This window comes from Aphelocoma coerulescens, unplaced genomic scaffold (genome assembly GCF_041296385.1).
Source record: "Aphelocoma coerulescens isolate FSJ_1873_10779 unplaced genomic scaffold, UR_Acoe_1.0 HiC_scaffold_65, whole genome shotgun sequence".
In the NCBI taxonomy this organism is placed as follows: Eukaryota; Metazoa; Chordata; class Aves; order Passeriformes; family Corvidae; genus Aphelocoma; species Aphelocoma coerulescens.
This window is the reverse complement of record NW_027184003.1, coordinates 1,518,713-1,589,882: the sequence shown is the minus strand read 5'-3', so window position 1 is coordinate 1,589,882 and position 71,170 is coordinate 1,518,713. Positions and strand designations below refer to the sequence as shown.

Here is a 71,170-nt window from a genome sequence, read left to right as displayed (position 1 = left end):
TAAGATACGATAAGATACTACAGTTAAAAAGGTGCCAAAAGAAATTTGCCTAAAAGCTACAAAGGAAGTGACAAGGAAATAGAGGGCAAGACCGGGTCGGCCACTGTACTCGCCACCGAGAAGATCCAATACACCTGCTATGGGTTGCAACCTCATAAGCCATGCTGGACCTCTGTTATTCCTTCTTTTGTCACTTCTCCTGGTCCCTTTTGGGACACCGGCAAGACCATGTTACAAATGCTATCGAAAGCTCTACATGGAAAGACACCGGGGCTTCTTTCTTATTACTCATACCCATATCAACAGTCACTGTTATGACTCATCCAAATTGGGTATTTGCATGCATAAGGGAGAAAAATATTGGATTACAGAAAATTAAGGAACAAGTGGAAACAGACTAAGAAGCAATTGTCCAAAAGGAGAAAAATAGATTTGCTCCACAGCTGCCACCAGGGGAACAGTCCAAGATTTGGTAAAAGAGCAAGTGGTAAGTAAAGATACAAAGCCAGCACAGCAACCTCGCCCTATATTCACCTCACCATGCCAGGACCTGTATGCAAAGCTCAAACAACAAAGAGGAAAAAAACCCAAGGTTAGGAAAAAACCTGTTTGTGGAATTGGGGGAGAGGATAGGTAAAGAACTTAACATAACCAACTGTTGGGTCTGTGGAGGAGCTTTAATGACAGAAGAATGGCCACGGAAAGGTAGCAGCGTAGGCCCGGTAGAACTCCTTAAATGGAACCGGACAAATATAAGAGGGGGGAACCGACCTGAGGGGTGGATTTTAAGTTCAACAGTGATAGGGGAAGAATGCCTCTGGCGAACTGGGATAAACTTTCTTAATGAAGTAGGAAACACTCCCTGTAAAAGCTATAAAGTGAGTAACAAAACTTCAAGGTGGTGGGTCCCAGAAAAACCAACTTGGTATTGAGCCCAGAAAAAAGGAAAAGACTGTGTATATGATCATGAAGTTGGACTCTTTCAGTGTAATGACACGAGGAAAAATCCTTATTTTGGAATCCCAGAAATAGCCAAATTTGGGGAGAATATAAATCAACAAGAAGGTGATTATTGGAAAGCACCAGATGGCTTCTTTTGGATATGTGGGAAAAGGGCATCCCCAAGACTCCCTTCACATTGGAAAGGGAGTTGTACACTAAGAATCATTCAACCAGGGTTTTTCCTTTTCCCAGAACCAGTGGGAGATCAATTAGGTATACCTCTCTATGAAGACTTCAAAAGAAAGAAAAGAGATTTAATTGGAGGATTCCAAAAATGGAAAGATGAGGAATGGCCCCCTGAACGAATATTAGAAACAGATGGGCCAGCTACCTAAGCACAAGATGGAAGTTGGGGATATCAGACCCCAATTTACATGCTGAATCGTATCATCAGACTCCAAGCTCTTGTAGAAATCATAACCAATGAAACAGCTGGGGCTATGGAATTAATAGTCAGCCAGCAACGCCAAACCAGAGCTGCAATACATCAAAATAGGCTGGCTTTAGACTATTTACTGGCCGAAGAAGGCGGTGTGTGCAGGAAGTTCAATACATCGGACTGTTGTTTAAAAATTGATGACAATGGGGATGCCGTTCTAGATATGGCCAACCAAATCAGAAAAATAGCCCATGTACCAGTCCAAAAATGGGAATCAATGATGTCTGCTAACTGGTGGGATGGCATATTGGGGAAAGAATGGTGGAAGAAGCTAGGTTTCTTCCTCTTATGTGCTACAGCTAGTCTAATATTTCTCCCTTGCTTGATCCCCTGCTTTATTCGGCTAATCACCAGCATAGTTCAAGGCATGCAAGTTGTGGCAATGCCTACTGACCCAAAGTTGGCTATGTCTGGAACAGCACAAAAAATTATGGTATTAAAAAGACAAAGTGATACAAAAGACCCTCTTGAAGAAGCCAAATTGATCTGTGAAAAGAACGAACAGACATTAGAAGCCAAGAAAAAAGAATTATTGCTCAAGCCAAATGATTTATAAAATAGAAAAGGGGGGATTGTTATAAACATATATTATATTAGCTTCTCGCAAAGTATAAAGTAGATATTATATAACGTTAGAAATGCTTTCTGCTGTGTGGATGTAGTTTTCTCTCTTTTTAGCAAGAATGTTAGCAAGTGTGAGCACGTAAGATAACCTCCAAACGAACAGAGGATGAGGCCCGAAAAGCTGCTAATCAACACTTTGTCTAGGGAGCAAAAGGGCCCAAAGGCTACTCCGCCCGGAGAACGGGCGGCCAGGAGAGTCCGGGAGATTTTATCACCACTCTGCCCGGAGAGACGAAGAGGCCCAAAGCTGCAATCAGCCCTGACTGTCTGGAGAATTAAGAAATCCACCCTACCATCGACTCTTGCCTAGCGGGCCCAACCCCAAGAATCAAGAGAAATAAAACCACAAGGCAGAAGACTAGGCACGCTCTAAAAAGGCGGAACCAAGGAGTGGCCATGCAGAACAGCTCCAGGAAAAGTTTTAATATGAATAAAGAACAGACAGTAAAAATGGTATAAAAAAGGACTGACCTCTGGCATCAGGTGTGCTCTTGGCAGAGCGCCAAGGCAACTGGCTGTTACCCCGTTGCTTTATTTGATGTGTCTCTTATTGTCTTTATATTAAACCCCTTTAAATTCTCACAGGAGAGTGAACTTCGTTTTTCACAGAGAGAAGTTGTTCCCCCTGACAGCTAAGCTCCAACTACGGTGTCGCTTATGTCCTTCCCAGGACGGGCGGGAAAACGCCTCGGCGCAGCGCAGCGCTGGCCGGGAGCGGCCGGCACGGCACCGAGCGCGCTCCCCACTCCCTCCCGCCCGCGCCGCTGCGGAGACCCCGGGTTCGCCGGAATCGGCCACATGCTGCACGGAGGGCAGCGCGGCAAAGGCGGCCTCCCCTCGTCGCCCGGGGAAGGCCGGCCTCGGATCCCCGCTCTCTCCACCGGCACGGGCAGTGCCAGCAGCCTCTCGCTGTGGCCGCCGCTGGCCGAAAGCCTCGCCGCGCACCGCCCGGCCGGCCCCGCCGCTCCGCGGGGTCACACGGCACCTGCCGTGGGCGGCCGCCGAGCGACAGGAAGCAGAAGCGCTCACCGCCGCGCCGCTCGCCGCCCCGCCCGGGCGCTCCTCTCCTCGCGCTACCACGATGGCGCCGGCCCGCCCCGCCTTCCCCGTCGCCTGCGGCGCAACGCGGCTGCTCCGAGCCACGCAGCACGCGTGCGGCCGGGCCCTGCCGAGCTGCCGGCGGAGCCGGGGCACAGCCCGGGCGGGAGAGCTTCCGGCGAGGCTGGGCGGGCGGCGAGCGCGGCCGAGCGTGAGCGCGCCAGGCGGGCGGCGGGCGGCGGCGCGATGGAGAGCTAGATGGAGGCGGCAGCACCGCGCGGCATAAAATAGCTGATCGTCCGGCAGCCGCCCGCTCCGCAGCCCCTCGGCTGCTGTCGAGAAGGGCCCCGGCCCTGGCCGCGCCGGTGGCGAGGCGGCTCCGCAGCCCGCGGGCAGCCCTGGCGGGGCAGGGGAGCACTGCGGGCAGCCCCGGGGCCGCGCAGCCGTCTGCAACGCGCGGTGGGAGCCGCTGGGAACTATTTTACACGTTCCGGGGGGCTGGAGAGGAGCACGGAGACCACGCGGCAGGTCGCTGCCGTTAGGGAAAATTAATCCACGATGCCTGAGGTTTATATCCGAAAAGGAGACAGAGGAGTCCTGCAACATTCTTCGACTACAGGGAGAGTCCATGGGGCTTTTCCCATGGCGTCTGTCAAACGGTTGCGGGATGCAGCCCCCTTTTGATGCCAAGTTCCCGGCCACAGCACCCTCTTCCTTTTCCCCACTGGCTGAGGTATTCGGGAGATACAGACTTCCGGAACTGCCTACTCTATGCGCCCCCCTCTAATATGCACCCCCCTCTTGGCATCGAGAAGAAAGATAAGAACCCCATTCCTAATGCTCTTAAGTCTTTGTTGCCTTGCTCTAGGTTCAGGAATTTAACACGGCCTTGATTAATCAACAGTCTCTGATGCTTAGTAACAGTTCTAGAGAACTCCTAGTTTCTTCTGTTACTTCACTAGCCATAACTTCCTAGCCTTGTCTACAGGCCGATTCACACGGTCTCTTTGTAAATACTCATCCATCTCATTCCTTTTAATCCCTCCTCTTTTTATTTGCTCTGTATTTGTCTTTACAAACCTTAATTACCATGGATTTAATTTTTTCTTCTGGAGTCTTCTTGGGTTTTGCTATTATTTGCAGTGACATTCTTTTCTGTCCTTTTGTAGTCATTTCTGGATCAGGTAGGCATGGCTGCTAGCGGTATCCCCTTGAGCACCTGCTGAAAGAGCTGCAGCCAGCATGGTGTCACACATGGTAAAAAGATGAGAATTGCGATAGCATATAAGAGGAGAAATCGTATTCATTTAGCCCATAGCTGGCCAGTTAACTATGAAAATATGTCCCATTCCCATCCTTTCAACATTTGGACAGGTCCACGAGCTGACGTTATTTCCTTTGTTATTTGTTTGACCACTTTTCCGCTGTCATCTGCTTGCAAACAGCAGCTCGAGTCATTTAATTTCCCACAAACTCCTCCTTCTTCTGCCAACAGATAATCTAATACCATCCAATGTTGAAATACCGCTTTCCTCATTTAAGTGGGTTGCTCAGCAAAAAGGTCAAGAGCTGTGGCTGGCTGGTTGGTAATTATTTCCGAGACAGCTTGTAACCTAATTATCTCCTTCAAATGATAAGTGGGTTCCCAGGCATCTGGGATTAATTCCTTAGGTTTCCAAGGGGCTGGTCCATCGTGTTGGGTAACTTGTTCTGTTGGCCGTTCATCATTTCCCCGTTTTGGGGTGCTCCCTCCAGCCAGGGCTGCATCAGCTGACTGCTTTTCTCTAATTAAATCATCACAGATTTTGATTCCTAAGCGATTTCCCAGAACTTGTAGTAGCAAAAAGAACAACAGTCTACTAAATATACCATATCCCTGACCAGTTTGGAGGTAACCTGAGCTAAGCATGGCCACAAATCCAATACTGTCCTTTCAAAGCCCGTGTTCCATTAGCAAAGGAACCTACCCATGGTCATCAATTGGTGGCTCAAAATACAGTAGGATTCCCGGGCCTAACGGTCCCCCAACAAGAGTTGCCCCACCATAAGGGTCCCAGCATTTGCATTTCCAAGCTCCCGCACAGGGTTCCCACCTACATTTACATCTGCAAGCTGCTTGGTTGGATTTGGAGCAGAACTCACTAAAAGGCTTTGAGTTCCAATCCGGTGTGGCCATTCCCACTGATAATCACAAACAACATGTCTTCTACTTGTGGAATTTTTGTGGGGACTGCTCAAAAACAGGTGGTCAAAAAAACCCCTTGTCCCTCCCCATTGCTTTACAGGCTTCCAAATATTTTTGGCAAGTGTGATAAGAACGCCTTACGCAGCTACTGTTAGTGAGCCGAACAGGTATTTGATTGCATTTGCCTTGATATTTGGAACAATTGGAAGGAGGGCAATTGGGGGTCCAAACCCAGTTGTTCAAACCCAGAGGGAAAGTCAATTGACAATTGCCTTTTCCTACATAGACATGCCCTATCCTATTTAGGCAATAAGTGCCTGTTGGAGAAGAATGAAGTGGCCATGAACTTCCTTCTTTGGCCCCAAATCCCATCCCACTGTGGCCCTCACATTGACCCACCATTTAGGTTCAGCTGGGCTAGCCAACTATGGCCACTCTTCAGATCCTCCTGGCCCTCCACAGAGCCAGCAATTGCTAAGGTTAAAAACTTTTGCTACTTCTTCTCCTAAGGCTGCAAATTGATTCTCCCACTCCTGGCCTAAACTCAGCTGACCATATCAAAGTAGAATTAGTAAGGAAAATGTTTTAATAGTGTCATCTAATTAGCTAGTCTAATTTTCCCGTTGTCTTCTGCAGCACCTGTGGCAATTGAAGACACAGAAACCACTTAACGTAACAAAATGGCCACAAGTATTAGCCCCCAAGTGAGTGGAGATTCTAGAGGAGGGATGCCTATACAGTCTATTTCAGCAGACGGTCTGAAGGTAGGACTGCGGGGCTTCTTCCGATGTCGAAGCACTGCCTACTGCTCCGGCCCACTCCTGCAGAGTGTCAGTCACGGCCTCCCGGCCTTCTCCTCCAACTGAGATGTGCAAATCTCCGAGGCTTCAGAGACCTTGACCCGAGAGGGACGGGTTCACCTGTGTTCAGCTTACTTGACGGCTGTTTTCTGTCGTCAGTGACACTTGGAATGGGCCACGCCATTTCACCAGCACTGGCGCTTCTTTCTACTCCTTAATTAGGACTCAATCTCCTGGTTGGATGTTAAAAGCAGCAAAGTCCAAAGGCCGGACTTGTGCCGGCTGAGCTTCCTGTTGAAGGGGTTTCACAAGAAGCAGGATCCTGGCCACAGATGGTTTTAAATATACATCACTTGCCTCTACCCCCCCCCCCCCCCACTAGGTGGAGACTTACCAGGGTAATTGCAAACAACGATTGAAAGGGAGATAACTGAATCTCTCTTCTGGGTTGGGCGCTCATTCTCACCAAAGCCAATGTCCAGAGCCCTACCCATGGCATCTTGGTTTCTATTACCAGCTTCAAAAGGTGTTTATTTCTCTCTTCATTGTTTTCTACCCGAGCCGAGCTCTGGGGGTGCCAGGGCCTATGGAGGTTCCATTGTGTTCCTAAAGAAGCCAAAACCCCTTGAAGGACCTTTCCTGCAAAATGAGTTCCCCTATCTGAGTCTATTGCTTCTACAATGCTGTATCTTGGAATGATTTGTTCCAAAAATGCCTTAAGAACTGATCCTGTCATTACTGAAGTAGTTGGAAATACTTCTGGCCACCTTGCTAGCTGACATACGATTACCAGAAGATATTAAGCCTTGCCACTTGGGGCATCTCCGGAAAATCCACCTGGCATCTTTGGAAGGGCCATGCAGCCCAAGGCCTCCCTCCCCTAGCAAGTTACTTTGTAACTTGGCTGTTGGCTTTAGCACAGATCAAGCAACCTTCAACAGCTCCTTTTGCCAGTCTAAAAAGACCCCCAGCAACATACGTCATAAGATAGGCTTCTGCCAATCCTCAGGAAGTGCAAGGACTCTCTTAATGGAGTTGCTTTAATATTGGTAGGGCCAAAGGTTCTGGTATCTCTTGTTTGCCATCCCTTGGAAACCAATTCTTGCCTTTTTTCTCTGCCACACGACTTTTAACTGTATGTCAAACTGCTGTGGTAGAAAAGACAGCTTCCTGGGCAGTGATGGAGTCACGGGGAGCAAAGGGGGCATCTTGGAGAGTTCTGGCAGAAGTGTGGCTTTCTGAGTTTCTTCATCCACCAAAAAGGAGACAGAGGAGTCCTGTAACATTCTTCAACTCCAGGGAGAGGCCATGGGGCTTTTGCCATGGAGTCTCTCAAATGATTGCGGGATGCAGCCCCCTTCTGATGCTAAGTTCCTGGCAACAGCACCCTCTGAGGTACTCGGGAATTACAGACTTCCGGAACTGCCTACTCTATGCCCCCCTCTAATATGCACTCCCCTTTTGGAATGGAAAAGGAAGAAAACCAAACTATTCCTAATGCTGGGAAGTCTTTGCTGCCTTGCTCTAGGTTCAGGAATTTAGCAGGGCCTTGGCTGAGCAACAGTCTCTGTTGATTAGTAACAGTTTCTAGAACGAATACTTTCTTCTGTTACTTCCCTCCCTGTAAATTCCTAGCCTCGTCTAAGGAGAGATTCACACGGTCTCTTTGTAAAGACACATCTATCTTACTCCTTTCACTCCCACACCTTCCTTGCGGTGGAATGGCTCTCCCCGGCACAGCACCTGGCACAAAACCCCCGTATACGCACCCACACACCTGCACTTACCCTGCACTCCACTGCACACACACACACACACACACCTCCCGCACACTAACACCCCCTCCACATCCCCACCATGCTACTTGCAGTGGCCCCACCCCTGCCATCCCCGCCGGCTGGCAGCACCCACTCCTCGCATGCTTCCCCATGCCTTGCATTTCCTTGCTGCCCCCTCTGTAGCCTTCCCTCAACCTGCCTTTTCTCCCCTGCCTTGCACTGACTTGCTCACCCATCCCCCACCTGACTTCCTTTCACATTCGTCTAGGTCTGGCCTCATCTTTCCTTTTCCTTCTAGGACCCTCATTGCCTTGCCTCGCCTCGCAAAGCCACCACTTGCCTTGCCTTGCTCTTGAACCCCTCCCTTGCCTTGCATGACCTTGCTCACCCCTCCCCCACCTGGAATTCAACACCCCTTTTCAATGACATTTCTGGGCCTTGCCCTGCCCTTTCTGCTCCTCCGAGGAATCTCAAAGCTCTCAAGCATCTCCGGTGTTTCAGGATCCCATGAGAGGAAGACCAGGGGAGGACGCATGTTGCCACACTCATCTCTGTGGGCAGCCTTTGTCTGGGAGCAATCCTTGCATGTCTTGAACCTTGGAGGGGCAATTCACATTTTGCCCTTGAGCTCGGGGACCAGAAAGAGAGTTCTTTTGCATACAAGGGAAAGCAGGTAGCTCAAGTCTTTTAGGTACAGAGGAGAGATGACCCACGCGGGATCAAGGCCACACAGAGCACTTGGTCCTGGCCACTTTTGTGTACCAGCAGTCCTTGAATGTACTTCTCACCTGCCTTGCCTGGCCTTGCCTTGGCAACACAACACTTGCCTTGCCTTGCCCTGTTAGCCCTCTCTAGCCTTGCATTCCTTTGCAGGGCCCTGCCCCGCACATGACCTGCCTACTGTTTTCCTCCAGGGCCTTGGCTTGCTGAGCCCTTCCTGTTTCTGCCTGGCCTTCCCATCAGTGGCCCTTCCTTCCTACAGCCAGCCTTGCCTCTAACTTCTGGGCCTTCTCTTGCCTACCACTCCATTTGCTTTCCCCTCACTGCTCTGGCCTTGCCTACCTCTCCCTTGACTTGCCCACAATTGCCTGCACTCGGTTTGCAGCGCCTTGCCTGCATGGAAGGCAAGGGAAAGAGTGGAAGGCCGGGCAAAGCAAAGCCAGCAAGTTGTAGGCAGTGCGAGGCAAGGCAGACGCAGGCAAAGGAAGCAGAGCAAGGGTACCTTAAGAAGAACTAGACAAGGCAAGGCCAAGAGACTCGGAGAGCCTTTCCTTGGGAAGGCAAGGACATAGTGCCAGTGTTGCTAGGGCAGATGTTAAGGTACTGTGGGGAGGAATAGTCCAGCAAGACATTTCTCTTCTGGCCCCTGTGCGTGTGGGGGCAATTGTTGGACATATTCAATACTGGAGGTGGATCAGTCGCTGGATGTGTTGTATTTTGGAGGAGGGGATGCCGTTTCTTTGGAGATGGGCTTGTAGTTGCTCTCTTTGGCAAGGAAGGCGGGTTTGGATGTGCACATCAGGTACTCCTAGGGATTTTAAAGGCTTTTCCCAACAGGCAGAGCTCTCTCTGGGTTCGAGCTGTTGAGCTGTCAGCGGGAATGCAAAGGCCAAGCTCTTAAGCTATTTGTCCTGGTGCCTTCAGTGTGTGAGCAGTCCCTGGTGCCGTTGCCTTTGGATCCTGACTCTGGGAGAGGGAAGGCTTAGGATGGTACCTAGAGCTGAGAAGGAGAGTGCTGAGAACAGCGTGTGTGCTGCTAGTTTGAGGGGTGCAGGTGAAGTTGTAGGCAGCAAGATCTTCCTCAGCTGGCACTGTTTTGAGCCCTGTTTTTGCCAGATGGTTTCAAGCTGGTGGGCGGAATCTGCGAGAGGGAAAAGATTTGTTTGGGCCAAAGAGGTGTGGTGTAAAGAAGAGTGTGCTCTTGGAAGGGGAAGATGAGGGCAACCTTTTTGTCCTGACACCGTTGATTTGAGTGCAGGGCCGTTTGCAAGTTGCCTCTGTCTGCCCTTGGGGTGGTTTCGAGCTGGGCCAGGTGCTTGGCCTTCTTTTGCAAGTCTGCAGCGCCATCGTGTGGTTGTTTCCATGAGCGCTGACAGTGCCCGGCAAAAAGCGCTTGGCTGGCGCGGCCCCAGTCGTGTGGAAGCAGTTGGTGGAAGAGCTCCGCTGTGCATCCTGCCTCTTGGAGACATAAAAGGATGTAACCCTGCGCGTAGCGGGGAAGCAAGACGAATCTTTTCATTGTTGGCTGAGCAGTTTCTACGCGGCAAAAGTAAAGGCAGTTTCAGCACGGCCTCTTTCTTTCAGAACCTTTTCTGTGCCATCATGAACATGCTCAACATGCCACTCGCACCCGCTGAACTGCATCAAAGGCTCTGGAGATAGGCACTTTCCTTCAAGCTCTCTGTAGCATCGTACCCTCCACCTCTGGCGGATCCCAAAGCCCTTCCAAACATCCAGCAGCTGCACGCAGAGAACAAGTGCTAGAACAAGGCGTTGGCCTTCCTAGTCCTTTTAAAGTCTGTGAACTAGGCGAAACATTCCAGTGAGCAGCACTTTCCTTCGCAACTATATCTAGAGCATCATCACATTCTCTCCAAGTGGGTAAGTCCACCCTTGCAGCGCAGCGTTTGCAGCCACAGTTCGGACTGAGAGATAGGCCAGGTGAGAAAGCATTTCTTGACTATCCCTCTTCTCTGGAAGACTTGATACTCGCAGCGCGACCACGTCCACACACCTTCAGTGTGGCCAGGTTCAAGCAGCTAGAGCTCCCAGAGATGGGAGAGTCAGGAGAGAAGACGTTCCAAAAGTACCGTGTACTTACAGCAGCATTAAAACTGTGCACAGCAGTCTGCAGCACTGTAGACTGCGGCTTCTCCGACAGACGAGCCATCCCATTGTTGCCTCTCGCAGCCTGCTTGCTAGCTGCTCTCCTGAAGAAAAGAACTAGAAGAAAAAGCCAATGCTGGGCTGCACCTTCCCCTTGCCTTACGTAAAGCCACCTAAACTCCCCGCTGCACTCTCTATTTCCCCTCTCCTTGGAGGCGACCACTGTGTTTGCTGCATCTCGAAGCCTAAAGTTAAGCGCCAGTGGTTTTGGGGATGGTTGGAAGAGGGATAAGTAGTAGCACAAGGAAGTAGTTGTCGTTGAACTTCCTCCTTCTCAGTGCTAACGTGAATTGGGCAGGCAGGCGAGTGCCAGCAACGCTCCTTTCTCAGTTTGTACGCTGCGGACACCAGCCCGGTGCTCTGCGCCTTCGTTCGGCCTCTTTAGTACCCATGTCGCTCTTTCATTCAGCCGGAGTCGAAGCGTGGTCTGCTTCTCGCCCAGAGAGCACGGTGCCGGCAGCGAAATGCCCCAGCCGACTGCTTCTGCCGACACACGCCTGGTCTATGCACTTTCCCTCGCAGCGACATACAGCAACACTTTCGGTCTTTTCTTGTCGTCCAAATGCAAAGGGAAAGAGTCTCAGCTCCGTCTGGCACAGTTTTAGGTCAACAAGCTTACCCGGAGCTTACCCGCGACGCGTGGAAACTTGTGTTTGCAACACATTCAAGTGGTTGCCGTCTTTCCTTTACAGCCTGCAGAGCACCGTCAGACCGCGGTGCTCTCTGCACCTGCCTTCTCAGTTCTAAGTACCACCGCGCCCCTTAAAGCCTTGCAGGAAGCAAAGACACGGATAGTCATCTCGCAGAGAAGAACGTGGAAGGACGAAAGGATGATCTTCCTTTCTCCTGCTTCTTGCCTGAATTGTGGTGCTGTATTGAAAGTCTTGGCTAGCGAAAAGCTCATCCAGCAAGTGCCTCATTCCTGCCGCATCTCGCTGACGAGAGTTTCACGAAGAGTTTAGACTCTGGAAACAGCAAGAAAATGATTGTACGTCGAGCTGAGGAAAATCCGTGCACAGCACACTGTGGATGTGTGCAGTGTTCGCGCTGAAGAGCGCCAAAACTCAAAGCCATCGCTGGGCTCCAGTTTCGTCCAGACGGCAGAAGGCAAAGAACGAAGCAACTGGGCACCGCGTTAACGTACTCAGTGGACCGAATTTCAAATGTCCAGCCAAAAGCTGCTTCATAAGCAGATTCAGCTGAGAATGCTCTGGCTGCTTCACAAAGTAAGGCGCAGCCGTTTCCATTCATCACACTACCTGGCCAGAAGCAGTATCCTACACCTTCAATGCTGCAGCGTCCATGCAGCTGGAGCACACGCAGTAGGACGCGTCGAGATAGAAGGCGGTCTTCAAGTACCCCCTTCTCCAAGCAGCCTTGAAACTGAGCACAACACACTGCGGCTCGGGAGCTTCCTTCTCAGATAGACGTGCCGTCACGTTATTCCCTCTCGCAGCTCCGTTGCCCACTTGCAGCAGCTGCTACCAAAGCAAAATGCTCCAGAAGTAAAAAGCACTGCCGGGCTGTACTTTCGCCTTGCCGCACGTGAAGCACCATAAACTGTCCGCTGTACTCTTTATTTCCCTTCTCCGCCGCATCTACCACTGTCATCTCTGCATCTCGAAGCATAAAAGCTCGGCACAATTCCTCCCAGGGAAAGCTGGAAGAGAAATAGGTAGCAGCACAAGTAGCTGCAAGTGGAACTTTCTGTTTTAAAACGCTAACGTGAATCCGGAAACAAGCGAGTAACAGCCGGGCTTCCTCTTGCAGCCTGTGCGATGCGCACACCAGCTCTGTGCTCTGCCCTCATTCTTTAATGCTCTTCGTACCATGTCGCGCTTTCATTCTGCCGGAGTCGAAGCGTCGTCTACTTCTCGCCCAGAGAGCACGGTGCCAGCGGAGAAAGGCTCCAGAAAAACGCTCCAGGCTGCTGATTCTTCCCAAACACACCAGGGCTATGCACTTTCCTTCGCAGCGCTAAGTAGCATCGCATTCTGTTTGCATTGGAGCCGGAATGTAAAGGGAAAGATTCTCGGCTACGTCTCACTCAGCGCCCAGTTTTAGGTCACCAAGCTTACCCGGAGCTTACCCGCGACGCGTGGAAATTGGTATTTGAACCACATTCAAGTGGTAGCTTTCTTTTCTTTAAGCCTGCAGAGCGCCGTCAGATCGCGGTGCTCTCTGCACCTGCCTTCTCCCTTCCAAGTACCACCGCGCACCTTACAGCCTTGCAGGGAGCAAAGACGTGGAGAGATGTCTCGCAGAGAAGATCGTGCAAAGACGAAAAGATGTTCTTCTTTGCTCTTCCTCGTCGCCCAGATTGTGGTGCTCTACTGAAAGCGTGGGCTAACGAATGGCTAATCTAGCATGTGCTTCCCTTCTAATGCATTTCGTTGAGCGAGAGCTGAGGAAAATCCTTGCACTGTACACTATGGATGCGTGCAGTAGACACGCAGAAGAGCGGCAGAGCTCATAACCATCGCACACTCCAGCCCAGAGCTCTGGGGCTGCGTTCTTCTCAATTTCCGGCGCTGGACAGAACTGAGACATTGAGCTTTGGCTCTCTTTAGTGTGTGTACTGCACGCATCCAGAGCGCGCTGTGCACAGATTCTCCTCAGCGCTACGTGCAAGCACAGACTTTCTGCTTCGCAGAGCCCAACTGTCCGCCGAAGCTCTCGCTCAGAGAAATGTGTCAGGAGAGAAGCACTTGCTGGATTAGCCTTACACTGGCCAACAGTTCCAAAGAAGCACCATAGTCTTCTTGCGAGAAAGGATAATAAAACACATGTATTGTCCCAGCAAAGTTCTCTGTGCTAGCCGAAGCCGAGAATCATTCCCTTAAGATTAAGACCATAACGCAGACAGCATTTTGTGCTACTTAACGCTGAGAGGGATAGCCCAGGTGTGTTTCGGCAGAGGCAGAAGCCCGGAGCGTTTCTCTGCCGGCACCGTGCTCTCAGGCGAGAAGTAGACGACGCTTCGACTCCGGCAGAATGAAAAGCGCGACATGGTACGAAGAGCATACGAATGAGGGCGCAGAGCACCGAGCTGGTGTGCGCATCGCACAGGCTGCAAGAAGAAGCGTGGCTGCCGCTCGCTTCTTTGCGGATTCACGTTAGCAGTTGAAAACAAAAGTTCCACTTGCAGCTACTTGTGCTGCTACCTATTTCTCTTCCAGCTTTCCCTGGGAGGAATTGTGCCGAGCTTTATGCTTCGAGATGCAGAGATGACAGTGGTAGATGCGGCGGAGAAGGGAAATAAAGAGTACAGCGGACAGTTTATGGTGCTTCACGTGCGGCAAGGCGAAAGTACAGCCCGGCAGTGCTTTTTACTTCTGGAGCATTTTGCTTTGGTAGCAGCTGCTGCAAGTGGGCAACGGAGCTGCGAGAGTGAATAACGTGACGGCACGTCTATCTGAGAAGGAAGCTCCCGAGCCGCAGTGTGTTGTGCTCAGTTTCAAGGCTGCTTGGAGAAGGGGGTACTTGAAGACCGCCTTCTATCTCGACGCGTCCTACTGCGTGTGCTCCAGCTGCATGGACGCTGCAGCATTGAAGGTGTAGGATACTGCTTCTGGCCAGGTAGTGTGATGAATGGAAACGGCTGCGCCTTACTTTGTGAAGCAGCCAGAGCATTCTCAGCTGAATCTGCTTATGAAGCAGCTTTTGGCTGGACATTTGAAATTCGGTCCACTGAGTACGTTAACGCGGTGCCCAGCTGCTTCGTTCTTCGCCTTCTGCGGTCTGGACAGAACTGAAGCCCAGCGATGGCTTTGAGTTTTGCCGCTCTTCAGCATGTGTACTGCACGCATCCGCAGTGTGCTGTACAAGGATTTTCCTCAGCTCTCCCTCAGCGAAATGCATCAGGTGAGAAACACTTGCTGGATTAGCCTTTCACTGGCCATGGCTTTCAGTACAGCCCCACAATCTGGGCGACAAGGAGGAGAAAGGAAGAACATCTTTTCGTCTTTGCACGTTCTTCTCTGCGAGACGACTATCCGCGCCTTTGCTTCCTGCAAGGCTATATTGTGCGCAGTGGTACCTGGAAGGGAGAAGGCAGGTGCAGAGAGCACCGCGATCTGACGGCGCTCTGCAGGCTGTAAAGGAAAGAGGGCTGCCACTGGAATGTGTGCAAACACAAGTTTCCACGAGTCGCGGGCAAGCTCTGGGCGTGCTTGTTGACCTAAAACTGTTCTCTGTGCCCGACATTGCTGAGAATCTTTCCCCTTACATTTGGACGACAAGAAAAGACCGAAAGTGCTGCTGTATGTCGCTGCGAGAAAAGTGCATAGCCCTGGTGTGTTTCGGAAGGGCGGTCGGCTGGGGCATTTCTCTTCCGGCACCGTGCTCTCCGGGCGAGAAGTAGACGACGCTTCGACTCCGGCAGAATGAAAAGCGCGACATGGTACGAAGAGCATACGAATGAGGGCGCAGAGCACCGAGCTGGTGTGCGCATCGCACAGGCTGCAAGAAGAAGCGTGGCTGCCGCTCGCTTCTTTGCGGATTCACGTTAGCAGTTGAAAACAAAAGTTCCACTTGCAGCTACTTGTGCTGCTACCTATTTCTCTTCCAGCTTTCCCTGGGAGGAATTGTGCCGAGCTTTATGCTTCGAGATGCAGAGATGACAGTGGTAGATGCGGCGGAGAAGGGAAATAAAGAGTACAGCGGACAATTTATGGTGCTTCACGTGCGGCAAGGCGAAAGTACAGCCCGGCAGTGCTTTTTACTTCTGGAGCATTTTGCTTTGGTAGCAGCTGCTGCAAGTGGGCAACGGAGCTGCGAGAGTGAATAACGTGACGGCACGTCTATCTGAGAAGGAAGCTCCCGAGCCGCAGTGTGTTGTGCCCAGTTTCAAGGCTGCTTGGAGGAGGGGGGTACTTGAAGAACGCCTTCTATCTCGACGCGTCCTACTGCGTGTGCTCCAGCTGCATGGACGCTGCAGCATTGAAGGTGTAGGATACTGCTTCTGGCCAGGTAGTGTGATGAATGGAAACGGCTGCGCCTTACTTTGTGAAGCAGCCAGAGCATTCTCAGCTGAATCTGCCTATGAAGCAGCTTTTGGCTGGACATTTGAAATTCGGTCCACTGAGTACGTTAACGCGGTGCCCAGCTGCTTCGTTCTTCGCCTTCTGCGGTCTGGACAGAACTGAAGCCCAGCGATGGCTTTGAGTTTTGCCGCTCTTCAGCATGTGTACTGCACGCATCCACAGTGTGTTGTGCAAGGATTTTCCTCAGCTCTCCCTCAGCGAAATGCATCAGGTGAGAAACACTTGCTGGATTAGCCTTTCGCTGGCCATGGCTTTCAGTACAGCACCACAATCTGGGCGACAAGGAGGAGAAAGGAAGAACATCTTTTCGTCTTTGCACGTTCTTCTCTGCGAGACGACTATCTGCGCCTTTGCTTCCTGCAAGGCTATATTGTGCGCAGTGGTACTTGGAAGGGAGAAGGCAGGTGCAGAGAGCACCGCGATCTGACGGCGCTCTGCAGGCTGTAAAGGAAAGAGGGCTGCCACTGGAATGTGTGCAAACACAAGTTTCCACGAGTCGCGGGCAAGCTCTGGGCGTGCTTGTTGACCTAAAACTGTTCTCTGTGCCCGACATTGCTGAGAATCTTTCCCCTTACATTTGGACGACAAGAAAAGACCGAAAGTGCTGCTGTATGTCGCTGCGAGAAAAGTGCATAGCCCTGGTGTGTTTCGGAAGGGCGGTCGGCTGGGGCATTTCTCTTCCGGCACCGTGCTCTCCGGGCGAGAAGTAGACGACGCTTCGACTCCGGCAGAATGAAAAGCGCGACATGGTACGAAGAGCATACGAATGAGGGCGCAGAGCACCGAGCTGGTGTGCGCATCGCACAGGCTGCAAGAAGAAGCGTGGCTGCCGCTCGCTTCTTTGCGGATTCACGTTAGCAGTTGAAAACAAAAGTTCCACTTGCAGCTACTTGTGCTGCTACCTATTTCTCTTCCAGCTTTCCCTGGGAAGAATTGTGCCGAGCTTTATGCTTCGAGATGCAGAGATGACAGTGGTAGATGCGGCGGAGAAGGGAAATAAAGAGTACAGCGGACAATTTATGGTGCTTCACGTGCGGCAAGGCGAAAGTACAGCCCGGCAGTGCTTTTTACTTCTGGAGCATTTTGCTTTGGTAGCAGCTGCTGCAAGTGGGCAACGGAGCTGCGAGAGTGAATAACGTGACGGCACGTCTATCTGAGAAGGAAGCTCCCGAGCCGCAGTGTGTTGTGCCCAGTTTCAAGGCTGCTTGGAGGAGGGGGGTACTTGAAGAACGCCTTCTATCTCGACGCGTCCTACTGCGTGTGCTCCAGCTGCATGGACGCTGCAGCATTGAAGGTGTAGGATACTGCTTCTGGCCAGGTAGTGTGATGAATGGAAACGGCTGCGCCTTACTTTGTGAAGCAGCCAGAGCATTCTCAGCTGAATCTGCTTATGAAGCAGCTTTTGGCTGGACATTTGAAATTCGGTCCACTGAGTACGTTAACGCGGTGCCCAGCTGCTTCGTTCTTCGCCTTCTGCGGTCTGGACAGAACTGAAGCCCAGCGATGGCTTTGAGTTTTGCCGCTCTTCAGCATGTGTACTGCACGCATCCACAGTGTGTTGTGCAAGGATTTTCCTCAGCTCTCCCTCAGCGAAATGCATCAGGTGAGAAACACTTGCTGGATTAGCCTTTCGCTGGCCATGGCTTTCAGTACAGCCCCACAATCTGGGCGACGAGGAGAAAGGAAGAACATCTTTTCGTCTTTGCACGTTCTTCTCTGCGAGACGACTATCTGCGCCTTTGCTTCCTGCAAGGCTATATTGTGCGCAGTGGTACTTGGAAGGGAGAAGGCAGGTGCAGAGAGCACCGCGATCTGACGGCGCTCTGCAGGCTGTAAAGGAAAGAGGGCTGCCACTGGAATGTGTGCAAACACAAGTTTCCACGAGTCGCGGGCAAGCTCTGGGCGTGCTTGTTGACCTAAAACTGTTCTCTGTGCCCGACATTGCTGAGAATCTTTCCCCTTACATTTGGACGACAAGAAAAGACCGAAAGTGCTGCTGTATGTCGCTGCGAGAAAAGTGCATAGCCCTGGTGTGTTTCGGAAGGGCGGTCGGCTGGGGCATTTCTCTTCCGGCACCGTGCTCTCCGGGCGAGAAGTAGACGACGCTTCGACTCCGGCAGAATGAAAAGCGCGACATGGTACGAAGAGCATACGAATGAGGGCGCAGAGCACCGAGCTGGTGTGCGCATCGCACAGGCTGCAAGAAGAAGCGTGGCTGCCGCTCGCTTCTTTGCGGATTCACGTTAGCAGTTGAAAACAAAAGTTCCACTTGCAGCTACTTGTGCTGCTACCTATTTCGCTTCCAGCTTTCCCTGGGAAGAATTGTGCCGAGCTTTATGCTTCGAGATGCAGAGATGACAGTGGTAGATGCGGCGGAGAAGGGAAATAAAGAGTACAGCGGACAGTTTATGGTGCTTCACGTGCGGCAAGGCGAAAGTACAGCCCGGCAGTGCTTTTTACTTCTGGAGCATTTTGCTTTGGTAGCAGCTGCTGCAAGTGGGCAACGGAGCTGCGAGAGTGAATAACGTGACGGCACGTCTATCTGAGAAGGAAGCTCCCGAGCCGCAGTGTGTTGTGCCCAGTTTCAAGGCTGCTTGGAGGAGGGGGGTACTTGAAGAACGCCTTCTATCTCGACGCGTCCTACTGCGTGTGCTCCAGCTGCATGGACGCTGCAGCATTGAAGGTGTAGGATACTGCTTCTGGCCAGGTAGTGTGATGAATGGAAACGGCTGCGCCTTACTTTGTGAAGCAGCCAGAGCATTCTCAGCTGAATCTGCTTATGAAGCAGCTTTTGGCTGGACATTTGAAATTCGGTCCACTGAGTACGTTAACGCGGTGCCCAGCTGCTTCGTTCTTCGCCTTCTGCGGTCTGGACAGAACTGACGCCCAGCGATGACTTTTAGCTGTGGCTCTCTTCAGCATGTGTACTGCACGCATCCGCAGTGTGCTGTGCAAGGATTTTCCTCAGCTCTCCCTCAGCGAAATGCATCAGGTGAGAAACACTTGCTGGATTAGCCTTTCGCTGGCCAAGGCTTTTAATACAGTACCACAATATGGGCGACGAGGAGAAAGGAAGAACATCTTTTCGTCCTGGCACGTTCTTCTGAGCGACATGACTATCCGCATGTTTGCTTCCTGCAAGGCTGTATTGTGCGCGGCGGTATTGGAACTGAGAAGGCAGGTGCAGAGAGCACCGGGATCTGACGGCGTTCTGCAGCCTGTCAAGGAAAGACGGCTACCACTTGAATGTGGTGCAAACACAAGTTTCCACGCGTCGAGGGCAAGCTCTGGGCGTGCTGGTTGACCTAAAACTGTTCTCTGGGCGGGACATAGCAGAGAATCTTTCCCTTTCCATTTGGACGACAAGAAAGACCGAAAGTGCTGCTGTATGTCGCAGCGAGGGAAAGTGCATAGACCAGGCGTGTGTCGGCAGAAGCAGTCGGCTGGGGCATTTCTCTTCCGGCACCGTGCTCTCTGGGCGAGAAGTAGACGACGCTTCGACTCCGGCTGAATGAAAGAGCGACATGGGTACTAAAGAGGCCGAACGAAGGCGCAGAGCACCGGACTCGTGTCCGCAGCGTACAAACTGAGAAAGGAGCGTGGCTAGCACTCGCCTGCCTGCCCAATTCACGTTAGCACTGAGAAGGAGGAAGTTCAACGACAACTACTTCCTTGTGCTACTACTTATCCCTCTTCCAACCATCCCCAAAACCACTGGCGCTTAACTTTAGGCTTCGAGATGCAGCAAACACAGTGGTCGCTTCCAAGGAGAGGGGAAGTAGAGAGTGCAGCGGGGAGTTTAGGTGGCTTTACGTAAGGCAAGGGGAAGGTGCAGCCCAGCATTGGCTTTTTCTTCTAGTTCTTTTCTTCAGGAGAGCAGCTAGCAAGCAGGCTGCGAGAGGCAACAATGGGATGGCTCGTCTGTCGGAGAAGCCGCAGTCTACAGTGCTGCAGACTGCTGTGCAGTTTTAATGCTGCTGTAAGTACACGGTACTTTTGGAACGTCTTCTCTCCTGACTCTCCCATCTCTGGGAGCTCTAGCTGCTTGAACCTGGCCACACTGAAGGTGTGTGGACGTGGTCGCGCTGCGAGTATCAAGTCTTCCAGAGAAGAGGGATAGTCAAGAAATGCTTTCTCACCTGGCCTATCTCTCAGTCCGAACTGTGGCTGCAAACGCTGCGCTGCAAGGGTGGACTTACCCACTTGGAGAGAATGTGATGATGCTCTAGATATAGTTGCGAAGGAAAGTGCTGCTCACTGGAATGTTTCGCCTAGTTCACAGACTTTAAAAGGACTAGGAAGGCCAACGCCTTGTTCTAGCACTTGTTCTCTGCGTGCAGCTGCTGGATGTTTGGAAGGGCTTTGGGATCCGCCAGAGGTGGAGGGTACGATGCTACAGAGAGCTTGAAGGAAAGTGCCTATCTCCAGAGCCTTTGATGCAGTTCAGCGGGTGCGAGTGGCATGTTGAGCATGTTCATGATGGCACAGAAAAGGTTCTGAAAGAAAGAGGCCGTGCTGAAAGTGCCTTTACTTTTGCCGCTTGGAAACTGCTCAGCCAACAATGAAAAGATTCGTCTTGCTTCCCCGCTACGCGCAGGGTTACATCCTTTTATGTCTCCAAGAGGCAGGATGCACAGCAGAGCTCTTCCACCAACTGCTTCCACACGACTGGGGCCGCGCCAGCCAAGAGCTTTTTGCCGGGCACTGTCAGCGCTCATGGAAACAACCACACGATGGCGCTGCAGACTTGCAAAAGAAGGCCAAGCACCTGGCCCAGCTCGAAACCACCCCAAGGGCAGACAGAGGCAACTTGCAAACGGCCCTGCACTCAAATCAACGGTGTCAGGACAAAAAGATTGCCCTCATCTTCCCCTTCCAAGAGCACACTCTTCTTTACACCACACCTCTTTGGCCCAAACAAATCTTTTCCCTCTCGCAGATTCCGCCCACCAACTTGAAACCATCTGGCAAAAACAGGGCTCAAAACAGTGCCAGCTGAGGAAGATCTTGCTGCCTACAACTTCACCTGCACCCCTCAAACTAGCAGCACACACGCTGTTCTCAGCACTCTCCTTCTCAGCTCTAGGTACCATCCTAAGCCTTCCCTCTCCCAGAGTCAGGATCCAAAGGCAACGGCACCAGGGACTGCTCACACACTGAAGGCACCAGGACAAATAGCTTAAGAGCTTGGCCTTTGCATTCCCACTGACAGCTCAACAGCTCGAACCCAGAGAGAGCTCTGCCTGTTGGGAAAAGCCTTTAAAATCCCTAGGAGTACCTGATGTGCACATCCAAACCTGCCTTCCTTGCCAAAGAGAGCAACTACAAGCCCATCTCCAAAGAAACGGCATCCCCTCCTCCAAAATACAACACATCCAGCGACTGATCCACCTCCAGTATTGAATATGTCCAACAATTGCCCCTACACGCACAGGGGCCAGAAGAGAAATGTCTTGCTGGACTATTCCCCCCCACGGTACCTTAACATCTGCTCCAGCAACACTGGCACTATGTCCTTGCCTTCCCAAGGAAAGGCACTCCGAGTCTCTTGGCCTTGCCTTGTCTAGTTCTTCTTAAGGTACCCTTGCTCTGCTTCCTTTGCCTGCGTCTGCCTTGCCTCGCACTGCCTCCAACTTGCTGGCTTTGCTTTGCCCGGCCTACCACTCTTTCCCTTGCCTTCCATGCAGGCAAGGCGCTGCAAACCGAGTGCAGGCAATTGTGGGCAAGTCAAGGGAGAGGTAGGCAAGGCCAGAGCAGTGAGGGGAAAGCAAATGGACTGGTAGGCAAGAGAAGGCCCAGAAGTTAGAGGCAAGGCTGGCTGTAGGAAGGAAGGGCCACTGATGGGAAGGCCAGGCAGAAACAGGAAGGGCTCAGCAAGCCAAGGCCCTGGAGGAAAACAGTAGGCAGGTCATGTGCGGGGCAGGGCCCTGCAAAGGAATGCAAGGCTACAGAGGGCTAGCAGGGCAAGGCAAGGCAAGTGTTGTGTTGCCAAGGCAAGGCCAGGCAAGGCAGGTGAGAAGTACATTCAAGGACTGCTGGTGCACGAAAGTGGCCAGGACCAAGTGCTCTGTGTGGCCTTGATCCTGCGTGGGTCATCTCTCCTCTGTACCTAAAAGACTTGAGCTACCTGCTTTCCCTTGTATGCAAAAGAACTCTCTTTCTGGTCCCCGAGCTCAAGGGCAAAATGTGAATTGCCCCTCCAAGGTTCAAGACATGCAAGGATTGCTCCCAGACAAAGGCTGCCCACAGAGATGAGTGTGGCAACATGCGTCCTCCCCTGGTCTTCCTCTCATGGGATCCTGAAACACCGGAGATGCTTGAGAGCTTTGAGATTCCTCGGAGGAGCAGAAAGGGCAGGGCAAGGCCCAGAAATGTCATTGAAAAGGGGTGTTGAATTCCAGGTGGGGGAGGGGTGAGCAAGGTCATGCAAGGCAAGGGAGGGGTTCAAGGGCAAGGCAAGGCAAGTGGTGGCTTTGCGAGGCGAGGCAAGGCAATGAGGGTCCTAGAAGGAAAAGGAAAGATGAGGCCAGACCTAGACGAATGTGAAAGGAAGTCAGGTGGGGGATGGGTGAGCAAGTCAGTGCAAGGCAGGGGAGAAAAGGCAGGTTGAGGGAAGGCTACAGAGGGGGCAGCAAGGAAATGCAAGGCATGGGGAAGCATGCGAGGAGTGGGTGCTGCCAGCCGGTGGGGATGGCAGGGGCGGGGCCACTGCAAGTAGCATGGTGGGGATGTGGAGGGGGTGTTAGTGTGCGGGAGGGGCGTGTGTGTGTGTGTGTGCAGTGGAGTGCAGGGTAAGTGCAGGTGTGTGGGTGCGTATACGGGGGTTTTGTGCCAGGTGCTGTGCCGGGGAGAGCCGTTCCACCGCAAGGAAGGTGTGGGAGTGAAAGGAGTAAGATAGATGTGTCTTTACAAAGAGACCGTGTGAATCTCTCCTTAGACAAGGCTAGGAATTTACAGGGGGGGAAGTAACAGAAGAAAGTATTCGTTCTAGAAACTGTTACTAATCAACAGAGACTGTTGCTCAGCCAAGGCCCTGCTAAATTCCTGAACCTAGAGCAAGGCAGCAAAGACTTCCTAGCATTAGGAATAGTTTGGTTTTCTTCCTTTTCCATTCCAAAAGGGGAGTGCATATTAGAGGGGGGCATAGAGTAGGCAGTTCCGGAAGTCTGTAATTCCCGAGTACCTCAGAGGGTGCTGTTGCCAGGAACTTAGCATCAGAAGGGGGCTGCATCCCGCAATCATTTGAGAGACTCCATGGCAAAAGCCCCATGGCCTCTCCCTGGAGTTGAAGAATGTTACAGGACTCCTCTGTCTCCTTTTTGGTGGATGAAGAAACTCAGAAAGCCACACTTCTGCCAGAACTCTCCAAGATGCCCCCTTTGCTCCCCGTGACTCCATCACTGCCCAGGAAGCTGTCTTTTCTACCACAGCAGTTTGACATACAGTTAAAAGTCGTGTGGCAGAGAAAAAAGGCAAGAATTGGTTTCCAAGGGATGGCAAACAAGAGATACCAGAACCTTTGGCCCTACCAATATTAAAGCAACTCCATTAAGAGAGTCCTTGCACTTCCTGAGGATTGGCAGAAGCCTATCTCATGATGTATGTTGCTGGGGGTCTTTTTAGACTGGCAAAAGGAGCTGTTGAAGGTTGCTTGATCTGTGCTAAAGCCAACAGCCAAGTTACAAAGTAACTTGCTAGAGGAGGGAGGCCTTGGGCTGCATGGCCCTTCCAAAGATGCCAGGTGGATTTTCCGGAGATGCCCCAAGTGGCAAGGCTTAATATCTTCTGGTAATCGTATGTCAGCTAGCAAGGTGGCCAGAAGTATTTCCAACTACTTCAGTAATGACAGGATCAGTTCTTAAGGCATTTTTGGAACAAATCATTCCAAGATACAGCATTGTAGAAGCAATAGACTCAGATAGGGGAACTCATTTTGCAGGAAAGATCCTTCAAGGGGTTTTGGCTTCTTTAGGAACACAATGGAACCTCCATAGGCCCTGGCACCCCCAGAGCTCGGCTCGGGTAGAAAACAATGAAGAGAGAAATAAACACCTTTTGAAGCTGGTAATAGAAACCAAGATGCCATGGGTAGGGCTTTGGACATTGGCTTTGGTGAGAATGAGGGCCCAAGCCAGAAGAGAGATTCAGTTATCTCCCTTTCAATCGTTGTTTGCAATTGCCCTGGTAAGTCTCCACCTAGTGGGGGGGTAGAGGCAAGTGATGCATTTTTAAAACCATCTGTGGCCAGGATCCTGCTTCTTGTGAAACCCCTTCAACAGGAAGCTCAGCTGGCGCAAGCCCGGCCTTTGGACTTTGTTGCTTGTAACATCCAACCAGGAGATTGAGTCCTAGTTAAGGAGTAGAAAGAAGCGCCAGTGCTGGTGAAATGGCGTGGCCCATTCCAAGTGTCACTGACGACAGAAACAGCCGTCAAGTAAGCTGAACACAGGTGAACCCATCACTCTCGGGTCAAGGTCTCTGAAGCCTCAGAGATTTGCACATCTCAGCTGGAGGAGAAGGCCGGGAGGCCGTGACTGACACTCTGCAGGAGTGGGCCGGAGCAGTAGGCAGTGCTTCGACATCGGAAGAAGCCCCGCAGTCCTACCTTCAGACCGTCTGCTGAAATAGACTGTATAGGCATCCCTCCTCTAGAATCTCCACTCACTTGGGGGCTAATACTTGTGGCCATTTTGTTACGTTAAGTGGTTTCTGTGTCTTCAATTGGCATAGGTGCTGCAGAAGACAAGGGGAAAATTAGACTAGCTAATTAGATGACACTATTAAAACATTTTCCTTACTAATTCTACTTTGATATGGTCAGCTGAGTTTAGGCCAGGAGTGGGAGAATCAATTTGCAGCCTTAGGAGAAGAAGTAGCAAAAGTTTTTAACCTTAGCAATTGCTGGCTCTGTGGAGGGCCAGGAGGATCTGAAGAGTGGCCATAGTTGGCTAGCCCAGCTGAACCTAAATGGTGGGTCAATGTGAGGGCCACAGTGGGATGGGATTTGGGGCCAAAGAAGGAAGTTCATGGCCACTTCATTCTTCTCCAACAGGCACTTATTGCCTAAATAGGATAGGGCGTGTCTATGTAGGAAAAGGCAATTGTCAATTGACTTTCCCTCTGGGCTTGAACAACTGGGTTTGGACCCCCAATTGCCCTCCTTCCAATTGTTCCAAATATCAAGGCAAATGCAATCAAATACCTGTTCGGCTCACTAACAGTAGCTGCGTAAGGCGTTCTTATCACACTTGCCAAAAATATTTGGAAGCCTGTAAAGCAATGGGGAGGGACAAGGGGTTTTTTTGACCACCTGTTTTTGAGCAGTCCCCACAAAAATTCCACAAGTAGAAGACATGTTGTTTGTGATTATCAGTGGGAATGGCCACACCGGATTGGAACTCAAAGCCTTTTAGTGAGTTCTGCTCCAAATCCAACCAAGCAGCTTGCAGATGTAAATGTAGGTGGGAACCCTGTGCGGGAGCTTGGAAATGCAAATGCTGTGACCCTTATGGTGGGGCAACTCTTGTTGGAGGACCGTTAGGCCCGGGAATCCTGCTGTATTTTGAGCCACCAATTGATGACCATGGGTAGGTTCCTTTGCTAATGGAACACGGGCTTTGAAAGGACAGTATTGGATTTGTGGCCAACATGCTTAGCTCAGGTTACCTCCAAACTGGTCAGGGATATGGTATATTTAGTAGACTGTTGTTCTTTTTGCTACTACAAGTTCTGGGAAATCGCTTAGGAATCAAAATCTGTGATGATTTAATTAGAGAAAAGCAGTCAGCTGATGCAGCCCTGGCTGGAGGGAGCACCCCAAAACGGGGAAATGATGAACGGCCAACAGAACAAGTTACCCAACACGATGGACCAGCCCCTTGGAAACCTAAGGAATTAATCCCAGATGCCTGGGAACCCATTTATCATTTGAAGGAGATAATTAGGTTACAAGCTGTCTCGGAAATAATTACCAACCAGCCAGCCACAGCGCTTGACCTTTTTGCTGAGCAACCCACTTAAATGAGGAAAGCGGTATTTCAACATTGGATGGTATTAGATTATCTGTTGGCAGAAGAAGGAGGAGTTTGTGGGAAATTAAATGACTCGAGCTGCTGTTTGCAAGCAGATGACAGCGGAAAAGTGGTCAAACAAATAACAAAGGAAATAACGTCAGCTTGTGGACCTGTCCAAATGTTGAAAGGATGGGGATGGGACATGTTTTCATGGTTAACTGGCCAGCTCTGGGCTAAATGAATACGATTCCTCCTCTTATATGCTATAGCAACTCTCATCTTTTTACCATGTGTGACACCATGCTGGCTGCAGCTCTTTCAGCAGGTGCTCAAGGGGATGCCGCTAGCAGCCATGCCTACCTGATCCAGAAATGACTACAAAAGGACAGAAAAGAATGTCACTGCAAATAATAGCAAAACCCAAGAAGACTCCAGAAGAAAAAATTAAATCCATGGTAATTAAGGTTTGTAAAGACAAATACAGAGCAAATAAAAAGAGGAGGGATTAAAAGGAATGAGATGGATGAGTCTTTACAAAGAGACCGTGTGAATCGGCCTGTAGACAAGGCTAGGAAGTTATGGCTAGTGAAGTAACAGAAGAAACTAGGAGTTCTCTAGAACTGTTACTAATCATCAGAGACTGTTGATTAATCAAGGCCGTGTTAAATTCCTGAACCTAGAGCAAGGCAACAAAGACTTAAGAGCATTAGGAATGGGGTTCTTTTCTTTCTTCTCGATGCCAAGAGGGGGGTGCATATTAGAGGGGGGCGCATAGAGTAGGCAGTTCCGGAAGTCTGTATCTCCCGAATACCTCAGCCAGTGGGGAAAAGGAAGAGGGTGCTGTGGCCGGGAACTTGGCATCAAAAGGGGGCTGCATCCCGCAACCGTTTGACAGACGCCATGGGAAAAGCCCCATGGACTCTCCCTGTAGTCGAAGAATGTTGCAGGACTCCTCTGTCTCCTTTTCGGATATAAACCTCAGGCATCGTGGATTAATTTTCCCTAACGGCAGCGACCTGCCGCGTGGTCTCCGTGCTCCTCTCCAGCCCCCCGGAACGTGTAAAATAGTTCCCAGCGGCTCCCACCGCGCGTTGCAGACGGCTGCGCGGCCCCGGGGCTGCCCGCAGTGCTCCCCTGCCCCGCCAGGGCTGCCCGCGGGCTGCGGAGCCGCCTCGCCACCGGCGCGGCCAGGGCCGGGGCCCTTCTCGACAGCAGCCGAGGGGCTGCGGAGCGGGCGGCTGCCGGACGATCAGCTATTTTATGCCGCGCGGTGCTGCCGCCTCCATCTAGCTCTCCATCGCGCCGCCGCCCGCCGCCCGCCTGGCGCGCTCACGCTCGGCCGCGCTCGCCGCCCGCCCAGCCTCGCCGGAAGCTCTCCCGCCCGGGCTGTGCCCCGGCTCCGCCGGCAGCTCGGCAGGGCCCGGCCGCACGCGTGCTGCGTGGCTCGGAGCAGCCGCGTTGCGCCGCAGGCGACGGGGAAGGCGGGGCGGGCCGGCGCCATCGTGGTAGCGCGAGGAGAGGAGCGCCCGGGCGGGGCGGCGAGCGGCGCGGCGGTGAGCGCTTCTGCTTCCTGTCGCTCGGCGGCCGCCCACGGCAGGTGCCGTGTGACCCCGCGGAGCGGCGGGGCCGGCCGGGCGGTGCGCGGCGAGGCTTTCGGCCAGCGGCGACCACAGCGAGAGGCTGCTGGCACTGCCCGTGCCGGTGGAGAGAGCGGGGATCCGAGGCCGGCCTTCCCCGGGCGACGAGGGGAGGCCGCCTTTGCCGCGCTGCCCTCCGTGCAGCATGTGGCCGATTCCGGCGAACCCGGGGTCTCCGCAGCGGCGCGGGCGGGAGGGAGTGGGGAGCGCGCTCGGTGCCGTGCCGGCCGCTCCCGGCCAGCGCTGCGCTGCGCCGAGGCGTTTTCCCGCCCGTCCTGGGAAGGACATAAGCGACACCGTAGTTGGAGCTTAGCTGTCAGGGGGAACAACTTCTCTCTGTGAAAAACGAAGTTCACTCTCCTGTGAGAATTTAAAGGGGTTTAATATAAAGACAATAAGAGACACATCAAATAAAGCAACGGGGTAACAGCCAGTTGCCTTGGCGCTCTGCCAAGAGCACACCTGATGCCAGAGGTCAGTCCTTTTTATACCGTTTTTACTGAATCAGGGGGATGGGGAGCAAAAGAATTCGTTTGTTAGGAACAATGCATCTAGCTTGGTCAGCATACCAGAGCAGGAAGAAGAAGATAAGAGACTGCTGATAAAACCAGGGGGAGTCTCAGACAGGCATCCTGCTTCATCCCAAAACTAGCTCAAACCAGTCCCAAAGCTTAAACCCAGGCCAAAGGTATAAAAGAGCATGCGCAGGAGAGAAAGGTGAAAAGTTCAGACGAGGAAGACTCTCCCTGACTTCGTCACAAGACCCCCGAGAGACCCCTACCACAACCACCAGACAACACTGCGCAAGCGCAATGCGGATGTAAATGACTTTTGAGTTCATTATAATACGAAGCGAGGCTGGGCGGGGCTAGGTGATGAATATGTATGAGTTTGTTAGGAAACTTAATGAATATGGAACTTGTAACCCGATAAATACCGAGCTGAAAACAGCTGTAGGCACGCATGATTTTGGAGGAGCTATCCCCCATGCGTCCCAGCGCTGGAATAAAACATACCTACTTTACTACTTTTCTAGTAGTGGAGTCCTTTCCTGCCTTTCATTTGGCGAGCCAGCCAGGAGAGACTCTGCCCGGCTGCAGGATCGGCTGAGGAGCGGACATCCTAGGCGCGCCCCAGGGCTTTCCTGGCGGATCTCCTCCCCTCAGCTCGCTCACTGCAGCGGACAGACAACGACCTGCTAAAGCTGCGGACAAACGATATGTTTTGCATTTAAGGTGCCTGTAAGTCGTACGCGTGGCCAGGGCTGCTGGTAAGCCGTGAGGAGACGTCCCACGCGCAGCGTAGTCCCTGTGAGGGAAAAGGTGGGGCCGGCAAGGGGGAATCGCCGACCGATAGAGCGGCCGCTAGCAATCCTGGGGGCGGATTGGGTGATTCCAAGGGGGGGTCCCGGTGGAACTTGTTACTGTGTTGGAAAAATACAAACGGGACCCTGAAACTATTACAAGCGAGTGTTACGAACATTTTGCTACTAGTAGCTGGTTTGAATGTTGTTTATATGTTTGTGCAGACATTGGTTGTTGTCGGATTGCTTTTATGGGTGTGGATGTATATTCGGTCGTGCAGATGTATATTCGGTCGTGCAGATGTGTATCAGGTCGCTTATTCGTTTGTAAAACAGGAAGCTTGCGTGTTGCCGTGTGATATTTGAGAGTGTGATATTGAGACATTTGTTTGGAAGAGTGCTTGTTCGTTGAATTTGGAATCTTGACTGGAAGAACCTCTGCAGGAATATTAGTGGCCTTTGATTGAGAACAACCAGCAGCAGAGAATTTAAAGTTTGAAAGAGTACAAGAAATAGCTTGCTCTTGTGGATGTATCAGAACCTTTTTCAACGGGAGGACAGCAAGTTGCATGGATAGTAATGCAGTGTAAAGTTTGTATTTTGAGCCTGAGATTTTAAAGATTGTGTGTGGGAAGTCGCATTTGGTGCCTGAGGTTTGGGAGGTTCGGGAAGAAAATTGGGAAAGAATTGTGAGAAAGTGTGAAGAAAGATTTGGGTGGAAACGAGATAACGCTAGGGGACAAAACTCTCTCCATTCATGTGTCCTATCTGCTCGAGTGATAGAGAGGACTCCCTGCTTGGTGTGTGGGTGTAAGTTCAGTGTAGATCTTGTGGAAGTCGGAGAAAGGAAAAAAAAAAAAACAAAAAAAAAAAAAACAAAAAAACAAAAAAAAAAAAAAAAAAAAAAGGGAGATTTCAAGCAGCCTTGGCAAAAGGCATAGGATACAGGTGACCCGAAGGGGGTGGCACAGTATTTGAGTAAGCTCAAATAGGATGGGAACCAGACAAAGTAAGGAAATCCCCAGAGCAAGCCCGCTCGGCTGTATTCTAGCCCATTGGAAGGAGATAGTAGGAGCTGGAGGCACAGAAAATAAAAAAAACCCTTATAAAATATTGTACCCAGTGGTGGCCACTGTATAAATTAGAAAATAAAGCTAAATGGCCATCTAACGGAACTTTAGATTATAATACTTTGCTTCAGCTAATGCTGTTTCTGAGGCGGGAAGGTAAATGGGAAGAAGTTTCCTACGCTGATGCATTTTTCTCTCTCCGAAAACACCCTGAATGGCAGAGAGACTGTGGAATCAAACCCCCCAGTGATCCTATGGTGTTAGCTCTGGAAAAAGAAAATAAAAAGGGCCAAAGAAGAATTAAGCGCTGCTGCTCGTCGTGCAGCATAGGTCAGAGATGCATAAGGTCAGACAAAGTCTATCAAACAGCAGCTCAGGGACAAGATGATGATGAATTAACCGATTTGCTTAAGCCTCCCCTTAGGAGACAGGAAGAGGATGCGGACTCGGAAGGAACACCAGCGCCAACCCCCTCTCCCCCGGGCAGTCCTGTCTCGTCCCGAACCAGGAAACAGGTACTGATGGCACCCCTGAGAGAGGCGGTGGCACCTGATGGGGATACAATGTTGATTAGAGTACCTTTCTCTACTGCTGACCTAGATGCATGGTATAATATTGCCAAAAATTACCGAAATGATCCAGCAAGTACTGCTGAGCGCTTGCGACTTATAATTAAACAGCATAATCCAGATTGGGCTGATATACAATTGTTATTAGGTGGACTAACAGAGACAGAAAGACAGTTAGTTTTGAAAACAGCTCGAGACTTGGCAGAGGACTATTACAAAACGCAACAATTAGATGTAAAAGATTACTTCCCACTCCAGGAACCACACTGGAATCCGAATAGAACAGCTGAATTAAAGAAATTAAAAGGTTATCAAGAATGGATAGCAAAAGGGGTGGAAAGGGCTATTCCCAAGACCCTAAACTGGTCAGCTTTGTACGCAATAAGACAGGGTCCTTCCGAGTCACCATCCGAATTCCTGGATCGTCTGAGGGATGCAATGCGCCGTAACACATCGCTGGATCCTGGGACCGAGGTAGGGGTACAACAGCTAGTATCTTTGTTTATAGGGCAATCCACAGGAGATATCAGACGTAAATTACAGAAACTTCAGGGGCCAGAAGGGAGGAATTTAGAAACTCTCTTAGATGCAGCTTGGAGGGTATTCAGTAATCGAGAAGAAAGCTACAAGCAAGGGATGAGGAGATTAGTAGCAGTGGTAGAAGAAGGGAATAGAGGAAAACTTAGACAAGGACCCCCCAGACGAGGACCTCCCAGACAGGGCCCACCCCGGCTAGGTAGAGACCAATGCGCGATTTGTGGAAGGTCTGGCCATTGGAAAAATGAGTGCCCAGAAAGAAGACAAGAAGACCGCCAGAACAGAGGAAACCGAGGAAGGGGGAGGGTGGTTGCACATGTGAAAGAAGACTGAAGAGGACCGGGGGATTCCACCCTAGCAGATCCACTGGTTATAATGAAGCTAGGGGACAAGGAAAAAGAAATAGAATTTTTAGTGGATACGGGGGCAGCATATTCAGTTTTAAATAAAGCTTTGATGCCTGTGGAGAATGACTATATTGTGGTACACGGAGCAACTGGCCAATCTGAAAAAGCTTATTTTTGTAAGCCATTGAAATATAAAATTGGGAAACAATGGGGTATTCACAAGTTTCTATATTTACCCAATTCTCCAAAAGCACTCTTGGGAAGAGACTTATTAGAACAATTACAAGCAACCATTATTTTTAGGAATGGGGAAGTTATTCTGGAGGTAAATGACCAACAGTACATAGAGATACTGAGCCTAATATTAACAACCAAAGGCCCTGTGGAGGAAATCAGGGAAGAGATAATAAGCCAGGTGTTCCCAGGAGTCTGGGCCACAGATGTACCTGGGAGAGCCAAAAATGCAACCCCAATACAGATCAAACTCAAAGAAGGGAAACAACCAGTTAGAATTAAACAGTATCCCCTTAAAAGGGAAGACAGGGAAGGAATTGGCCCAATAATTGAAAAATTCTTACAGTTGGGATTGTTAAAAGAGTGCCAATCTGATTTTAATACTCCTATCCTGCCTGTCCGTAAACCCGATGGATCTTACCGGGTGGTCCAGGATTTACGGGCTGTTAATAAGATAACTGAGGATCTCTATCCTGTGGTGGCAAACCCTTACACTCTGTTAACATGCTTAACACCAGAACTAACCTGGTTTACTGCTTTAGATCTAAAGGATGCCTTCTTTTGCCTCCCTCTCCATGAAGCCAGCCAGAAAATTTTTGCATTCGAATGGGAAAGCCCTAAGAGTGGGCGCAAAACCCAGCTCACATGGACGGTGTTGCCTCAGGGATTTAAGAACAGTCCCACCTTGTTTGGAGAACAGCTCGCAAAAGACATAGAGTCCTGGGAAGCCCCACCAGGAGAAGGGAAGCTATTGCAGTACGTGGATGATCTCCTAATAGCTACCCGAACAGAGGAAGCTTGCACAGCCTGGACGGTAAGCCTCTTAAACTTCTTGGGACTCCAAGGGTACAGGGTATCCAAGAAAAAGGCTCAGGTGGTGAAACGGAAAGTGATCTATCTAGGCTATGAAGTCAGTGCTGGGCAACGAACTTTGGGGCAAGATCGCAAAGAAGCGATATGCCAAACCCCAAAGCCCCAGACAGCGAAAGAGTTACGGACTTTTCTGGGGATGACGGGGTGGTGCAGATTGTGGATTTACAATTACGGACTGCTCGTGAAACCATTATATGAACTCATTACAAAGGAAAGCAGAGATCTCCAGTGGACAAAGGAGGCCACGCGGGCCTTCAGCCAGCTAAAGAATGCCCTCATGTCAGCTCCAGCTCTAGGACTCCCAGACGTGAGTAAGCCATTCTTTCTATTTTCCCATGAGAAGCAAGGGATCGCCCTGGGAATACTAGCACAGGACCTGGGCCCATACCGACGGGCAGTTGCTTATTTCTCTAAGCAGCTAGATGCAGCAGCCAAAGGATGGCCTGGGTGCCTCAGAGCTGTTGCAGCAGTCGTGCTAAACATCCAAGAAGCACGCAAGTTCACCTTGGGTCAGAGAATGACTGTACTGGTATCCCACACGGTGTCTGCGGTGCTGGAAGTGAAAGGTGGGCACTGGCTCTCCCCACAAAGGTTCCTGAAATATCAAGCCATCATGGTGGAACAAGATGATGTAGAAATAGTGGTAACTAACATTGTCAATCCAGCTTCCTTTCTCAGTGGAAATCAAGGGGAACCGGTACGCCATGATTGCCTGGAGACCATCGAAGCCACCTACTCCAGCCGCCCGGATCTGAAGGATACCCCTTTAGACAACGCAGAGACCTGGTTTACTGATGGGAGCAGCTACATCATCAGTGGAAAGCGACATGCTGGGTATGCAGTTACCACCTGCCAGGAGGTGATAGAATCCGGACCCCTGCCAACAAACACCTCTGCACAAAAGGCTGAAATAATCGCCCTAACTCGTGCCTTAGAGATGGCAAAAGGAAAGAAAATAAACATCTATACAGACTCAAGGTATGCGTTTGGAGTTGTACACGCACACGGGGCCATTTGGAAAGAAAGAGGACTGTTAAATTCGCATGGAAAGAACATCAAACATGCAGAAGAAATAATGCGGCTGTTGGAAGCAGTCCAGCTACCTGAGAAAGTAGCAATCATGCACATAAGGGCACATCAAAAGGTGAGCTCAGAATTGGAAGAAGGAAATGAACTGGCGGACAGAGAGGCAAAAGAAGCAGCAAAAGGTGAAGTAACAACAACTGGGGCCTTGATCCCAGATGGACAACTTTCCCTAGAGGGTAAGCCAACATATAATAAAAAAGACAAGAAATTGATTAAAGATGAAAAGGGAACATTTAACCAAGAGGGATGGGCTATCACTGCAGGGGAAAAAGTAGTTGTTCCCTCTCATTTGCTATGGGCCGTAGTTAGAGAGGAACACCAGAAAACACACTGGGGAACAAATGCCTTATATAATTACTTAATTGAGAAAATTATCGCCAGAAACTTATACGAAACTGTTATGCAAGTAACTCGACAGTGCAACCTTTGCCTCCAGACTAATCCCAAAAATACCCCTAAACCAAAATTAGGCCAAATTGGGAGAGGCCATGGGCCAGGACAGCAGTGGCAGATTGATTTCACAGAACTTCCAAGAAAAGGGGGGTATCGATATTTGTTAGTGCTAACAGATACTTTTTCAGGATGGCCAGAAGCTTTTCCTACTAGGACCGCTAAGGCTCGAGAAGTAACAAAGGTGTTACTACAAGAAATAATACCGCGCTTCGGAGTTCCAGCCACAATGTCATCAGATAGGGGACCACATTTTATTTCAAGGGTGGTACAACAAACTAGCCAACATTTAGGCATAGACTGGGAACTCCACACTCCATATCATCCCCAGTCGAGTGGCCAAGTAGAGAAAATGAACCATATGATTAAGCAGCAAATTGTGAGATTAGGGCAAGAAGCTAACCTACCCTGGCCCCAATCTCTCCCACTTGCATTGTTACGAATTCGGACCAAGCCCAGGATTAAGGAGAAGCTAAGTCCCTTTGAAATACTTTATGGGAGACCATATGGGGTACAGAAAGGAATATCTACCCAAACAGGGGAAGAAACGCTAACCACCTACATGATTGCTTTAGATAAACAGCTTAGAGAAATTGGAAAACATGTGGCTGGAACTCGAAGTCGAGGCCTAGACGGTCCTGTACATGGCATTCAGCCTGGAGATTATGTATATGTTAAGTCTCTTACAGAAAAGACTCTGGAACCACAGTGGGAAGGACCATTCCAGGTGCTCCTCACCACTTACACCGCGATTAAGATCAGAGAACAGAGTGCCTGGATTCACCATACCCGAGTAAAGAAGGCTCCAGAGACCCCTTGGAAAGTGACCCCTGGGGATGAATTGAAATTGAAGTTTACTCGAACAAAATGAAAATGTTAGGGTGGCACGCAAGTATAACCCGGAAAATTGTTTTTCTCACAGTTATAATTGTAACCATCAGCCAGGAAATTATTCCTAGGGGAGAAGACATATGGTCTCAAGCCTTTATGCGGGTTACTGGACTCATGGGGAAATATTCTGATTTAAAAAATTTAAACCTGTTGACTGTAGTCATACACGGAAACCAAGTGTATACAAAGCAAGAGTGGGAAAAACAAAGAACTTGGCAGCTCCAGGGGACTGTAGGAGAAAAAATCAAGATTGGATGCCGAATGATTAACGGGACTACTCACAAAAAAGCAACCCAAATCAGTGTCTCAACTACTTCTACAGACAAACACCGTGAAATCTGTAGTTACGCAAGTGAAGCAGACTGTTGGTATAATTTTACATTAGTACAGACTGTGGAAGTGGTTTGTCTTTGGGGCCAAGGCAGTAATGGACTCTCATTCAAATTCCAGATAAATGCCATGGCTAGGCCCACTATGACCTACTCTGGCAATCAGATCCGAACCCAGGTCACACTACTTAAATCTGAGCCAAAGGTTTATGAGATTGGCCCTTATGTAGTGAGGAACACAGGCCAACAATTACTGCTGTTTAACCCAGAATGGTCTCTTAAGCGTGTAGAACTACTAATGCAAATTAACATTTCTGAAATCCAACCAGCCTGCTCCCCTTTAATTCAAACATCCCTTGAAGGGTGGACAGCCTGGCTGCAGAAGCAAACCCCCCTCAAGGGCAGAATGCGGAGAGACCTGAGTGGCATGCTAGGAACAGGGCTGGGAGTTATAAATGGAATTGATTCAGAGATACTGATGAATAAACTGGCCACGGCAACCAGTGACCTGACCAAATTAAAACAGCCCCTACAATCTTCCCTATTAGCATTAGGAAACAGCCAGTGGCAAGTCTCAAAAATACTCCCAGACCTTGCAAAAATCAGCAACCTGGATCACGAACTGATATTAAACACACTTGGCACAGCTCAGGACAATGTCTCATTAGCCTTTAGCTGCATACAAGCTCAATTATGGATGCAGTCCACAGCTTCCTTAATCATAAGAGAGGGTAATGAAGGTGTATTTCCTATTGAGATCCGAGAGGCTGTTTGGAACAATGCTACTAAATTAGAAAGAAAGCTCCAATCCTGGTGGACCTTGGTAAATTTCACCTATGACCCAATGACTAACATAGCTACTGCCTTTGTGCTTACGATACGGAATGCCACAGTTTATGTAATTCATCCTATTGTCGCATTGGGATTAAACCATAAAGGGACAGTTTTCTACCCCTCTGAACATAGAGTATGGGCTCGGATGGTAAGAGAAAAATGGCAAACAGTGAATTTAGAATCTTGTATTACACGGGAACAACAAGGATTTATCTGTGAAAGTAATACACTTGATGCCAGAGACATATGTCTTGATACAGAACAAGGCATATGTCACTTTGAGATCCACCCAGACACTTCACCGAAAACTGTACTCGTATATGTTGGGCAAGGCTGTGTGTGCTTAAGAACTACCTGCACTTCAATGATGATAGATGACAATGTTATAAATGTAACTGCCAGGAATCACTCTAATTTTTGTATTTGTAATTTTGCCAAGATTGTTGGGTGTGACTTTTCGTATTTAGCACCAGTCGTATCTCATCAATTAATAAGGTCTAACTATACCGTTTACCATAAATTGCTACCCACACCTATTGGGATGAACCTAACATTAGTAAAGCAATTAGTAAAGCATCAAGACCTCATGGAAATTTTGAAAGAAATCCAAAGAAACGGGGAAAAGACCTTAGTCACTGTCCATTATGACACACAAGAAATCAGCAGAATTTTGCAAAGAGTGAGACAAGACGCAAGTCATAACTGGTGGGACTCACTTTTCGGGTGGTCACCTACCGCAACTGGTATCCTAAATACGTTATGTCACCCCATAATTGTCTTATTAACCTTGGTTAGCACCTGTCTTGCGCTGTCTATCGCGTTACTTATTTGGAACTATAGAGTACTAAAAAGACTATCAGTCCTAACTACTTTGTCAAACGCACACGGGAAAACATTAAGAAATGCCTACCAAAAAATTCATTAGGAGAAGAATTTAAGTATTAGTAAAAGAATTTACTAACTCTTTAGAAAAGGGGGGACTGAATCAGGGGGATGGGGAGCAAAAGAATTCGTTTGTTAGGAACAATGCATCTAGCTTGGTCAGCATACCAGAGCAGGAAGAAGAAGATAAGAGACTGCTGATAAAACCAGGGGGAGTCTCAGACAGGCATCCTGCTTCATCCCAAAACTAGCTCAAACCAGTCCCAAAGCTTAAACCCAGGCCAAAGGTATAAAAGAGCATGCGCAGGAGAGAAAGGTGAAAAGTTCAGACGAGGAAGACTCTCCCTGACTTCGTCACAAGACCCCCGAGAGACCCCTACCACAACCACCAGACAACACTGCGCAAGCGCAATGCGGATGTAAATGACTTTTGAGTTCATTATAATACGAAGCGAGGCTGGGCGGGGCTAGGTGATGAATATGTATGAGTTTGTTAGGAAACTTAATGAATATGGAACTTGTAACCCGATAAATACCGAGCTGAAAACAGCTGTAGGCACGCATGATTTTGGAGGAGCTATCCCCCATGCGTCCCAGCGCTGGAATAAAACATACCTACTTTACTACTTTTCTAGTAGTGGAGTCCTTTCCTGCCTTTCATTACTGTCTGTTCTTTATTCATATTAAAACTTTTCCTGGAGCTGTTCTGCATGGCCACTCCTTGGTTCCGCCTTTTTAGAGCGTGCCTAGTCTTCTGCCTTGTGGTTTTATTTCTCTTGATTCTTGGGGTTGGGCCCGCTAGGCAAGAGTCGATGGTAGGGTGGATTTCTTAATTCTCCAGACAGTCAGGGCTGATTGCAGCTTTGGGCCTCTTCGTCTCTCCGGGCAGAGTGGTGATAAAATCTCCCGGACTCTCCTGGCCGCCCGTTCTCCGGGCGGAGTAGCCTTTGGGCCCTTTTGCTCCCTAGACAAAGTGTTGATTAGCAGCTTTTCGGGCCTCATCCTCTGTTCGTTTGGAGGTTATCTTACGTGCTCACACTTGCTAACATTCTTGCTAAAAAGAGAGAAAACTACATCCACACAGCAGAAAGCATTTCTAACGTTATATAATATCTACTTTATACTTTGCGAGAAGCTAATATAATATATGTTTATAACAATCCCCCCTTTTCTATTTTATAAATCATTTGGCTTGAGCAATAATTCTTTTTTCTTGGCTTCTAATGTCTGTTCGTTCTTTTCACAGATCAATTTGGCTTCTTCAAGAGGGTCTTTTGTATCACTTTGTCTTTTTAATACCATAATTTTTTGTGCTGTTCCAGACATAGCCAACTTTGGGTCAGTAGGCATTGCCACAACTTGCATGCCTTGAACTATGCTGGTGATTAGCCGAATAAAGCAGGGGATCAAGCAAGGGAGAAATATTAGACTAGCTGTAGCACATAAGAGGAAGAAACCTAGCTTCTTCCACCATTCTTTCCCCAATATGCCATCCCACCAGTTAGCAGACATCATTGATTCCCATTTTTGGACTGGTACATGGGCTATTTTTCTGATTTGGTTGGCCATATCTAGAACGGCATCCCCATTGTCATCAATTTTTAAACAACAGTCCGATGTATTGAACTTCCTGCACACACCGCCTTCTTCGGCCAGTAAATAGTCTAAAGCCAGCCTATTTTGATGTATTGCAGCTCTGGTTTGGCGTTGCTGGCTGACTATTAATTCCATAGCCCCAGCTGTTTCATTGGTTATGATTTCTACAAGAGCTTGGAGTCTGATGATACGATTCAGCATGTAAATTGGGGTCTGATATCCCCAGCTTCCATCTTGTGCTTAGGTAGCTGGCCCATCTGTTTCTAATATTCGTTCAGGGGGCCATTCCTCATCTTTCCATTTTTGGAATCCTCCAATTAAATCTCTTTTCTTTCTTTTGAAGTCTTCATAGAGAGGTATACCTAATTGATCTCCCACTGGTTCTGGGAAAAGGAAAAACCCTGGTTGAATGATTCTTAGTGTACAACTCCCTTTCCAATGTGAAGGGAGTCTTGGGGATGCCCTTTTCCCACATATCCAAAAGAAGCCATCTGGTGCTTTCCAATAATCACCTTCTTGTTGATTTATATTCTCCCCAAATTTGGCTATTTCTGGGATTCCAAAATAAGGATTTTTCCTCGTGTCATTACACTGAAAGAGTCCAACTTCATGATCATATACACAGTCTTTTCCTTTTTTCTGGGCTCAATACCAAGTTGGTTTTTCTGGGACCCACCACCTTGAAGTTTTGTTACTCACTTTATAGCTTTTACAGGGAGTGTTTCCTACTTCATTAAGAAAGTTTATCCCAGTTCGCCAGAGGCATTCTTCCCCTATCACTGTTGAACTTAAAATCCACCCCTCAGGTCGGTTCCCCCCTCTTATATTTGTCCGGTTCCATTTAAGGAGTTCTACCGGGCCTACGCTGCTACCTTTCCGTGGCCATTCTTCTGTCATTAAAGCTCCTCCACAGACCCAACAGTTGGTTATGTTAAGTTCTTTACCTATCCTCTCCCCCAATTCCACAAACAGGTTTTTTCCTAACCTTGGGGTTTTTTCCTCTTTGTTGTTTGAGCTTTGCATACAGGTCCTGGCGTGGTGAGGTGAATATAGGGCGAGGTTGCTGTGCTGGCTTTGTATCTTTACTTACCACTTGCTCTTTTACCAAATCTTGGACTGTTCCCCTGGTGGCAGCTGTGGAGCAAATCTATTTTTCTCCTTTTGGACAATTGCTTCTTAGTCTGTTTCCACTTGTTCCTAAATTTTCTGTAATCCAATATTTTTCTCCTTTATGCATGCAAATACCTAATTTGGATGAGTCATAACAGTGACTGTTGGTATGGGTATGAGTAATAAGAAAGAAGCCCCGGTGTCTTTCCATGTAGAGCTTTCGATAGCATTTGTAACATGGTCTTGCCGGTGTCCCAAAAGGGACCAGGAGAAGTGACAAAAGAAGGAATAACAGAGGTCCGGCATGGCTTATACTCCCACCTCCCTTGCCTATGAGGTTGCAACCCATAGCAGGTGTATTGGATCTTCTCGGTGGCGAGTACAGTGGCCGACCCGGTCTTGCCCTCTATTTCCTTGTCACTTCCTTTGTAGCTTTTAGGCAAATTTCTTTTGGCACCTTTTTAACTGTAGTATCTTATCGTATCTTAGGTGTTTCCCATTCAACAGGCACTAGTAATTCCCATCTGCAGAGCAAAGTTATTGCTTTTGTTGCTTATGATTTTGTCTGGATAGGGGGTTGATTTTGTGCTTGACACCCTTTACAACTAGGGTGTCGACGGTGTGAAATGCCAATTTCCCTCTAGATTAATTACTTATATTTGACGTGGTTGGCATGCCCCGTGTTAGAATGATTCAAACAGGGTATATGATGTGGCACTGATGGAAGTTGTGATTCTCCCCCTTCTTAATACAAATCACAGGCTAGAATCAGGACATGAGAGTTCCCTGTTTGATCCAGTCCCAACCCTTCCTGTTTGAAGTGAGAATATTCTTCTCCACGATGTCCCAGAATTTGTCCAGGGGCCACTGATATAAATTTGGCTTTTACTTCTCAGTTAGGTGTGATTCTTTGCATATCCCTTGGATTATTTAGATTGTTCTAGCTCATTGCCACCTGGTCTCCGTTTTAAGAATCAATTTGGTATCACCTGGTTTGGATATTACAGTCCACTCTTCAGGTTCTTTTACAGGTCCTTTGATTCTGCTGGCATGGATCTACCCTCGTTCCTTGGTCTGGATTGCGGCCTCAGTCATCAGCAGTACCTGAAAAGGACCCTCCCATTGTGGAGTCAAAGATTGTTCTTTCCATGTTTTTACTAGTACCCATTCCCCTGAATGGATATTATGAATTTTGAACTCCAAAGCTGTGGTTTGAGGGATCATTCCTTTCAGCCGCAAATTTTCAAGTGTTCTGGCAATTGCGGTGACATATTTTTTGACACTTACTTCTCCTACTTCATAAGTGGCTGTTTCATGTTGAGCAGTAAGGAAGGGTAATCCGAACATCATCTCATAAGGAGACACTCCCAGGTCTGACCTGGGCTGTGTTCGGCCTCTCAACAGAGCCAAAGGTAAGCATTTTACCCATGACATTTGAGTTTCAATCATTAATTTTGTTAAAGTTTTTTTCAAAGTCTGGTTCACTCTTTCTACTTGGCCTGAACTTTGTGGGTGCCAGGGGGTATGTAATTCCCATTTTATTCCCAAGGCTTGAGTTATTTGTTGTAAGACTTTGGATGTAAAATGTGTTCTTCTATCTGAGTTTATTTTATTAACCATTCCATATCTGGGAATAATTTGTTCCAGAAGGGTTTTGCATACTATGTTAGCTGTAGCTCTAGTAGCAGGAACTGCTTCTACCCAACAAGTTAGGTGGTCTGCTATTACTAATAGGAACTTCCATCTCTGTATTTGAGGAAGTTTAGTGAAATCTACTTGGATACTTTGGAATGGTCGCAGAGCTAACTCACGGCCTCCTAATGTTGTTTTTCTCATTATTTTCCTAGTCACTCTTTGGCAAGTTCTACAGTTCCCAGTTATTTGTTTTGCTACCCCAAAGATTCCAATACACCCATAATTTTTTAGAAAATGATCACACAAGCTAGCTTGAGTACCCCAATGAGTTTTTTGATGCATATCTTCTAATATTCTCTTAGTGAGTGGCTTATTAAGTAACTGTCTCCCATCAGGAAGTTTCCGTTTTCCAGATTGATCTTGTTCTCCCCCTATCTTAAATAATTCTTTTTCTTCTTCTTTACTAAATTTGGGGATTTCCAATTCTCCCCTTTCTGGGGTCAGGATTAACAGAATTGGTTCAGTCCCATTTTCTGCTGCATCTTTGGCTTCTTGGTCTGCTAGGTTATTCCCTCTTATTTCTGGGGTCATCCCTTCTTGGTGTCCTTTGATATGCACTACGGCTATTTCTTCAGGCAATTTTAATGCTTCCAACACTTCTGAAATCAGGCCTTCATGTATCAGTTCTTTCCCCTTTGAATTTAGTAAACCCCTTTCTTCCCAGATCTTTCCAAAGGTATGTACTTTGAATCAGTATAGACGGTCCCCTTTTTGTGTGCTAAATGCTCCAGTGCTCTCTTTAGAGCGTATAATTCACAAGACTGCGCCGACCAATTTGAAGGTAGTTTTCCTTTTTCGATGGCCTGCATATTTATCCCATCGACTAAGGCATATCTTGACATTCTTTTTCCTTGCAAGCATCTGGATGAACCATCCACATATATTCTTTCCTCTTCTAAGAGGGCTTGTTCAGCTAGATCTTCTCGAACTTTTGTTTGGTATTGAGTAATTTCTAAGCAATCATGTGCCAGGTCATCTTTTGGTTCTCCATACAGGAATTGGGCCGGATTGAGGCTTTTGCTTGCTTCTATAGTTAGATCATTACTGTCCATCAGAATTGCTTCATATTTTAATAGCCTGGAGTCTGTTAACCATTTTTCAGCTTTTTGATTTAGCACATTTCGGACCGCATGGGGTGTGTATACAATCAGTTTACTTCCAAAGGTGAGCTTACGGCTCTCCTCCACCAAAATAGCGGTAGCTGCTATGGCTTGAATGCATACTGGCCAGCCACGGCTTACTGGGTCCAATAGTTTAGCTAAATAAGCTATTGGTCTTCTCACCCCTCCCCATTCCCGGACTAATACACCATGAGCTACTCCATTTTCTGCATTCACATATAAATGAAAGGGTTTTTCTAGTGAGGGTAAGCTTAGGGCTGGTACCGAGGCTAGTTTCAACTTCAGTTTTTCTAATTTATTATCATCATCATCTTTGGTCCATTGTATATTGTCTCCCCCTGTTAATTTTTCATATAAAAATTTTACTGCTTGTGTATATCTTTCAATCCATAATCTGCAATATCCCAGTAGCCCCAGCAGTCTCCTAACCTCCTTTTTTGAAGAGGGAGGAGGGAGGGATAAAATCCCTGTAATTGTTTCAGGACTTAGTTGTCAGCTACCTTTGCTTATCAGGTGGCCGAGATATTTTACTTCTGATTCCACAAACTGTAATTTCCTTTTTGATGCCTTTAGTCCCTTTTTCCCAAGAAAATTTAGAAGCTTTATGGTAGCTCCTTTAACTTTCATTTCATCTTCTCCTGATATTAGAAGGTCATCTCCATATTGGATAAATTGTATTCCTGGGGGAGTGGGGAAGGTTTGTAGTATTTCTCCCAAGGCTTGCCCAAATAAATTTGGGGCCTCACAATAGCCCTGTGGCAGTTTAGTCCACCTCAACTGGTTCTTTTTCCCTGTGTTTGGATCTTCCCATTCAAAGGCAAAAATATTTCGGCTTTCCTCTGCCAGTGGGCAGGCCCAAAAGGCATTTTTAAGATCTACCACACTAAACCACTGATGTTGAGGTGGAATTTTGCTTAAAAGAGTGCAGGGATTAGGAACCATAGGGTAGCAGGCCCGTGTTCTTTTGTTTACTTCTCTTAAATCTTGCACTAATTTATCATTTCCATCAGATTTCTTTACTGGGAGAATAGGGCTATTATGAGGGGATTTACAAGGTTCTAGTGTCCCATCCTTTATTAATTCTTCTATCACTGGTTTTAAGCCTTTTCTCCCTTCTAAAGATATAGGGTACTGATGTACACAAATGGGACCTTCTTCTTTTTCAATTGTGACCCTTATGGGGTCAAGATCTAGTCCACCCCTATTCCCTTCCCTAGCCCAAACCTCTCTGTTAATTTTGCTTTCATCTTCTTGGCTAAGTTTAAACACTTTGGCCGTCATTTTCCCTTCTTCTGGTATGACTCCAATCCCCAGTTGGATTTGTAAATCCCTTCCCAATAAATTGCTGCCAGCCTCAGGAGCTAACAAAGCATCCCCTATCCCTATTTTTGTTTCCCCTTCAATAACCACATCTTTAATGACAGAGACCTTAAATCCTTCCCCCTTTGCTCCTGTTACTTTTACCATATCATTACTCCCTTTTGGAATATTCATCACACAAGTCTTTTCTGCCCCAGTGTCAACTATAAATTCCAATACTTCCTCTTCGGGGCCTACTTTTAAAGTTATCAAAGGCTCCAGATGGTATTTATCCCCCCAAAAATAGAGCCCATGATTTCCCTATTTTTCTTCTGTGCGTGTCTCTTGAAATCTTTTCAGATCCCTCCTCAGGTGGGGGCATTCTCTTTGATAATGCCCTTCTTCCTTGCAATAGAAACAGGCATCCCTGGGTTGTTCTTGGAATCTTGATTGTGCTGAGGTTTTATTTTTCTCTTTTCCACCATTTCTGAATCTGGAATGTTTAGGAGTGTTACCTGAGGGCTTTAGATTTTTTTTGGAAGGTACTCTCTCGCATAGTGGCTATCATGATCTTTGCTCCCACTTTGGCTTTTTCTTCATCCCTCCGGACATATATATCTTTTGAGCTTCCCTTACTAGGTCTTGTAATGGTTTCTCATACCAATCTTCTATTTTTTCCAATTTTTTTCTAATATCTGGCCAGGCATGAGTGACAAAGTTAACTCTTAGCAGGGCTTGCCCTGCTAGGGACTCCGGGTCTCTCCCAGAATATTGTTTCATATTCTTTCGGAGCCTCTCCAGCCACTCAGTCGGGGTTTCTTCCTTCCCTTGCTGCCCCTCAAAGGCCTTTCTGACATTTTGTCCTCAGAGTGCCCCCTCTTTTATTCCCTTGATTATCAAATTACAATAATCATTCATATGTCCCCTCCCAGCTTCATCATTTTGGTTCCAGTTAGGAGGTGTAATGGGCATTTTCTGATCCCCGGGTGGACCTTGTTGGTTTTCTTTTCCCCAAATTTTTATTCCAGCAATTCTAATCATTTCTCTTTCTTCTTGGGAGAATATTATTTTCATTATTGATTGCATTTCTTCCCAAGTGAAAATGTTGGGACCTAAGAACTGGTCCAACATTTCAGCTGTACCTATGGGGTCTTCTAATAATCCTTTAATTTCTTTTTTGAAATTCCTAACCTCTGTAGAGGTTAGAGGAGCACTCACAAAGCCGCTTCCCCCTCCTCCCGTAGGTACTTCTCTTAACGGAAAGAAATGAATTTCTCGGCTTCCCTCTGTTTGTTTAGCAATGGAGGGCTTGTTGGGCTGCCTCGGAGCCTTAATGGCACCTCCTGTATTCTGGTATGGTGCTCCTTCGTTAAGAAGAGGGTTGATTTGGGAAGAAAGCACCGAACTCCCCTGGGGAGGAGGGGCAGATTCAAAGTCTGGCGCTGAAGCTGAATATTCTGTGGTGCAGAGGGTGGGGGTGGGGTATGGCAGTGAAGCCAGATATTCCGGAGCACAGGAGGCGGGCACCGGGGCTAAAGCCGGGTTTCTCAAGGCAGGAGAGGTAGGGGCTGAAGCCGGGACGTGTGACCTTTCCCTTGATGCAATTGAGGGTGCTGGGATTCCCGAGATATATGGGAAGGGTGGGATCCCCGGCATGGGCGGGGGCAGGGCTCCCCCCCAGCTCCATTGGGGCGGGAGGGCTGCCGGGGGAAAGGCCCCCGGTGCGGGCGGAGGGGGGGCTGGCGGGGGAAGCCCCGGAGCCAGGGGGAGGAGGGCAGCTTCTGGTGCTGGCGGCGGAGGCAATACTTCTAAAGGGTCTCAGCCTTTTTTCTCTTCTGTTTGCTTTTCCTCTGCGGTTTCTGATATTTTGAAGACTTTGGTTCCCAGAGGTTTTGTAATTCCTGTCCAGCAAGAAGCATATTCTCTCTCCTCAGGGTGAGATGGCTCTTTTGAATTTACAAATACATTTAGAGCCTGGCAAATCCATGCCTCATCAGACCCGTATTTTGGCCAGTACACATGATCAGATCTGATTTCCTTTTTTACCCACTCTTTCATGCAGAATTGAATCATTTTTACTTTCTCTTTTCCTTTTGTAGAAGGATCAGTTTCCCAGTTTGCGAGTTTGACCCCGAGGGGACTGTCTCGGGGTATATCCTCTGGCACCCTTTTATAATTTGAACTTAATTTACTAGGTTGTTGTCCCATTTTCCCAGGAGTTCTCTATTACTCAAAATACCAATTTATCCCCCCCTTTGAAATACTAATTCATTCCTTTAAAACACCAATCTTCACTGCTGTAAAATACTACCCACCCTTTCACAGTACAAAAAACACCAAAAAATTTATTAGAGCCCACCTTCCCCAAAAACAAAGTTAACTTCGAATTACACAGTTTTTCATTCACACATTCACTCTTTTTTAATATTTGTTCACTCACTCATTCCTACTCACAACAGAATAATAAGGTACCTCTTTCAAGTCACTTGTTAGTATCCACCCATGGGTATGATATAATCCTTAGGATTCTGGGTGCTCTTGGATTTCCCTCAACCCAGCATTGCTAGCATCCAAACCCCAACCTCTCTTGGGGTACTTTTAGGCCCTGGGTGCTCTTGGAGTTTTCCTCAACCCAGCATATGGGGGGGTAGCTCCCACTTTGCAACCCCTTCTCTGGGACCCCGTCCCAGTCACCCCCGGAGATTCTTTCACTCCGCTTATCTCTCGCTTTGTCTCCTCGCTGGCCGCTGTTCTCGTGAACAAGACGGAACGGCAGCACTCAGAGACTGCCACACTCGCTTCGCAGATCTGGGGGCAACCAGCCCACGTCTCATTCACACACGCTCATCTCCCGTAACCACCCCCTTTTTCTTTGGACAATACTTCCCAGTCCTGTTTCTTTTCCAGTGTCTGTGGGATTTTTGTCGAGAGCGCTCTCTTTCATTTGCTTTATTTTTGTGTCTTTCTTGTCCTCCGGGTGTTGCCCTGCTGCCACCAAATCACGCCAGAGGATGCTAAGCAAAGGTCCTGCCAACTTGGGCGGGAGGCGCCTTACCCTTGCTTCTTGAATCCTCCCACGCTTTTCAGAGGCGAGGTGTAGCTCCGGGACGAGCCCTTAATTGTGAAAAACGAGGTTCACTCTCCTGTGAGAATTTAAAGGGTTTAATATAAAGACAATAAGAGACACATCAAATAAAGCAACAGGGTAATGGCCGGGTGCCTTGGTGCTCTGCCAAGAGCACACCTGATGCCAGAGGTGAGTCTTTTTTATACCATTTTTACTGTCTGTTCTTTATTCATATTAAAACTTTTCCTGGAGCTGTTCTGCATGGCCACTCCTTGGTTCCGCCTTTTTAGAGCATGCGTAGTCTTCTGCCTTGTGGTTTTATTTCTCTTGATTCTTGGGGTTGGGCCCGCTAGGCAAGAGTCGATGGTAGGGTGGATTTCTTAATTCTCCAGACAGACAGGGCTGATTGCAGCTTTGGGCCTCTTCGTCTCTCCGGGCAGAGTGGTGATAACGGCTCTTGGACTCTCCTGGCCGCCTGTTCTCCGGGCGGAGTAGCCTTTGGGCCCTTTTGCTCCCTAGACAAAGTGTTGATTAGCAGCTTTTCGGGCCTCATCCTCTGTTCGTTTGGAGGTTATCTTACGTGCTCACACTTGCTAACATTCTTGCTAAAAAGAAAACTACATCCACACAGCAAAAAGCATTTCTAACATTATATAATATCTACTTTATACTTTGCGAGAAGCCAATATAATATATGTTTATAACACCTCCATTGGCGACCTCCTTTTCCCTCTGATTCAGCTACCTTGTGGTAGGTGCGATGGTGCTGAAGAAGGGTGGCGGCTTGGCACAGTTGCTGTCACAGGTGGATCTTTGAGTGGCATGTGTGAGGGTAGGAGGGTACGGCACCCATAGCTGAAGGCAAAAAAGGTCAGGGCATGTCATCAGCCGCAGTCGTGCTAAGTTGTTCATCTATGCAAACTGCTTGCCGAGTTGTTCCTTTCTTAGGTAATGGGGGCTTGTATCAACCAGAACTGCAAATGGTCAGTATTTGCAGAGAAGGTTACTTGGACTGTTGTTGAAGTGAGTGTAGCAGTTTCTATGGCATTCTGCAAAAAAAGTGACAGGTCTCCCTGTGTTCCCCAGTTCTTAACAAAGATGAAGTTAACAAACCCCTGAAAAGAGGTTTTGCAAAACTTCAGGGATATTTTCCTACTAGTACTGTAGAGACAACCATAGTCACCTTGTCTTTCCAAAAGTGAAGGTTCCCTATTTTTGTCCAAGAGCATCAAGTGCTTTTGATCAGCGTTTGTGTGCATGCATTAGCCTCGTTCTTGCTCTTCCTTGGAGAACTTTTACAATACTCACATGATCTGTGTAGGCTGCAGACTGCAGTGGTGAACTTCAAGGCTTCCAGCAGAAGGGAGATGCTGTCCACGTTTTGGATTCTCCTTAGCCTGAACCTTCAATGTCCAATAACGCAGCGTTTGGTGCTCGAGGCACTGACTCTGGCGTGCCCCTGGTCAGAGACAGTCCAGCTGCGTTACCTCCACGCGTCGCTGAAGCGACTTCGGGATCAGGAAAAGAGCTTGCTGGGCTAGCTAGCTGGCTTCTTTGCAGAGGGAAACACGGCAGGAGCCGTTGATGTCGGCTCACGTTAGCTCAGAGACAAAGGAAGAGAGGGGCTGTTCAGGTCTGGCTTCTAACAGGTTTAATGCGATAGGATGAGGATGAGGTCGGATTGATGGGAATCCGCTCCTCGGAGCCTTGTCCTCAGTTTTATAGGGAATTTGAAAACCCCCTGTAACTATTCCTGAAAAGACCTGCCTTGCTAAATTAGTGCCTTTTAAGTCTTGTGTCCCCAGGATAGAACAACAAACTCACAAAGATAACAGCAGTGGATCTACAGGACTTCTGCAGGCCTTCTGGACTGCAGACATCTCTGACCAAAGGCCACAGATGACGTGTACCCTGATCCTGCCGAACGCCCGTCCGCCCTGGACTCAGCTTCAAGGTTTGATTGATACTGGTGCTGATGTAACTATCATCTCCTTCTCTGCGTGGCCTCCCTCATGGCCTTTACCCCCAGTGGGATCGGCCATCACAGGATGAGGATGAACCACACAGAGCTATTGAAGCGAACGGCCTGTGACGGTGAAGGACTCAGAGGGGCACACAGCTACAATTAGGCCTTATGTTACTACCACTTCCCTTAACCTTTGGGGACGGGATGTGTTGGCAGCCTGGGGCATACGGATCGGGACAAATTTTTAGCAGGGGTCACTGTGCGCAAAGGTGCACAGTATCCTACACTGCCTTTGCAGTGGTTGATTAACACACCAATCCGAGTCAGACTCTGCTTAGTTAGTTGAATTAAGGGCTGTTATCATGGCTTTTCAACGATTCTCACAGGAACCTTTGAATTTGGTTACTGAAGCCGACTAGCAAAAGCTCGTATACAATTAATCACCTTACGGTACCACAAAATTCAAAGAATCCTGTTCTTCTGAATCACTTTCTCTCATTGCAATCTGCAGGCAAGAGACAACTGCCCTGGGCAAAAGTCTGGGTGTGGAATTTACTCACTAACCAGTGGGAAGGCCTGCGGGAACTTATGGTTTGGGGTCGTGGCTATGCTTGCGTTTCTACAGATACTGGGGTACGGTGGCTAGCTGCAAAATGTGTTCGCCCTGCCCTACGGCACCAGAGGCAGAACAGGCAACCTCCAAATGATGACCAGAACACCAACCATCCAAGTGGCCACCAGAATGTAGATCATCAGCCATCAGACTCTTCTGATGATGACCAAGATGTTGACCATCAGGCAGATGGTCCTTCTACAAGCAGAGACTGGGATGGTCCTTCCACAAGCAGAGACTGAACTTTAAATTTCTTGTTATGGAGTCAGATCGTTAAAGCCTTAAGGACATATTTAGAATTAATAACTGATGTAAATTTCTATTTAGGATTAATAGTGGAGTTGTTATCTTATCAAACAAAAAGGGGGAATTGTAGATACCAAAATGCTGCTAGCGAGGATTTTCTTGCTATTTTCTAAGTCTGTGAGAGACTTTTCTCTCTCACAGAAGAGGTAGCAGAGTATGTAAACAACCAAGCCACCTGCAACCTTGAAAAGTCTGGTTTATGGTCTAGTAGAAAAATATTTTGACAATGGATGGTTTAGGATTTTAGCCAATCACCCCAAGGGGGGGGGCTGATCCTTTGTCCAATTAGACTATGAAGAAAAAGGTCTGTAAAAGAGTTTGTGAAATAATTAAATGAATAAATCTTGGTGCACAATTCCTGCCTGCTGGATCTTCTCTCCTCCTCCTCCCTATGGCTGCGGGACACAGTGATACACCCTAGGGCCCAGGCCTGCGGTAATAGACCACAATTACAAGTGAACTGCAACACAAGCAGCTAACACATTCCTCCTGTGATAAATGAGTGAACGATAAATTTTGTCTTTCGCATCTATCACTTTAACATTTAGAAGTGAGAATGTACTATGTAGAAATAGTGTTAAGGTAAAATATAGGTAAGTAAAAACAAGACTAGAGTAAATTGTAACTTCGAATGAGTGGTAACATGTTGGGAAACGTAGGAAGAAACACATGATAATAAATGTCCTTTAAGTTGAGAAATTACAGAGGTGGAAACCAAGACATCTTCAAGAAACAAAGAAGATAAACCGCATGCATCCCAGGAAGTCTGTTATCTCATCAAAACTCACACCTCCCAAAGAACCCATCAACTACAAATTAGGTTGGAGACTGAGGAGGCACCGGAGGGGGGTGCCTGCCTTCAATTCTGGAGCTACTCAGAGGACCGAGGTGGCAGTGTGCTGGCGTGTGCTGGCGCAAGGGGGCAGAGACGGAGGGGGGAAAGTTGAGTGAAGTGTAAATGACTTTCTGGGCTTAAGGACTATGTTTAAAGAAGTACTAAAGTTCACAGTAAAATGAATGGAGCCACGCCTCTAGCAATATTGCTAAGTGCTCCTGCACTGTGATATGCCTTTGTTCTACTAATAAATGCTCAATATTATGCTGCTGAAAATTCCGCTTGGGAATTCATCTTTCTCACTTCTTCCCTTAAAATCAGTTCTAAGAATTTAGTGTGAAATACATTTAGGCTTGGTCCACATTATTTTTAGTTCAAATAAACACATCTAAATTTTTTCCATCTTTCCCATTAAAGGATTTTGGTTTTGGCTCATTCTTTCAGCATTTTGCCAGCAATCTGCTCAATGCTCTTTCCTTAGGAATGAAAGCTGTAGCCTGATATTACAAAGTGTTTGGTGAAACCTTTACCATGACTCTCAAGTCGCAACATGCCAGATAATCACTGGTTTTCAAAGCTGCTTGAAGATAGAAGGAAAGCGTCAAAGGTTTATGCATGAATCAGCATCCCCTTGTCACAACGTCATGCTGCAGTGATCCTTGCAGAGCTCTAAGACTGGATTTAAAGGAGAAAAGCTCAATACTGGCTCCTGAGCCAGCAGGATGAAACATCCAAGATTGTACATATATTACTTCTGTGCTAAAACTACTGTATGAAAACGTCTTACCATTATGGCAGTTTTATAGTACTCCATAGGAGACATCTCTTTAAATGACTCTAATATCCTTTCAGTGCTAAAATTGAGAAGGGGGTTGATCCATAGTTAACTCATGTAAACACGAGTGAACTACTAAGAGACAGCAAATGTTAATCACAAAACCTAAGCAGCAGGATTCGCCTTAATCTTGTCAAGATAAGAGGAACAGGATCTTTTGAAAACCGGCACAGAGATCGCTGCATCAGCCACCGAAGAACTGCGCATGCTCCAGAAAGAAAGGTAAAAAGTGCATTGTGACAAAGACTACTGATCTTCATCAGAAAGACCCTCGAGGAAGAAGAGGAGCCTTCCTCAGTGCGCCCATCAGCGTACACAGCGCATGCATGGCACGTATGCTAATGATATTAATGACTTCCGAGAAGTAATTTCTAGAACCACTCCTATCCCAAGAATTGTGATGAATGTTCATAAATTTTACACATAATGCTGGACTGTATGGAGTGCTCTGTGTGTGTGTGTTAGGAGGAGTGATCCCCCATGCACCCAGCGCCGAATAAAGCAAATACCCGCTTCTCTGACTCTGAAGCATCTCTAGGCCTGGTTTTGGGCAATTCAAAATAGGTGAATACACATTACAACTACAGCTGAAGTTGTTGCATAGGCAGATTGAAGAGGAAAGGATTTCATCTTCATCACTCTCCTTCTTTCTTGTTTTGACAGAATTAAGAACTTGTAAAAAATCTGATATCACTGATGCTCACCACTCTTCCAATTAGACTACGCTCACTTAGGCAACGAAGTCCAGAGCTTCGGATATCTCCCGCTTCTGCCCTAGGAATTGCTTCCAGTGCTGTACCTTTGCTCCAGCTGCGAAACCAAACCAGCAGAACCAAGGAAGTTCTCTCTGAATGAACCATTGCTCTTGAAGGCTACAACGGTAGTCATGGCAGTGAACACTGCTCTTCACTGGGCCATTCCTCTGAAAAAAAACCATGCACCACCTCTCAACCTAAACCGTTAAGCCTCCTGCTGATGCTGACTGACAAAGCGTCCAACTGCACTTAGATTCCAACAGCTACTTCCAATGACCTGTCAACAGAGCTTTGCAGACTTGCAACAGAGCAACAAACTAAAGGGGCTATGTTTCATGGCTGTTTTTCAAACATCATTGACTTATGTCCCTTTGCCAGCTTAAGTGAAGGTGGCCCATCCACCTTGGTCAAAATCAGCAGAATTTTGGCCCAATTTGTTGTTACGCAACACATCATGACACAATCTCTTGGTGTTGATGCAAAATTCCCACTGAAGTGCATGTCGTTACATGACTTAAGGCTACCTACTCACAGAGTGTCCACTCCACTGCCACACCCATTTTCTGGCCACCTTGAAATGACTGAGCTGTCTTACTGTTCCCAACATTCCTCAGGGGTACGTGACCACCATAGCCTCCCTTCTGAAGTTTAGGAACCTAAGTAGTACTAGCAATAGCAGTTTATCCAAAATCCATTTGCTCCATCAACAAACTCCGAGCAAGCGCTGAGAATTAGTTTCAAGACTTCTACATATATTTACAGGGAGCTTTTTGTTTGCTTGTTTGTTTTTAAAGCAGATGGAGTAGTGCGATGTTTCCCTGAGGCTACCAGGGCTGCGAGGCAGGCAGGCAGAGCCCTGGCATGGGTGGCACAGGGGACCCCGGGCGCTGACGGCTGCCACCAGCGCAGGCCAGCTCGGAACTGGCAGGCAGGGCTGCACCCCGCGTCTGCCACAACAGCTGCAGCTTCTGCAGCCTGAAACACAGCTGGCTCAGGGGTTCAAATTAAGAGCCAAAACCTTTTGCTGCTCAATTTGGGGCAGAGAAAGGTCATCACTTCTAGCATGGCATAAGCCTGCCACTACATTTCTGTGAAGGAAAATCACCTTGTTAGAGTGAAACTCCTGAGTAAAATACTGAAGCGCTTTCAGATTCGTATTATCTGACATTTCTGTGACCTTCTTTTATACCTGCATTGTTTCCTACTGCTGGTTTTGGGCACAAGTTCTGTGTACACTATTCTGGAAACAAAAAAATAACCCAAAACCAACACCCACTCCTCCCCCACCATCACTCCTTCCCCAGCCCCAAGCCTAACAAAACCAGCCTGCAGAATGTGCAGGATTTCAAATGAGAACAAGCATAGATGGGACATCAAAAGATGGATTCTCCTTAGACATTTGTGCATGCAGTGCTCTGCAATCAACTCCTAAATTCTACTCCTCGTACACCAAATATTTGTCTTGGGAACTCCTTGTTCTCCATTCCAACCCTTCTGAGAGGGTAATCGAGGAGTTACTCTACATATTTTAAGCACATGTTGCACTAGTCAAATCCAATGCACAGCATTACTTGACTAACTGAGGCGGTGGCAAGGTCAATTAAGACCTGTTCATGTCTTAATTTGGAGCTCTTCCAACTGCTTGAAAAGTGAAGCCTTGGACGTTGAAGGTTCAGGCTAAGGAGAATCCAAAATGTGGATAGCATCTCCCTTCTGCTGGAAGCCTTGAAGTTCACCACTGCAGTCTGCAGCCTACACAGATCATGTGAATATTGTAAAAGTTCTCCAAGGAAGAGCAAGAACGAGGCTAATGCATGCACACAAACGCTGATCAAAAGCACTTGATGCTCTTGGACAAAAATAGGGAACCTTCACTTTTGGAAAGACAAGGTGACTATGGTTGTCTCTACAGTACTAGTAGGAAAATATCCCTGAAGTTTTGCAAAACCTCTTTTCAGGGGTTTGTTAACTTCATCTTTGTTAAGAACTGGGGAACACAGGGAGACCTGTCACTTTTTTTGCAGAATGCCATAGAAACTGCTACACTCACTTCAACAACAGTCCAAGTAACCTTCTCTGCAAATACTGACCATTTGCAGTTCTGGTTGATACAAGCCCCCATTACCTAAGAAAGGAACAACTCGGCAAGCAGTTTGCAAAGATGAACAACTTAGCACGACTGCGGCTGATGACATGCCCTGACCTTTTTTGCCTTCAGCTATGGGTGCCGTACCCTCCTACCCTCACACATGCCACTCAAAGCTCCTTGCGTGGAGCTCTCGCACCACCTATGACAGCAACTGTGCCAAGCCGCCACCCTTCTTCAGCACCATCGCACCTACCACAAGGTAGCTGAATCAGAGGGAAAAGGAGGTCGCCAATGGAGGGAAGTTGTACCCCCTGACAGCTAAGCTCCAACTACGGTGTCGCTTATGTCCTTCCCAGGACGGGCGGGAAAACGCCTCGGCGCAGCGCAGCGCTGGCCGGGAGCGGCCGGCACGGCACCGAGCGCGCTCCCCACTCCCTCCCGCCCGCGCCGCTGCGGAGACCCCGGGTTCGCCGGAATCGGCCACATGCTGCACGGAGGGCAGCGCGGCAAAGGCGGCCTCCCCTCGTCGCCCGGGGAAGGCCGGCCTCGGATCCCCGCTCTCTCCACCGGCACGGGCAGTGCCAGCAGCCTCTCGCTGTGGCCGCCGCTGGCCGAAAGCCTCGCCGCGCACCGCCCGGCCGGCCCCGCCGCTCCGCGGGGTCACACGGCACCTGCCGTGGGCGGCCGCCGAGCGACAGGAAGCAGAAGCGCTCACCGCCGCGCCGCTCGCCGCCCCGCCCGGGCGCTCCTCTCCTCGCGCTACCACGATGGCGCCGGCCCGCCCCGCCTTCCCCGTCGCCTGCGGCGCAACGCGGCTGCTCCGAGCCACGCAGCACGCGTGCGGCCGGGCCCTGCCGAGCTGCCGGCGGAGCCGGGGCACAGCCCGGGCGGGAGAGCTTCCGGCGAGGCTGGGCGGGCGGCGAGCGCGGCCGAGCGTGAGCGCGCCAGGCGGGCGGCGGGCGGCGGCGCGATGGAGAGCTAGATGGAGGCGGCAGCACCGCGCGGCATAAAATAGCTGATCGTCCGGCAGCCGCCCGCTCCGCAGCCCCTCGGCTGCTGTCGAGAAGGGCCCCAGCCCTGGCCGCGCCGGTGGCGAGGCGGCTCCGCAGCCCGCGGGCAGCCCTGGCGGGGCAGGGGAGCACTGCGGGCAGCCCCGGGGCCGCGCAGCCGTCTGCAACGCGCGGTGGGAGCCGCTGGGAACTATTTTACACGTTCCGGGGGGCTGGAGAGGAGCACGGAGACCACGCGGCAGGTCGCTGCCGTTAGGGAAAATTAATCCACGATGCCTGAGGTTTATATCCGAAAAGGAGACAGAGGAGTCCTGCAACATTCTTCGACTACAGGGAGAGTCCATGGGGCTTTTCCCATGGCGTCTGTCAAACGGTTGCGGGATGCAGCCCCCTTTTGATGCCAAGTTCCCGGCCACAGCACCCTCTTCCTTTTCCCCACTGGCTGAGGTATTCGGGAGATACAGACTTCCGGAACTGCCTACTCTATGCGCCCCCCTCTAATATGCACCCCCCTCTTGGCATCGAGAAGAAAGAAAAGAACCCCATTCCTAATGCTCTTAAGTCTTTGTTGCCTTGCTCTAGGTTCAGGAATTTAACACGGCCTTGATTAATCAACAGTCTCTGATGATTAGTAACAGTTCTAGAGAACTCCTAGTTTCTTCTGTTACTTCACTAGCCATAACTTCCTAGCCTTGTCTACAGGCCGATTCACACGGTCTCTTTGTAAAGACTCATCCATCTCATTCCTTTTAATCCCTCCTCTTTTTATTTGCTCTGTATTTGTCTTTACAAACCTTAATTACCATGGATTTAATTTTTTTCTTCTGGAGTCTTCTTGGGTTTTGCTATTATTTGCAGTGACATCCTTTTCTGTCCTTTTGTAGTCATTTCTGGATCAGGTAGGCATGGCTGCTAGCGGCATCCCCTTGAGCACCTGCTGAAAGAGCTGCCGCCAGCATGGTGTCACACATGGTAAAAAGATGAGAGTTGCTATAGCATGTAAGAGGAGGAATCGTATTCATTTAGCCCAGAGCTGGCCAGTTAACCATGAAAACATGTCCCATCCCCATCCTTTCAACATTTGGACAGGTCCACGAGCTGACGTTATTTCCTTTGTTATTTGTTTGACCACTTTTCTGCTGTCATCTGCTTGCAAACAGCAGCTCGAGTCATTTAATTTCCCACAAACTCCTCCTTCTTCTGCCAACAGATAATCTAATACCATCCAATGTTGAAATACCGCTTTCCTCATTTAAGTGGGTTGCTCAGCAAAAAGGTCAAGCGCTGTGGCTGGCTGGTTGGTAATTATTTCCGAGACAGCTTGTAACCTAATTATCTCCTTCAAATGATAAATGGGTTCCCAGGCATCTGGGATTAATTCCTTAGGTTTCCAAGGGGCTGGTCCATCGTGTTGGGTAACTTGTTCTGTTGGCCGTTCATCATTTCCCCGTTTTGGGGTGCTCCCTCCAGCCAGGGCTGCATCAGCTGACTGCTTTTCTCTAATTAAATCATCACAGATTTTGATTCCTAAGCGATTTCCCAGAACTTGTAGTAGCAAAAAGAACAACAGTCTACTAAATATACCATATCCCTGACCAGTTTGGAGGTAACCTGAGCTAAGCATGTTGGCCACAAATCCAATACTGTCCTTTCAAAGCCCGTGTTCCATTAGCAAAGGAACCTACCCATGGTCATCAATTGGTGGCTCAAAATACAGCAGGATTCCCGGGCCTAACGGTCCTCCAACAAGAGTTGCCCCACCATAAGGGTCACAGCATTTGCATTTCCAAGCTCCCGCACAGGGTTCCCACCTACATTTACATCTGCAAGCTGCTTGGTTGGATTTGGAGCAGAACTCACTAAAAGGCTTTGAGTTCCAATCCGGTGTGGCCATTCCCACTGATAATCACAAACAACATGTCTTCTACTTGTGGAATTTTTGTGGGGACTGCTCAAAAACAGGTGGTCAAAAAAACCCCTTGTCCCTCCCCATTGCTTTACAGGCTTCCAAATATTTTTGGTAAGTGTGATAAGAACGCCTTACGCAGCTACTGTTAGTGAGCCGAACAGGTATTTGATTGCATTTGCCTTGATATTTGGAACAATTGGAAGGAGGGCAATTGGGGGTCCAAACCCAGTTGTTCAAGCCCAGAGGGAAAGTCAATTGACAATTGCCTTTTCCTACATAGACACGCCCTATCCTATTTAGGCAATAAGTGCCTGTTGGAGAAGAATGAAGTGGCCATGAACTTCCTTCTTTGGCCCCAAATCCCATCCCACTGTGGCCCTCACATTGACCCACCATTTAGGTTCAGCTGGGCTAGCCAACTATGGCCACTCTTCAGATCCTCCTGGCCCTCCACAGAGCCAGCAATTGCTAAGGTTAAAAACTTTTGCTACTTCTTCTCCTAAGGCTGCAAATTGATTCTCCCACTCCTGGCCTAAACTCAGCTGACCATATCAAAGTAAAATTAGTAAGGAAAATGTTTTAATAGTGTCATCTAATTAGCTAGTCTAATTTTCCCGTTGTCTTCTGCAGCACCTATGCCAATTGAAGACACAGAAACCACTTAACGTAACAAAATGGCCACAAGTATTAGCCCCCAAGTGAGTGGAGATTCTAGAGGAGGGATGCCTATACAGTCTATTTCAGCAGACGGTCTGAAGGTAGGACTGCGGGGCTTCTTCCGATGTCGAAGCACTGCCTACTGCTCCGGCCCACTCCTGCAGAGTGTCAGTCACGGCCTCCCGGCCTTCTCCTCCAGCTGAGATGTGCAAATCTCTGAGGCTTCAGAGACCTTGACCCGAGAGTGACGGGTTCACCTGTGTTCAGCTTACTTGACGGCTGTTTCTGTCGTCAGTGACACTTGGAATGGGCCACACCATTTCACCAGCACTGGCGCTTCTTTCTACTCCTTAACTAGGATTCAATCTCCTGGTTGGATGTTAAAAGCAGCAAAGTCCAAAGGCCGGGCTTGCGCCAGCTGAGCTTCCTGTTGAAGGGGTTTCACAAGAAGCAGGATCCTGGCCACAGATGGTTTTAAAAATGCATCACTTGCCTCTACCCCCCCACTAGGTGGAGACTTACCAGGGCAATTGCAAACAACGATTGAAAGGGAGATAACTGAATCTCTCTTCTGGCTTGGGCGCTCATTCTCACCAAAGCCAATGTCCAAAGCCCTACCCATGGCATCTTGGTTTCTATTACCAGCTTCAAAAGGTGTTTATTTCTCTCTTCATTGTTTTCTACCCGAGCCGAGCTCTAGGGGTGCCAGGGCCTATGGAGGTTCCATTGTGTTCCTAAAGAAGCCAAAACCCCTTGAAGGATCTTTCCTGCAAAATGAGTTCCCCTATCTGAGTCTATTGCTTCTACAATGCTGTATCTTGGAATGATTTGTTCCAAAAATGCCTTAAGAACTGATCCTGTCATTACTGAAGTAGTTGGAAATACTTCTGGCCACCTTGCTAGCTGACATACGATTACCAGAAGATATTAAGCCTTGCCACTTGGGGCATCTCCGGAAAATCCACCTGGCATCTTTGGAAGGGCCATGCAGCCCAAGGCCTCCCTCCCCTAGCAAGTTACTTTGTAACTTGGCTGTTGGCTTTAGCACAGATCAAGCAACCTTCAACAGCTCCTTTTGCCAGTCTAAAAAGACCCCCAGCAACATACATCATGAGATAGGCTTCTGCCAATCCTCAGGAAGTGCAAGGACTCTCTTAATGGAGTTGCTTTAATATTGGTAGGGCCAAAGGTTCTGGTATCTCTTGTTTGCCATCCCTTGGAAACCAATTCTTGCCTTTTTTCTCTGCCACACGACTTTTAACTGTATGTCAAACTGCTGTGGTAGAAAAGACAGCTTCCTGGGCAGTGATGGAGTCACGGGGAGCAAAGGGGGCATCTTGGAGAGTTCTGGCAGAAGTGTGGCTTTCTGAGTTTCTTCATCCACCAAAAAGGAGACAGAGGAGTCCTGTAACATTCTTCAACTCCAGGGAGAGGCCATGGGGCTTTTGCCATGGAGTCTCTCAAATGATTGCGGGATGCAGCCCCCTTCTGATGCTAAGTTCCTGGCAACAGCACCCTCTGAGGTACTCGGGAATTACAGACTTCCGGAACTGCCTACTCTATGCCCCCCTCTAATATGCACTCCCCTTTTGGAATGGAAAAGGAAGAAAACCAAACTATTCCTAATGCTAGGAAGTCTTTGCTGCCTTGCTCTAGGTTCAGGAATTTAGCAGGGCCTTGGCTGAGCAACAGTCTCTGTTGATTAGTAACAGTTTCTAGAACGAATACTTTCTTCTGTTACTTCCCTCCCTGTAAATTCCTAGCCTTGTCTAAGGAGAGATTCACACGGTCTCTTTGTAAAGACACATCTATCTTACTCCTTTCACTCCCACACCTTCCTTGCGGTGGAACGGCTCTCCCCGGCACAGCACCTGGCACAAAACCCCCGTATACGCACACACACACCTGCACTTACCCTGCACTCCACTGCACACACACACACACACACACACACACACCTCCCGCACACTAACACCCCCTCCACATCCCCACCATGCTACTTGCAGTGGCCCCGCCCCTGCCATCCCCGCCGGCTGGCAGCACCCACTCCTCGCATGCTTCCCCATGCCTTGCATTTCCTTGCTGCCCCCTCTGTAGCCTTCCCTCAACCTGCCTTTTCTCCCCTGCCTTGCACTGACTTGCTCACCCATCCCCCACCTGACTTCCTTTCACATTCGTCTAGGTCTGGCCTCATCTTTCCTTTTCCTTCTAGGACCCTCATTGCCTTGCCTCGCCTCGCAAAGCCACCACTTGCCTTGCCTTGCCCTTGAACCCCTCCCTTGCCTTGCATGACCTTGCTCACCCCTCCCCCACCTGGAATTCAACACCCCTTTTCAATGACATTTCTGGGCCTTGCCCTGCCCTTTCTGCTCCTCCGAGGAATCTCAAAGCTCTCAAGCATCTCCGGTGTTTCAGGATCCCATGAGAGGAAGACCAGGGGAGGACGCATGTTGCCACACTCATCTCTGTGGGAAGCCTTTGTCTGGGAGCAATCCTTGCATGTCTTGAACCTTGGAGGGGCAATTCACATTTTGCCCTTGAGCTCGGGGACCAGAAAGAGAGTTCTTTTGCATACAAGGGAAAGCAGGTAGCTCAAGTCTTTTAGGTACAGAGGAGAGATGACCCACGCGGGATCAAGGCCACACAGAGCACTTGGTCCTGGCCACTTTTGTGTACCAGCAGTCCTTGAATGTACTTCTCACCTGCCTTGCCTGGCCTTGCCTTGGCAACACAACACTTGCCTTGCCTTGCCCTGTTAGCCCTCTCTAGCCTTGCATTCCTTTGCAGGGCCCTGCCCCGCACATGACCTGCCTACTGTTTTCCTCCAGGGCCTTGGCTTGCTGAGCCCTTCCTGTTTCTGCCTGGCCTTCCCATCAGTGGCCCTTCCTTCCTACAGCCAGCCTTGCCTCTAACTTCTGGGCCTTCTCTTGCCTACCAGTCCATTTGCTTTCCCCTCACTGCTCTGGCCTTGCCTACCTCTCCCTTGACTTGCCCACAATTGCCTGCACTCGGTTTGCAGCGCCTTGCCTGCATGGAAGGCAAGGGAAAGAGTGGAAGGCCGGGCAAAGCAAAGCCAGCAAGTTGTAGGCAGTGCGAGGCAAGGCAGACGCAGGCAAAGGAAGCAGAGCAAGGGTACCTTAAGAAGAACTAGACAAGGCAAGGCCAAGAGACTCGGAGTGCCTTTCCTTGGGAAGGCAAGGACATAGTGCCAGTGTTGCTGGAGCAGATGTTAAGGTACCGTGGGGGGGGAATAGTCCAGCAAGACATTTCTCTTCTGGCCCCTGTGCGTGTGGGGGCAATTGTTGGACATATTCAATACTGGAGGCGGATCAGTCGCTGGATGTGTTGTATTTTGGAGGAGGGGATGCTGTTTCTTTGGAGATGGGCTTGTAGTTGCTCTCTTTGGCAAGGAAGGCAGGTTTGGATGTGCACATCAGGTACTCCTAGGGATTTTAAAGGCTTTTCCCAACAGGCAGAGCTCTCTCTGGGTTCGAGCTGTTGAGCTGTCAGCGGGAATGCAAAGGCCAAGCTCTTAAGCTATTTGTCCTGGTGCCTTCAGTGTGTGAGCAGTCCCTGGTGCCGTTGCCTTTGGATCCTGACTCTGGGAGAGGGAAGGCTTAGGATGGTACCTAGAGCTGAGAAGGAGAGTGCTGAGAACAGCGTGTGTGCTGCTAGTTTGAGGGGTGCAGGTGAAGTTGTAGGCAGCAAGATCTTCCTCAGCTGGCACTGTTTTGAGCCCTGTTTTTGCCAGATGGTTTCAAGCTGGTGGGCGGAATAGGCGAGAGGGAAAAGATTTGTTTGGGCCAAAGAGGTGTGGTGTAAAGAAGAGTGTGCTCTTGGAAGGGGAAGATGAGGGCAATCTTTTTGTCCTGACACCGTTGATTTGAGTGCAGGGCCGTTTGCAAGTTGCCTCTGTCTGCCCTTGGGGTGGTTTCGAGCTGGGCCAGGTGCTTGGCCTTCTTTTGCAAGTCTGCAGCGCCATCGTGTGGTTGTTTCCATGAGCGCTGACAGTGCCCGGCAAAAAGCTCTTGGCTGGCGCGGCCCCAGTCGTGTGGAAGCAGTTGGTGGAAGAGCTCCGCTGTGCATCCTGCCTCTTGGAGACATAAAAGGATGTAACCCTGCGCGTAGCGGGGAAGCAAGACGAATCTTTTCATTGTTGGCTGAGCAGTTTCCAAGCGGCAAAAGTAAAGGCACTTTCAGCACGGCCTCTTTCTTTCAGAACCTTTTCTGTGCCATCATGAACATGCTCAACATGCCACTCGCACCCGCTGAACTGCATCAAAGGCTCTGGAGATAGGCACTTTCCTTCAAGCTCTCTGTAGCATCGTACCCTCCACCTCTGGCGGATCCCAAAGCCCTTCCAAACATCCAGCAGCTGCACGCAGAGAACAAGTGCTAGAACAAGGCGTTGGCCTTCCTAGTCCTTTTAAAGTCTGTGAACTAGGCGAAACATTCCAGTGAGCAGCACTTTCCTTCGCAACTATATCTAGAGCATCATCACATTCTCTCCAAGTGGGTAAGTCCACCCTTGCAGCGCAGCGTTTGCAGCCACAGTTCGGACTGAGAGATAGGCCAGGTGAGAAAGCATTTCTTGACTATCCCTCTTCTCTGGAAGACTTGATACTCGCAGCGCGACCACGTCCACACACCTTCAGTGTGGCCAGGTTCAAGCAGCTAGAGCTCCCAGAGATGGGAGAGTCAGGAGAGAAGACGTTCCAAAAGTACCGTGTACTTACAGCAGCATTAAAACTGTGCACAGCAGTCTGCAGCACTGTAGACTGCGGCTTCTCCGACAGACGAGCCATCCCATTGTTGCCTCTCGCAGCCTGCTTGCTAGCTGCTCTCCTGAAGAAAAGAACTAGAAGAAAAAGCCAATGCTGGGCTGCACCTTCCCCTTGCCTTACGTAAAGCCACCTAAACTCCCCGCTGCACTCTCTATTTCCCCTCTCCTTGGAAGCGACCACTGTGTTTGCTGCATCTCGAAGCCTAAAGTTAAGCGCCAGTGGTTTTGGGGATGGTTGGAAGAGGGATAAGTAGTAGCACAAGGAAGTAGTTGTCGTTGAACTTCCTCCTTCTCAGTGCTAACGTGAATTGGGCAGGCAGGCGAGTGCCAGCAACGCTCCTTTCTCAGTTTGTACGCTGCGGACACCAGCCCGGTGCTATGCGCCTTCGTTCGGCCTCTTTAGTACCCATGTCGCTCTTTCATTCAGCCGGAGTCGAAGCGTGGTCTGCTTCTCGCCCAGAGAGCACGGTGCCGGCAGCGAAATGCCCCAGCCGACTGCTTCTGCCGACACACGCCTGGTCTATGCACTTTCCCTCGCAGCGACATACAGCAGCACTTTCGGTCTTTTCTTGTCGTCCAAATGCAAAGGGAAAGAGTCTCAGCTCTGTCTGGCACAGTTTTAGGTCAACAAGCTTACCCGGAGCTTACCCGCGACGCGTGGAAACTTGTGTTTGCAACACATTCAAGTGGTTGCCGTCTTTCCTTTACAGCCTGCAGAGCACCGTCAGACCGCGGTGCTCTCTGCACCTGCCTTCTCAGTTCTAAGTACCACCGCGCCCCTTAAAGCCTTGCAGGAAGCAAAGACACGGTTAGTCATCTCGCAGAGAAGAACGTGGAAGGACGAAAGGATGATCTTCCTTTCTCCTGCTTCTTGCCTGAATTGTGGTGCTGTATTGAAAGTCTTGGCTAGCGAAAAGCTCATCCAGCAAGTGCCTCATTCCTGACGCATCTCGCTGAGCGAGAGTTTCACGAAGAGTTTAGACTCTGGAAACAGCAAGAAAATGATTGTATGTCGAGCTGAGGAAAATCCGTGCACAGCACACTGTGGATGCGTGCAGTGTTCGCGCTGAAGAGCGCCAAAACGCAAAGCCATCGCTGGGCTTCAGTTTCGTCCAGACGGCAGAAGGCAAAGAACGAAGCAACTGGGCACCGCGTTAACGTACTCAGTGGACCGAATTTCAAATGTCCAGCCAAAAGCTGCTTCATAAGCAGATTCAGCTGAGAATGCTCTGGCTGCTTCACAAAGTAAGGCGCAGCCGTTTCCATTCATCACACTACCTGGCCAGAAGCAGTATCCTACACCTTCAATGCTGCAGCGTCCATGCAGCTGGAGCACACGCAGTAGGACGCGTCGAGATAGAAGGCGTTCTTCAAGTACCCCCCTCCTCCAAGCAGCCTTGAAACTGGGCACAACACACTGCGGCTCGGGAGCTTCCTTCTCAGATAGACGTGCCGTCACGTTATTCACTCTCGCAGCTCCGTTGCCCACTTGCAGCAGCTGCTACCAAAGCAAAATGCTCCAGAAGTAAAAAGCACTGCCGGGCTGCACTTTCCCTTGCCTCACGTAAAGCACCACAAACTGTCCGCTGTGCTCTGTATTTCCATTCTCCGCCGCATCTACCACTGTTATCTCTGCATCTCGAAGCATAAAGCTCGGCACAATTCCTCCCAGGGAAAGCTGGAAGAGAAATAGGTAGCAGCACAAGTAGCTGCAAGTGGAACTTTCTGTTTTAAAACGCTAACGTGAATCCGGAAACAAGCGAGTAACAGCTGGGCTTCCTCTTGCAGCCTGTGCGATGCACACACCAGCTCGGTGCTCTGCCCTCATTCTTTAATGCTCTTCGTACCATGTCGCGCTTTCATTCTGCCGGAGTCGAAGCGTCGTCTACTTCTCGCCCAGAGAGCACGGTGCCAGCGGAGAAAGGCTCCAGAAAAACGCTCCAGGCTGCTGATCCTTCCCAAACACACCAGGGCTATGCACTTTCCTTCGCAGCGCTAAGTAGCATCGCATTCTGTTTGCATTGGAGCCGGAATGTAAAGGGAAAGATTCTCGGCTACGTCTCACTCAGCGCCCAGTTTTAGGTCACCAAGCTTACCCGGAGCTTACCCGCGACGCGTGGAAATTGGTATTTGCACCACATTCAAGTGGTAGCTTTCTTTTCTTTAAGCCTGCAGAGCGCCGTCAGATCGCGGTGCTCTCTGCACCTGCCTTCTCAGTTCTAAGTACCACCGCGCACCTTACAGCCTTGCAGGGAGCAAAGACGTGGAGAGATGTCTCGCAGAGAAGATCGTGCAAAGACGAAAAGATGTTCTTCTTTGCTCTTCCTCGTCGCCCAGATTGTGGTGCTCTACTGAAAGCGTGGGCTAACGAATGGCTAATCTAGCATGTGCTTCCCTTCTAATGCATTTCGTTGAGCGAGAGCTGAGGAAAATCCTTGCACTGTACACTATGGATGCGTGCAGTAGACACGCAGAAGAGCGGCACAGCTCATAACCATCGCACACTCCAGCCCAGAGCTCTGGGGCTGCGTTCTTCTCAATTTCCGGCGCTGGACAGAACTGAGACATTGAGCTTTGGCTCTCTTTAGTGTGTGTACTGCACGCATCCAGAGCGCGCTGTGCACAGATTCTCCTCAGCGCTACGTGCAAGCACAGACTTTCTGCTTCGCAGAGCCCAACTGTCCGCCGAAGCTCTCGCTCAGAGAAATGTGTCAGGAGAGAAGCACTTGCTGGATTAGCCTTACACTGGCCAACAGTTCCAAAGAAGCACCATAGTCTCCTTGCGAGAAAGGATAATAAAACACATGTATTGTCCCAGCAAAGTTCTCTGTGCGAGCCGAAGCCGAGAATCTTTCCCTTAAGATAAAGACCATAAGGCAGACAGCATTTTGTGCTACTTAACGCTGAGAGGGATAGCCCAGGTGTGTTTCGGCAGAGGCAGAAGCCCGGAGTGTTTCTCTGCCGGCACCGTGCTCTCAGGCGAGAAGTAGACGACGCTTCGACTCCGGCAGAATGAAAAGCGCGACATGGTACGAAGAGCATACGAATGAGGGCGCAGAGCACCGAGCTGGTGTGCGCATCGCACAGGCTGCAAGAAGAAGCGTGGCTGCCGCTCGCTTCTTTTCGGATTCACGTTAGCAGTTGAAAACAAAAGTTCCACTTGCAGCTACTTGTGCTGCTACCTATTTCTCTTCCAGCTTTCCCTGGGAGGAATTGTGCCGAGCTTTATGCTTCGAGATGCAGAGATGACAGTGGTAGATGTGGCGGAGAAGGGAAATAAAGAGTACAGCGGACAGTTTATGGTGCTTCACGTGCGGCAAGGCGAAAGTACAGCCCGGCAGTGCTTTTTACTTCTGGAGCATTTTGCTTTGGTAGCAGCTGCTGCAAGTGGGCAACGGAGCTGCGAGAGTGAATAACGTAACGGCACGTCTATCTGAGAAGGAAGCTCCCGAGCCGCAGTGTGTTGTGCTCAGTTTCAAGGCTGCTTGGAGGAGGGGGGTACTTGAAGAACGCCTTCTATCTCGATGCGTCCTACTGCGTGTGCTCCAGCTGCATGGACGCTGCAGCATTGAAGGTGTAGGATACTGCTTCTGGCCAGGTAGTGTGATGAATGGAAACGGCTGCGCCTTACTTTGTGAAGCAGCCAGAGCATTCTCAGCTGAATCTGCTTATGAAGCAGCTTTTGGCTGGACATTTGAAATTCGGTCCACTGAGTACGTTAACGCGGTGCCCAGCTGCTTCGTTCTTCGCCTTCTGCAGTCTGGACAGAACTGAAGCCCAGCGATGGCTTTGAGTTTTGCCGCTCTTCAGCATGTGTACTGCACGCATCCGCAGTGTGCTGTGCAAGGATTTTCCTCAGCTCTCCCTCAGCGAAATGCATCAGGTGAGAAACACTTGCTGGATTAGCCTTTCACTGGCCATGGCTTTCAGTACAGCCCCACAATCTGGGCGACAAGGAGGAGAAAGGAAGAACATCTTTTCGTCTTTGCACGTTCTTCTCTGCGAGACGACTATCCGCGCTTTTGCTTCCTGCAAGGCTATATTGTGCGCAGTGGTACTTGGAAGGGAGAAGGCAGGTGCAGAGAGCACCGCGATCTGACGGCGCTCTGCAGGCTGTAAAGGAAAGAGGGCTGCCACTGGAATGTGTGCAAACACAAGTTTCCACGAGTCGCGGGCAAGCTCTGGGCGTGCTTGTTGACCTAAAACTGTTCTCTGTGCCCGACATTGCTGAGAATCTTTCCCCTTACATTTGGACGACAAGAAAAGACCGAAAGTGCTGCTGTATGTCGCTGCGAGAAAAGTGCATAGCCCTGGTGTGTTTCGGAAGGGCGGTCGGCTGGGGCATTTCTCTTCCGGCACCGTGCTCTCCGGGCGAGAAGTAGACGACGCTTCGACTCCGGCAGAATGAAAAGCGCGACATGGTACGAAGAGCATACGAATGAGGGCGCAGAGCACCGAGCTGGTGTGCGCATCGCACAGGCTGCAAGAAGAAGCGTGGCTGCCGCTCGCTTCTTTTCGGATTCACGTTAGCAGTTGAAAACAAAAGTTCCACTTGCAGCTACTTGTGCTGCTACCTATTTCTCTTCCAGCTTTCCCTGGGAGGAATTGTGCCGAGCTTTATGCTTCGAGATGCAGAGATGACAGTGGTAGATGCGGCGGAGAAGGGAAATAAAGAGTACAGCGGACAGTTTATGGTGCTTCACGTGCGGCAAGGCGAAAGTACAGCCCGGCAGTGCTTTTTACTTCTGGAGCATTTTGCTTTGGTAGCAGCTGCTGCAAGTGGGCAACGGAGCTGCGAGAGTGAATAACGTAACGGCACGTCTATCTGAGAAGGAAGCTCCCGAGCCGCATTGTGTTGTGCTCAGTTTCAAGGCTGCTTGGAGGAGGGGGGTACTTGAAGAACGCCTTCTATCTCGACGCGTCCTACTGTGTGTGCTCCAGCTGCATGGACGCTGCAGCATTGAAGGTGTAGGATACTGCTTCTGGCCAGGTAGTGTGATGAATGGAAACGGCTGCGCCTTACTTTGTGAAGCAGCCAGAGCATTCTCAGCTGAATCTGCTTATGAAGCAGCTTTTGGCTGGACATTTGAAATTCGGTCCACTGAGTACGTTAACGCGGTGCCCAGCTGCTTCGTTCTTCGCCTTCTGCGGTCTGGACAGAACTGAAGCCCAGCGATTGCTTTTAGCTGTGGCTCTCTTCAGCATGTGTACTGCACGCATCCGCAGTGTGCTGTGCAAGGATTTTCCTCAGCTCTCCCTCAGCGAAATGCATCAGGTGAGAAACACTTGCTGGATCAGCCTTTCGCTGGCCAAGGCTTTTAATACAGCACCACAATCTGGGCGACAAGGAGGAGAAAGGAAGAACATCTTTTCGTCTTTACACGTTCTTCTGAGCGACATGACTATCCGCGTCTTTGCTTCCTGCAAGGCTGTATTGTGCGCGGCGGTATTGGAACTGAGAAGGCAGGTGCAGAGAGCACCATGATCTGACGGCGTTCTGCAGCCTGTAAAGGAAAGACGGCTACCACTTGAATGTGGTGCAAACACTGGCGTGCTTGTTGACCTAAAACTGTTCTCTGGGCGGGACATAGCAGAGAATCTTTCCCTTTACATTTGGACGACAAGAAAAGACCGAAAGTGCTGCTGTATGTCGCTTCGAGGGAAAGTGCATAGACCAGGCACGTGTGGGCAGAAGCAGTCGGCTGGGGCATTTCGCTGCCGGCACCGTGCTCTCTGGGCGAGAAGTAGACGACGCTTCGACTCCGGCACAATGAAAGCGCGACATGGGTACTTAAGAGGCCGAACGAAGGCGCAGAGCACCGGGCTGGTGTCCGCAGCGTACAAACTGAGAAAGGAGCGTGGCTGGCACTCGCCTGCCTGCCCAATTCACGTTAGCACTGAGAAGGAGGAAGTTCAACGACAACTACTTACTTGTGCTACTACTTATCCCTCTTCCAACCATCCTTGGAAACACTGGCGCCTAACTTTAGGCTTTGAGATGCAGCAAACACAGTGGTCGCTTCCAAGGAGAGGGGAAGTAGAGAGTACAGCGGGGAGTTTAGGTGGCTTTACGTAAGGCAAGGGGAAGGTGCAGCCCAGCATTGGCTTTTTCTTCTAGTTCTTTTCTTCAGGAGAGCAGCTAGCAAGCAGGCTGCGAGAGGCAACAATGGGATGGCTCGTCTGTCGGAGAAGCCGCAGTCTACAGTGCTGCAGACTGCTATGCACAGTTTTAATGCTGCTGTAAGCACACGGTACTTTTGGAACGTCTTCTCTCCTGACTCTCCCATCTCTGGGAGCTCTAGCTGCTTGAACCTGGCCACACTGAAGGTGTGTGGACGTGGTCGCGCTGCGAGTATCAAGTCTTCCAGAGAAGAGGGATAGTCAAGAAATGCTTTCTCACCTGGCCTATCTCTCAGTCCGAACTGTGGCTGCAAACGCTGCGCTGCAAGGGTGGACTTACCCACTTGGAGAGAATGTGATGATGCTCTAGATATAGTTGCGAAGGAAAGTGCTGCTCACTGGAATGTTTCGCCTAGTTCACAGACTTTAAAAGGACTAGGAAGGCCAACGCCTTGTTCTAGCACTTGTTCTCTGCGTGCAGCTGCTGGATGTTTGGAAGGGCTTTGGGATCCGCCAGAGGTGGAGGGTACGATGCTACAGAGAGCTTGAAGGAAAGTGCCTATCTCCAGGGCCTTTGATGCAGTTCAGCGGGTGCGAGTGGCATGTTGAGCATGTTCATGATGGCACAGAAAAGGTTCTGAAAGAAAGAGGCCTTGCTGAAAGTGCCTTTACTTTTGCCGCTTGGAAACTGCTCAGCCAACAATGAAAAGATTCGTCTTGCTTCCCCGCTACGCGCAGGGTTACATCCTTTTATGTCTCCAAGAGGCAGGATGCACAGCAGAGCTCTTCCACCAACTGCTTCCACACGACTGGGGCCGCGCCAGCCAAGCGCTTTTTGCCGGGCACTGTCAGCGCTCATGGAAACAACCACACGATGGCGCTGCAGACTTGCAAAAGAAGGCCAAGCACCTGGCCCAGCTCGAAACCACCCCAAGGGCAGACAGAGGCAACTTGCAAACGGCCCTGCACTCAAATCAACGGTGTCAGGACAAAAAGATTGCCCTCATCTTCCCCTTCCAAGAGCACACTCTTCTTTACACCACACCTCTTTGGCCCAAACAAATCTTTTCCCTCTCGCAGATTCCGCCCACCAACTTGAAATCATCTGGCAAAAACAGGGCTCAAAACAGTGCCAGCTGAGGAAGATCTTGCTGCCTACAACTTCACCTGCACCCCTCAAACTAGCAGCACACACGCTGTTCTCAGCACTCTCCTTCTCAGCTCTAGGTACCATCCTAAGCCTTCCCTCTCCCAGAGTCAGGATCCAAAGGCAACGGCACCAGGGACTGCTCACACACTGAAGGCACCAGGACAAATAGCTTAAGAGCTTGGCCTTTGCATTCCCACTGACAGCTCAACAGCTCGAACCCAGGGAGAGCTCTGCCTGTTGGGAAAAGCCTTTAAAATCCCTAGGAGTACCTGATGTGCACATCCAAACCTGCCTTCCTTGCCAAAGAGAGCAACTACAAGCCCATCTCCAAAGAAACGGCATCCCCTCCTCCAAAATACAACACATCCAGTGACTGATCCACCTCCAGTATTGAATATGTCCAACAATTGCCCCCACACGCACAGGGGCCAGAAGAGAAATGTCTTGCTGGACTATTCCTCCCCACAGTACCTTAACATCTGCTCCAGCAACACTGGCACTATGTCCTTGCCTTCCCAAGGAAAGGCACTCCAAGTCTCTTGGCCTTGCCTTGTCTAGTTCTTCTTAAGGTACCCTTGCTCTGCTTCCTTTGCCTACGTCTGCCTTGCCTCGCACTGCCTACAACTTGCTGGCTTTGCTTTGCCCGGCCTACCACTCTTTCCCTTGCCTTCCATGCAGGCAAGGCGCTGCAAACCGAGTGCAGGCAATTGTGGGCAAGTCAAGGGAGAGGTAGGCAAGGCCAGAGCAGTGAGGGGAAAGCAAATGGAGTGGTAGGCAAGAGAAGGCCCAGAAGTTAGAGGCAAGGCTGGCTGTCGGAAGGAAGGGCCACTGATGGGAGGGCCAGGCAGAAACAGGAAGGGCTCAGCAAGCCAAGGCCCTGGAGGAAAACAGTAGGCAGGTCATGTGCTGGGCATGGCCGTGCAAAGGAATGCAAGGCTCCAGAGGGCTAGCAGGGCAAGGCAAGGCAAGTGTTGTGTTGCCAAGGCAAGGCCAGGCAAGGCAGGTGAGAAGTACATTCAAGGACTGCTGGTGCACAAAAGTGGCCAGGACCAAGTGCTCTGTGTGGCCTTGATCCCGCGTGGGTCATCTCTCCTCTGTACCTAAAAGACTTGAGCTACCTGCTTTCCCTTGTATGCAAAAGAACTCTCTTTCTGGTCCCCGAGCTCAAGGGCAAAATGTGAATTGCCCCTCCAAGGTTCAAGACATGCAAGGATTGCTCCCAGACAAAGGCTGCCCACAGAGATGAGTGTGGCAACATGCGTCCTCCCCTGGTCTTCCTCTCATGGGATCCTGAAACACCGGAGATGCTTGAGAGCTTTGAGATTCCTCGGAGGAGCAGAAAGGGCAGGGCAAGGCCCAGAAATGTCATTGAAAAGGGGTGTTGAATTCCAGGTGGGGGAGG

At 49.4% G+C, this 71,170-nt stretch overlaps 1 protein-coding gene across 1 annotated transcript; it reads left to right on the top strand.

The window, feature by feature from the left end:
* Positions 1-34,784: 34,784 nt before the first annotated feature.
* LOC138102249 (uncharacterized) lies at positions 34,785-37,478 on the top strand. The gene has a single exon (XM_068999978.1). The coding sequence runs from the start codon at positions 34,790-34,792 to the stop codon at positions 36,893-36,895; it is 2,106 nt and encodes a 701-aa protein (XP_068856079.1). The 5' UTR covers positions 34,785-34,789; the 3' UTR covers positions 36,896-37,478.
* Positions 37,479-71,170: the final 33,692 nt, after the last annotated feature.

Bases quoted from the DNA above. Each gene is read 5' to 3' on its own strand.
- LOC138102249 (XM_068999978.1), top strand. From the start codon at position 34,790: ATGTTAGGGTGGCACGCAAGTATAACCCGGAAAATTGTTTTTCTCACA.